General features: G+C 37.8%; 1 protein-coding gene across 3 annotated transcripts; it reads right to left on the bottom strand.

Moving 5' to 3' along the window:
• Nucleotides 1–20151: 20151 nt before the first annotated feature.
• Nucleotides 20152–70014, bottom strand: LOC127455415 (bromo adjacent homology domain-containing 1 protein-like). Of its 3 annotated transcripts, none has more exons than XM_051723287.1 (8): nt 69816–70014; nt 45363–46940; nt 44440–44499; nt 28028–28401; nt 27066–27225; nt 26783–26862; nt 26311–26402; nt 20152–22580 (listed from the first exon to the last, which is right to left on the bottom strand). In XM_051723287.1, exons 2-8 carry the CDS (start codon nt 46918–46920, stop codon nt 22397–22399), a joined length of 2508 nt encoding a protein of 835 aa, XP_051579247.1. In that variant the 5' UTR covers nt 46921–46940; nt 69816–70014; the 3' UTR covers nt 20152–22396. The 3 variants fall into 3 exon arrangements, with proteins under 3 accessions (XP_051579247.1, XP_051579248.1, XP_051579249.1); XM_051723288.1 differs by lacking the exon at nt 69816–70014 and adding an exon at nt 55679–55818; XM_051723289.1 differs by lacking the exon at nt 44440–44499.
• Nucleotides 70015–72089: the final 2075 nt, after the last annotated feature.

The following is a 72089-nucleotide window of genomic DNA, read 5'->3' as shown; positions in this document are numbered from 1 at the left end:
CAATGAGAACATGAACCATCCACGAACGCTGCCTCAGTGTGATCGCTGCCCAGACACGTGAGGCAGCGCCCGTGGCCGTTGGATGCGGAGAGATAGCGACCGCATCCAGGAATCACACAAAGACGGAAATCCATCTTTATAAAGATGCATCTTTAAAAAGACGTTCAACGTCAATGTGTGTGCTCTAATAGAGAAAATATACTCTTTAGCAGGAATAGCGCTGTCGAAGCGCCCAGGGGTGAAATCTGCACTCGTCGTGCAGAAGGAGAGAAAGCTGCTGGAAATGCGCCATATATCCTACAGCATACGCTTCTTAAGAGGTGAATGGAACAGCAGTAGTATTCAGCTCGCTGATAGTACAACCACTCGGCTCCGAAGAAAAAATCTGAATGAGTGGTTGCGAGCCAGCTCCTTTTACACCCGTATGTGCGGGGAAGTGGCATGCAAATTCCATTGGCCTTTTCTCAAAGATCTGAGGTGTTCGGGGCTCTCAAGAGCGACCCCTAGTGTCACTATATCTACACAACGTCGAGTGAGTGACAGAAGGGGAAATATGGTTTGTGCCCACAACAATGCGTTTTGTGTGGTAAATTACTGACTGCCATAAGAGACTTTTAGAAACCACAGTTGTTAATTTTACTGGTTTAAAAGGCATTTTTGTTTACTTTTGTTCAATAAATTATTTGGAACTCTGTTGGGTCACCACTTCATGTCCAATGAACAATCTGGGTACTAAAGTAAAACCAGTTGACAACCACTGATGGAGACCATGAGGCTGTTAAAACAGAAATTTCTGTTTAACAGAAATTTAATTGAAATGCTGATATGGAGCTCAACAACAGGGCATCTATTACACAAAGGTTGTTAAGTAGCTTTGAGAGATGGAAACAAAGGTATTATCCCCACTTTTTGATCAACAACAGGATGAAGTAAAATTAAATGAAACAGGCCTGTTATTATTTCTCATTTCTATGCAAATGTATGGCACATAAGAGTTCAGTGACCTCCAGCAATAGTCCATGTTCAAGGTAGATTCAATACTGGATGGAGATCTCATTTTCATTCAGCACCAGAAAACAGTGTCTGGTTTACAAACACTCTCATCACTCTCAGCCACACTGAATGAGGTAAGAAAACATTTCACACATGAGGTCCAAAAGTCTGAGACCACATTTAAAATCTCTTATTTTTTTCATTTAAACTTGGAAAAACAAACAAAAAGTTTTAGGAACATAAACATTCAAATAAAGAAAATTAATGGTGTAAAATGACTTAAACTTTACGGGGGGGGGGGGGGTGTCTCTCTCTCTCTCTCTCTCTCTCTCTCTCTCTCTCTCTCTCTCTCTCTCTCTCTCTCTCTCTCTCTCTCTCTCTCTCTCTCTCTCTCTCTCTCTCTCTCTCTCTCTCTCTCTCTCTGTGGGCTTGGCTGTCTTTTATCTCCCCCGACTCTCACTGTGAACATAGAAACGGTAATTAGTCACAATTCATCTCGGGTGGATGTCCTTACCAATTTTTCTCTCCCCGGATGGTCGCTCGACCATGCCCTCACCTCCACAATCGCAAAATAAGTTTACGCTTAAGGATACATAAGTCATTTGAAAGCTTAGAATCAAATCTGATTTTAGAATACCAACAGTTTTGCATTTATGTTACATAAAATAAAAAAGGGCTGAAAACATCTGTGTCGCAATTAAGCGCCACCTAGATGTAATGTGGTAGAAATATTAATGTGAATTATAAAAATCTTTCACATTGTGCTTAAATGGATAAGTAATATATCAAATGAAAGCTCTCATTCTCAGGAATGTGACTATATAACTTATTTTATTAGCTTATTTGGCTTATTGCTTTTACATTAGGTAGTTTTTTTTTTTTTTTTTACAAAATTAGCAATTTTTTACTTGTCTGTGAGTGTGCTTAGGTGAATAATCCAATGTTATATCTAAGATGTCCAGAACAAAATATGCAGTCCAGCAGAAAAAGCATGTTAAATAACTCATCAGAAAAACATGTTTTTGACTATTGGTGATAAAATGTTTTATATCATCGCAAACAGGAGAATCTCAGATTTCTGATGCCACCTAGATTGAGCTTCTAGTCCACTCAGAGGCCGAAATATTCAATGAAACAATGGGGGTGGTGCATGAACTGAAAATTAGACTGAATGTCTATGGCAGGGGTCGGGAACCTATGGCTCGCATGAGCATGAGTAGCATGAGCCTCCACATGCGGAGTCTCCACGGTGTCATGCACAACGAGCCACGTGATAAGATGCATGGATTGATGGTCTCAGAAGCGGAGGAAACTTTTCAAACAAAGATTGAGGTGAGTATCTGCGCCACCGTGAGGACCTATTAAGTAGTGGGAATTGGGCATTCCAAATTGGGAGAAATGGCTATTCAGGAGTGCCATGAAAGCGCATCTCCAAGACATGCACATGCATAGAGTTCTGGTGCTCGTTTCCCAATAACTATTGATCTTAGTGGTTAAGAGCATTTTCTATGAGTGATTTTATGAACATTCGTTATTCTTTATGTGCACCCAGGGTGTGAAATATCACCCGCCACACTCCAAATGCGACGAGGCTCAATACAATTGGCGAGCTCCTCGTTCAAATGCAGGTATTTCATGCCCGAGTAATTTTGCTCATCTACCCGCAACAGGTGGGTGACCTATAAGACATCTCAGAGTGATGCATGACAAGAAATGCTGTTAGTCAAAAAGACACACGCTTGAAGAAACTTAATTATATTTGTATTATAAATGAACAGACAAAAGAAAAGCCATCGATGCTTGTGTCTGATTGGCTGTTTGTTCAGAGGCGTGCAACAGGACCTTGTCTCGTGGAACAAGCGCATGTAAAGAGTTTTCACTCTTTTTTCTCTGTTTTATTCAACTGAAAACTGTTTGCAAGAGTAATGTTGTCTATGAGAATGCTGCAAATGATCTCCATTCATCTCGTGAGGTGCTGTGAGTTTAATTTGCTTTATTTCCACAGAGCAGTTCACTCTTTCACATTGTGAATGCAACTCTGCAGGTTCAGTAATATGTATCTTTGTATTAAAGAAACAAATACGAAAGTGATTAAATCATAAAGTAACACAAGACACGTTCTATTTTATTTTAATTCGACAGCATTAACTGTATTACCAGAATGCAATACAAACACATCCGATAAGAACACATATTTGGCAGCATTATTTTGGGAACACAAGGGAATTTATTAGGCTTATTTATTATGTTGATTATTATAATTATCTTTACATTTATCTTTAGTTCTTAATTTGTAGGCTATTAGTAATTTTTCACCTGTTGTGATACTTGCGTGATAGCAAATGAGGCCGTTGGAGACAGTAAATGTTTGGATTTGGGGAGGTGGTAATATATACGATTTTTTAATCACTTCGTTATTTTATTTGTGTTTTACGTTTCGTTTAAAGTGCAATTTGAATTTAGAAATGTATTTTGTTTAAGTTTTTCATGTTTCAATAAATTAATAATTTTTTTTAAAGCAAAATCAATAAAGCAAAAATATTCACCGACCCTTGGCAGGGGGGTTGACCATATAATCGGATATTGAGATATTTTAAAGACAACTATTGTTAAAATATTTTTTACATATCGCCCAGCCCAAAAGGGAAGTTAAATTTTTCATGAACAGTTGTAAAATGAAGTAATTTTATGGAGACCTGCACAAACACGTGTACTCAATTCTACAGTGCAACATGTTACCTATTAATTTTTGCATATTTTGTTTGTTTTTGTGTTTTAAACATTTTATTTTATTGAAAAACTTTGTTTTTTGAAAACAGTAAATTATTCATTTGTGCTATGGCTCTTTTGAAAAATGCATCAACCAAAAATAAAAATAAAAATTGGCTCCTTAGTGAAAAAAGGTCCCCGACCCCTGCTCTATTGACAAGCACATCTGAAAGGGCTAAAATGCAATAGAGTTTATATTTCAGATCTGCATTTTATGATGGAAAGTGATAGAAGAAAAATAATTTTTCCTGGTACTTGCTGCCACATAGTGGAATAAAAAAGGACTTTTTAAATTGAGATAGAGTGAACAGAACCAGAATTACATACTATATATTTATATATATATATATATATATATATATATATATATATATATATATATGTTCATCATTAGATTGTAAAAATATACAATATTTCTTTTTAGGAATAATTGGAGTCTTTTTTTTCTTCTATTATTTGGAGGGTGTTCTGAAAAAAATGTAATTACATTTTTTTTTCAATTAGTCCACAGTATGTGTGAATGGTGAGCTTTTAAATTTGAGTGTGAAAAATTGCTGGCAGCATCCCAAAAATGCCCCCAAGTGTAAAAGGTAAAAAAATACCAAGAAATTCATGTATAATTTTCTCTCCAATTGTTGTGCTGTTAATATAACCTGTAATGAAAAATTATATTACAAAAAAAAAGAGAAACAGATAAATATTTATATATAAATATGGTGTAGGTGTAGCCTATTTTTACTATAAATTCTACTATAATATAGTAAAAAAGGACGTTGATCTGTTTTTCACCCACACCTATCATATAGCTCCTGAAGACATGGATTAAACCACTGGAGTTTTATGGATTACTTTTATGTTGCCTTTATGTGCTGTTTGGACCTTCAAAGTTCTAGCCACCATTCACTTGCATTGTATGGACCTACAGAACTGAGATATTCTTCTAAAAAAATCTTAATTTGTGTTCAGCAGAAAAAAGAAAGTCATACACATCTGGGATTGCATGAGGGTGAGTAAATGATGAGAAAATTTTAATTTTTGGGGAAACTATTCATTTATTGTGTTCAAGTGAACACTGAGTCACTTTCAGTTTTATATCACCATTGGTCATTAGTATGACTTTAATGAATCACACTTCAAAACTAAGACAGGTGCAGTAAATCTTGAGTAAAACAGCTGCAGGACATTTCCTTTCTGGCAACATCAATCATATCATTATCTGGCACTCTTAGAAGCTATCAGCAGCATACAGAATTTTTTTTTCTTAGATTTACAGTATGTCACTTTCCCTCCTATAGATCTATGCTGAACTCAGATTGTATTTAGTTTGAGTTTAAATTTTATTTAGCAGTTATCGAAAGGATTACTGCTATATAACTAAATTCAAATCAGACCAACAAAGCCAACGTTAGTAAAGAATGCAGAAACAGGCATAAATGTTCCAATGGATGTGAAACCATTGTACTAACACCTTACAATTCATGAATCACTGTGTGTATGTATATGTAATGTATCTAATTTCAAATGTGGCTTGTTAGAGAAAATAGTTTCATATAGAAAAAATATTGTAAAATCCTTCACAGAAGTCTGTTCTGCCAAGTTAACAATAATGTGACAAGTCACTCTTCCCCTCATCACTCTTCTCTACACAAGTAGAAAAATCGGTGTTCTTGCTGTTCAAAATTATTTACACAACCTCTGGTGTGGTAGCTTGTGGGTTAAATATAGATTTTGCCATTTTAACAAACAGTTGGAGGGCATTTGTTCTTGGATTAGATTAATGAGTGCTACATACAGCAACGGAATTGGCAAAAGGATGAAACAAAGTTGAAATTGATTGGATATTTTTCTGCAAGCAACACAAAGGTACCTGAGGTCTAAAAGAGAGCAAACGTGCAGGGAAGTTGAAACACAACTGACAAATACATTAGACAATAGACAATACACAAATACTGAGCACTTTATTAGGAACACCTGTGCACCTGCTTATTCATGTGATTGTCTAATCAGCCAATTGTGTGGTAGCAGTGCAATGCATAAAATCAGCAGATACTGGTCAGGAGCTTCAGTTAATGTTCACATCAACCATCAGAATGAGGAAAAAAAAAATGTGATCTCAGTGATTTGGACCATGGCATGATTGTTGCTGCCAGACGGGCTGATTTGAGTATTTCTGTAACTGCTGATCTCCTGGGTGATTTTCACGCACAACAGTCTCTAGAATTTACTCTAAATGGTGCCAAAAACATCCAGTGAGGGGCAGTTCTGCAGATGGAAATGCCTTGTTGATGAGAGAGGTCAACGGAGAATGGACAGATTGGTTCGAACTGACAAAATCTACGGTAACTCAGATAACCGCTCTGTACAATTATGGTGGGAAGAATATCATCTCAGAATGCTGTCATGGCGGCACGATGGGGTCCTACACAATATTCGGTAGCAGGTGGTTTTACTGTTGTGGCTGATCGGTGTATACTGTATATATACTGTATACATAGTGTGTGTGTGTGTGTGTGTGTGTGCGTGTGTGTGTGTATGTGTGTGTGTGTGTGTATATATATATATATATATATATATATATACAGGTGCATCTCAATAAATTAGAATGTCGTGGAAAAGTTCATTTATTTCAGTAATTCAACTCAAATTGTGAAACTTGTGTATTAAATAAATTCAATGCACACAGACTGAAGTAGTTTAAGTCTTTGGTTCTTTTAATTGTGGTGATTTTGGCTCACATTTAACAATCTCAAAGAATTAGAATATGGTGACATGCCAATCAGCTAATCAACTCAAAACACCTGCAAAGGTTTCCTGAGCCTTCAAAATGGTCTCTCAGTTTGGTTCACTAGGCTACACAATCATGGGGAAGACTGCTGAGCTGACAGCTGTCCAGAAGACAATCACTGACACCCTTCACAAGGAGGGTAAGCCACAAACATTCATTGCCAAAGAAGCCGGCTGTTCACAGAGTGCTGTATCCAAGCATGTTAACAGAAAGTTGAGTGGAAGGAAAAAGTGTGGAAGAAAAAGATGCACAACCAACCGAGAGAACCGCAGCCTTATGATTGTCAAGCAAAATCGATTCAAGAATTTGGGTGAACTTCACAAGGAATGGACTGAGGCTGGGGTCAAGGCATCAAGAGCCACCACACACAGACGTGTCAAGTAATTTGGCTACAGTTGTCGTATTCCTCTTGTTAAGCCACTCCTGAACCACAGACAACGTCAGAGGCGTCTTACCTGGGCTAAGGAGAAGAAGAACTGGACTGTTGCCCAGTGGTCCAAAGTCCTCTTTTCAGATGAGAGCAAATTTTGTATTTCATTTGGAAACCAAGGTCCTAGAGTCTGGAGGAAGGGTGGAGAAGCTCATAGCCCAAGTTGCTTGAAGTCCAGTGTTAAGTTTCCACAGTTTGTGATGATTTGGGGTGCAGTGTCATCTGCTGGTGTTGGTCCATTGTGTTTTTTGAAAACCAAAGTCACTGCACCCGTTTACCAAGAAATTTTGGAGCACTTCATGCTTCCTTCTGCTGACCAGCTTTTTAAAGATGCTGATTTCATTTTCCAGCAGGATTTGGCACCTGCCCACACTGCCAAAAACACCAAAAGTTGGTTAAATGACCATGGTGTTGGTGTGCTTGACTGGCCAGCAAACTCACCAGACCTGAACCCCATAGAGAATCTATGGGGTATTGTCAAGAGGAAAATGAGAAACAAGAGACCAAAAAATGCAGATGAGCTGAAGGCCACTGTCAAAGAAACCTGGGCTTCCATACCACCTCAGCAGTGCCACAAACTGATCACCTCCATGCCACGCCGAATTGAGGCAGTAATTAAAGCAAAAGGAGCCCCTACCAAGTATTGAGTACATATACAGTAAATGAACATACTTTCCAGAAGGCCAACAATTCACTAAAAATGTTTTTTTTTTTATTGGTCTTATGATGTATTCTAATTTTTTGAGATGGTGAATTGGTGGGTTTTTGTTAAATGTGAGCCAAAATCATCACAATTAAAAGAACCAAAGACTTAAACTACTTCAGTCTGTGTGCATTGAATTTATTTAATACACGAGTTTCACAATTTGAGTTGAATTACTGAAATAAATGAACTTTTCCACGACATTCTAATTTATTGAGATGCACCTGTATATATAAATACTTTGGGGTATTTTAACGCATTGTATTGGGTGTTTGTACTTATTTTATGGCAGTAGTTAACAGCACAGGTGTACAAGAAACATTGGTGTGCACACAAGGAAGTGGAGGATCTTGCATTCTACATTTTAAATCTTACTTTTGGGTTACACAACTATCTTTTTTTATGGAAGAAAAAAGAAAAAGAACTGAGTTTTATGTAGGCTACTAAGATCTCTCTCTGTGCAATTTAAATAAATGAAGTGCATAACTGCAACCATGACAATCACTTAACTCCACATAATGCACTGTGAAAGAAAGTGGATAACAGTGCAGGTAAGTGTCCCCAGTTTGTACAGATACAACGCTATGAAAATCAAGTGAACATCAGCCCTCCAGGTAACAGTGTAAGAGATATAAATAAGACAAACAGGTTCAATGTAGTCACATTGAATCACTACTATATTTACATTTTTGCTAAATTATTTTTACGCCGGTCGTTGTATATGCATCGCTCATCACTCAGCTTGTACACTAGAGGCACTAAAACAACAATGATTTTTATTATTTCCTTTCACAAAAACTACGAGTAAAAGGACAGATACTGTATCAGTTTATAAACACTTGCTTTCGCCCTGTTCCTCACACAATGTAATCTTATAACATCAAAACACGTTTATTGTAGTGACTTGTAAGGCAATACATTTTAACATTTGCATTACATAACCAACTACTCTTATAAGCTTGTTCGAAACCAGTTGTGTAGCCAGAAACTTCTGGGTGGATGGGCCATAAGAAATTATGGATTGCATGAGATCTGTAGTCTCTGCTCTGGTTTACTGTCAATAAAATCACTTTTCTTTCCTGATCGTGTCACTGCATCGCAACTCCACTCTCATAAGTAGGGGAGCAATGACACCGCTGCGATAGCTTGGTAACAGAGAAAAAAAACATAAAGGAATCAGGTTCAGATGTAGAGAAAAAAATATTCTGAGCTATCTACGCCTGTGACAGTTTTCCTAAGTTAAGGTACGGCAACCATTTACCTTTGCACGTCGAAATTCAGTGTGTGAAAAAAGCGTGGGCATATGTTGAGCTTGTGTGAAACCAGCAAAAAACTAATTGCCAAGCAGCTTGTTTTATAAATGTTGCACTTAAATCTGTGGGAAAGTGAAGTTAAAATGAAACTTGCAGATAAAATGATATCCTTGACCATTGTGAATGTTCTGTGTACGAAGCACCGCCCACACAGAGATCACTGCCAAACCAAGCAACTTCCTATTGGTCAATGCGGCGAATTTGCATAGTTCACCAAACTTGAACTCCAAATTCATAATTATGCGTATTCTCACTGAGATGACTGTATTTCGCCGGTAGAATTTCGCAGTGCATGAGACCCGAGTTTGAATCTCTTGTTGAAACCAGGGAGTATTCACGTTTGCATAATCAGTAACAGCGCGATTGGAATGGTTGCATTTTTCCCTCTAAAGGCCCGGGTGTTTCAGATCAGATTGCGCCCAGTCAACCATGTTGCCGTTCAAAGTATACTCCTTTGACCTAAAGCGAATATGAATGTGTTTGACTCATGTACACTACGATTGCTTTGTGTTACTCTTTCAGTACAGTCAACAACAGGTGCATGTGCAAACAATGTGCACAGACGAGGACTGTCCCCGTGTCAAGAAAATTTGGGTTGTACAATGACAGTCCACGCAGACTGTACTGGTGATTAAATTTGCATTACGCATATTGTGCGTGTTCCGATCAACAAAACAGACAACCGAAGTATATTTTGGCCTTTACATAAAATGTTACTTCACTGATTGTTAGGTTTAGGTTTGGGGTTTGGGTCGGGAGGTACAGTTTATAAATATGAATTCCTCTTCACTGAATTACAGCATTTAATATAATGACTATAATGGAGCAATCTAGTTTTGTTTTTTTGATCTGCTATTGATTTGAGAGCTTTGGTGCTGACATTATCCAGCCCGACACCCTCTGACATTAGTGGTCTGTGGTTCATGGTGCGAGGCCAGTAAGCTTTTGGCTGTTTGTGGAACAGAGGCATAAGACTGATTGGGCCCACCCAGGTGTTCGAAACATGATCAGTTAACTGATAGAGCATTGCACTTGAGATGCAAAGGACTAGGGATGAATCTCGAAGAGCATGCAAATCTACACCTTAGCCAAAATATCATAGAAGCACCACAAAATTACGTGGTTGCTTCTGCTATTGCGTTTTTCATCTCACATTTGATTTTATTACACTACTGGCTTGCAAAAATGTCACCACAGTCAAATAATTTTCCCCAACAAGTTTTATAATTTGATAGACATTGTTGACCAATGGTTGGTGCCTTTCCAAAGGCTCATTTTTGGGAACTTCCAGATTTCAATGTTTTCTTTTGTTATGATTTAAAATGGGTTTTGAAGTCAACTGAGCTGTGCATAGCTATATAATTAGAATTTACAGTTAAAAAGTTAGCTAAATGCATTTCATCCTTATTCACTGATTTCTGTTTGTTTACAGAGAAAGAAGCTCAGTCAAAGGAAAAACATTTTCATCTAAAAAGATAATTTAGCTACAGTATCTGTGTCTGTCAAAGAAATATTATGTGCATCTATTTTTTTGACTGGCATATGAAGGTTAGGCCAAGGTGTGAATTTATATTCAGTCTGAAAAAGGCTGAGAAATGTATATAAACTGATATTATATATTATTTTATATCCATCCATCCATCCATCCATTTTCTCCTGCTTATCTGGGTCCGGGTTGCGGGGGCAGTAGTCTGAGCAGGGATACCCAGACCTCTCTCTCTCTCTCCAGCCACTTCCGCCAGCTCTCCCAGGAGGAAACAGGTGTTCCCAGACCAGCCTAGAGATATAATCTCTCCAGCTTGTCCTGGGTCTGCCCCGTTGTCTCCTCCCGGATGGACATGCCCAGAATCCTCTACAGGGAGGCATCGGGGGGGCATCCTAGAAAGATGTCCGAACCACCTCAACTGGCTCCTTTTGATGCGGAGGAGCAGCGACTCTACTTTGAGCCCTTCCCAAATGTCTGAGCTCCTTACCCTATCTCTAAGGCTGAGGCCAGACACCCTAGGAAGGAAACTCATTTCCGCCGCTTGTATCCGCTTATGCCTGCATAACTGCTGACGCTACACCAATCCGTCTGTTGATCTCATGCTCCATTCTCCCATCACTCGTGAATAAAAACTCCTCCACCTGGGGCAGCCACTCATCTCCATCCTGAAGAGGGCACTCTACACTTTTCCAGCAGAGGACCATGGACTCAGACTTTATTTATATATATATATATATATATATATATATGCTGATGTGAGCAACAGGGATATTCCTCTCTTCTCATATCCAGAGACCAGTCACTGATTTCATTTGGCAGGTGCAAAAGGTTTACCCCCATCAATGACTCGCAGTGGGATGTGAGATGGAATATAACAACCACCACGAATAAATCAGACACCTCATTAATATTTATAATGCTCTTTACCTGCTCAATTAACTTACAGATTTAAATGCCATAGAAACATTTGGAATCTCTAGCTGTGTGCATTTGCTTGATAAGGGATGAGTTGCAAAATTCCATTTCGTTTATATCGTTTATATATATAGTGAGAGTGCACCTTTAAAAACAACCTTTGTGCATCTCAAGTATATTTTGGATCCAAATATAGCTCTGACAGGTTTATATTATTTTAAATCATCTAGAAAGGAAACATAAAAAATTTTAAACTATGGAAATGGCAAGCAACAGTTTGCTCTTTACGGTATAAACAGCCATTATTGAGTATTGCCTTTGGCTTAAATCCTGATTAAATGAGTTGCTATACATTTAAAAGCCAATAAAACCAATAACCTACTTGTTCATTGGAAAGATAGCAACATCAAAATGTACTTAGCTTACAACAATAGCATAACCAAAGTACAAAAACCATCATTATTGCTTGCAAGACATTAACTTAATTTTTCACAATGATCATTAATAATGCAAACAAAAGATTCCAGCAGAATCTAATTTAGCCCACAGTGTATGCTCGAATCATTTAGTCTCTCTGCACTCAGGTAAATGTGCAGAAAGATCCATATTCCTCCATAATGGTCATAATCCAGGATCATTGCCAAATCCATATTCCTCTAATGTTAGCATCAAAGTAATTCTATTTGATCAAAAGTGTGCTGAGCATCATATAAGATGCATCTGTATCTGTTTTATGATGCACATGAAATATGCATGAAGCATAAATAACACACGAAGAAGAAGAAATGCCTTTCCGATGTGAACCCTGTATAATAAACTATGTAAAAAAAATAAAAAAATAAAAAATGAATATATGGTTTTTCCAACTGCTTGCAAGTACTTTCCAAACTGGCCTGAGGATTAAAGGATCCAGGTGGCCAGATAAAGTCAAAAGTGAATCAAGTGGATGGTGCTGGGATTTGTGAGATGCTTGAAGCTCTCTGAGAGTTTGAGCATGCTGAAGAAACAAATTCATTTCAAAAGTCATTATATTGACAGCTTGGGTATAGTCTACTTTAATGAAAGCTAAAGCAAACTCAAAACTGGGGTGATTTAGACTAAAACAATAGAACATATGCTTAGATAAAGCCACACTACATTTTCTGAGATAACTGAGAAAACAGAAGATCAAGAAGAAACTGTGACAAGGTTAGTTCATTTGTGTTTTTGACTACTTAAATTGCGCATGATATGCAAAAGGAATTTAAATATTACAAATACTGAAAAATATATCTCAGCTTCATCACATTGATATATGACCTGCTCCATAATTTTCAGTCACTTTGACCCAAAAACACTGTTTTATGAACTAAAATAAAAAGGAAAGAATCAGCCAACATTTAAACGATTATATCTAGGCATTCTTGGCGAATTACTGAAATCTAATAATTTGCCAATATTAGAAAGCTGGGACTCAAATTATTGAGCAGATCACATATAATTAGTTCTGATTGATTAACATGAACTTAGATCTCAATAACTTCACATCAAACATCAACAAATCACTTTTTATTTTTAAAGTGGAATCTACACAGGAAATTATGGACAGGTGAATATACTGTATACATATGCACTGATGAGCCAAAACATTATGACCACTCACAGATGAAGCAAATAATGTTGATCATCTCCTAACAAGGCCACATGTAAAGGTCTGGGTAGATTAGATGGAAAGCAAACAATCAGAAATGGGCAGGAGTAACCTAAGCGACAGACAAGAAAACTTGGGTCCGCCATTCATGTGGAAGTCAGTTTGACACATGCCACCTACCTAAACATCATTGCAGACCAGGTACACCCCTTCATGGCAGTGATATTCCCTGATGGCAGTGGCCTCATTCAGCAGGATAATGCGCCCTGCCACACATTGTTTAGGAATGGTTTAAGGAACATGATGAAGAGTTCAAGGTGTTTCCCTGGCCTCCAAATTTCCCAGATCTCAATCCGATTGAGTATCTGTGGGATATACTGGACCAACAAGTCTTATCCATGGCGGATCCACCTCACAACTTACAGGACTTAAAGGATCTGCTGCTAATTTCTTGGTGCCAGACACCACAGGACACCTTCAGGGGTCTTGTAGATTCCATGCCTCAGTGGGTCGGCGCTGTTTTGGTGGCACACAGAGGACCAACAGCATATTAGTCTGGTGGTCATAATGTTTTGGCTCATCGATGAATACATACTGCGGCACCATTGGTGTATACATACTGTGCGTGCTTTTATTTTTCTTATGATGTCAGTCATAGTTCAGTTACCTGTTGATTGGGGGGAGGTGTCAGGGCGGGAGTAATTAGGGATCATTATAGGACAGCGTTAAGGAGGGGGGGGGGGGGGGTTGGAGAGACAGTTGGGTTGAGGGAGAGATGAGGGAGAGTCAGAAAGCTCACAAAGTTGATTGTTTTTCAGGAAGTCAGGACACCTCCTGATACCCGTGTTTTAGGTTGTACACATTATAGGCAATAAATACTGCCTATTGGGTGCTTTTGAACAGGACCATTGCCTCCTGTCTTCTTCTGGAGAGAGTCTCAACGTTACAATACACTGAAAACATTACTAGTAAGATTTACTTTATTTTTCAGACATTTTTGCACACAGTTTTTCTAAGTACATTTTAATGGTATAAAATTTAGTAAAATTTACTTAATGACATAATATTGTTTAAAGTGAGTAAACTGATTTTTTCTGATTAATACATTTATTGATTCAGACACATGAAACAGAAAAGCAAACATATATACACTGAATCAACTTTTAACCCCCATAATTCCCTTTTGCCCTCCCAATCCCCAACCCCACCCTGACCGTCAACAAATATCCCTGTGGTCCTTGAGAATATATATTTTTATATATATATATACAAATAGAAATCACACACATTTAAAACTACACATCTCTCTCCACTTCCCCTCCCCGAGAGCCTTCCAAAAATGCAAAATAGCTGCCCCATTTTTTATTAAATAACTCCAAGTTTCCCTGCATTCTATATGACATTTCTTGCCGCCACCCTGCCCATCTCAATGCACCATTCCTGAAATGAGGGTGCTCCAGCCAACTTCCATCCCCTAAGGAGGACCTGCCTGCTGATCATAACACTGGCTAGGACCCAATTTTTTATATATTTATCCCCTATATTAATAACTGCCCCATTACCTAAAATACAGAGTCTGGGGCAAAATGAAATATGAGTGTCCAATACGTCACACAAAAAACTCTGAACCCTCAACCAAAAATCTTGGATCTTAACACACCACCAAAAAACATGGGTTGTGTTCCCATCTTCTGATTGGCATCACCAGCAGGTGGGTGTATCTTTAAGACCAAGCCTATACAATCTAGAGGGGGTCCAATAGAATCTATGTAAAATCTTAAATTGCATAAAGTGCACCCTTGCATCTCTAGATGTAGACTTGATGTTTTTTAGAATCCTAGCCCACACTCCCTCCTCCAATACCAAGTTTAAATCTTTTGGCTCGCTGTCAGAGCCAAAGCTTCGGATTTAGACAAATTCACTCTGTATCCTGAGAACTTAGAAAAGGAATTAATAATTTTGTGGAGGCAAGGCATAGGTCTAGTAGGGTCAGAGATGAATAATAAAATATCATCTGCATAAAGCAAAAGCTTATGGGCCATTCCTCCCGCCACCACCCCTGGAAAATCATCCTCCTTTCTTATCGCGGATGCTAATGGTTCCAGGGCATGACAGAACAATAATGGGGAAAGAGGGCAACCCTGCCGGGTGCCCCTATCCAGAGTAAAATGATCTGAAATTAATCCATTTGTTTGTACCACCGCTACCGGGTGTCTATAAAGTAACTTAATCCATCCAATAAAAGTATTCCCGAACCCATATATTTACAAAATCTTAAAAAGATAATCCCATTCTACCATATCAAACGCCTTTTTGGAGTCTGATCATTCGCCACTGACCACATGATACTGATGAAATGCCTAATGTTATCAGAAGAGCTATGGCCCCGAATAAACCCCACCTGATCTGTATGTATAAGAGATGTCATAACTTTATTTAATCGGTTAGCCAAAATTTTTGACAATATTTTAACATCTAGCTGGATCAGGGAAATTGGAAGGTAACTCTTACACTCATTTGGATCTTTGTCCTCTTTAAGAATCAGACTGATCCAGGATTGTGTCATGGTTGGCGGAAGCATTCCATTCTTTAATGATTCCACATAAACTTCTAGCAAAAGTGGAGCCAGTTCTGTAACATAAGATCTAAACAATTCAGCGGCAAAGCCATCTGGCCCCAGAGACTTGCCTGTAGGCAAGGCCTTAATTGCCTCGCCAAGCTCCTCCAAGGTTATCTCAGAATCAAGAGAATTTATTTTCTCAGTCATCAGTTTAGGAAGTTCTGATGGTTCCACAAAGTTTCTAATATCTTCATCAGTAGACAAAGACGTGGAACTATAGAGATCAAGATAGAATTCTTTATTTATTGGATGATCTCAGAAATTTGGCTAGAATTGATCGGGGCATGCCTCCCTCCACGGATTGCCGAACCAGAACCCTGTGAGCTCGCTCGATTTCCAGCTTATGGCCTGCTTTCGAGCAGACTCGGAAAGAGTCCATCTAGGAATTTCATCATATCCTGTCCTTCTTCGCCCGCAGGAATTCCGATGATGCGGACGTTATTCCGCTGGCTACGGTTCTCCATGTCCTCCAACTTCTCCCAGACATGCTCCAAATTCACCTTGGTTGCTAGCGGATTAGCAGATAATTCCCTCTCCGATGACTCCAGATAATCGATCCATTTCTCGACATCCTCCACTCTTGTAACCATATCAGTGAATGTCGTCTCCATGGCAGTGATCGATCAACGTATCACAGCAAGATCCTCCAAGTTAGCAACAACCTTCGTCAGCATTGCCGACATGTTCAGCATATCTCGCCACATTTCCCCCATCTCTCCGACCAAATCAACTCCCGGGCCCGCGGCTTCTCAGGGGTATCAGCTTGAGCACGTAAGTGTCTTTTAATGTCTCCAGAGCTTGAGGATTTTGAATTCTTTGACATATTGTCCTCCTAGAACAGTTATGGAACAGAGTGTATCGAATCTCACTGGTTTATGTCATTAAAAGTGTTCAAACTAGCAAAGTGCACACAGCTCGCCGTTCACACATCCGATCCTCGCATGGCATCACATGACTCCCCGAGTAAATTTATTTTAAACTTTTCAGTTAATACAATAACTTTTACTTATAAATCTAATGTACATGGTACATAAATAAACATTAAAATTTAAATGAACTTTTTATATGAACAATACACATTCTGAACTTTCCTTATAAACATATGCTTAATCGTATACCGCATGACATACATAAGTCTTTCATAGGGAAGCTATTTAGTCATGCTATGTAGTCAAATTTCATCAGATCAGGCTGATGTAGTCTATTAGACAACATCACATCACATTACTGGCAAAAGATTTAAGAGCTGCGCAAGCAATCCTCAACACTTGTTGTACAAAACACAATGACGGTAACAATCAACAGATAATTTTTTTTATTATGAACGGTTAATTTTGAGTAGAATATTTACTTCAGACATCACAAAACAAGAAGTTACCAAACGTAACAACAAAATCAACTGTAAGGCGGGGTGCCAAAGTGTTTGCATTCAAAGGACAAAACTCCCCAGGCAGGCAAAGAGCAAATGTATGATCTCTGTGAAATTCATCATAGAAACTTTCTTGCTAAGATACCATCTCACACCCAACTGAACAAGAATTGCCTCATTGTTGTCTTTCTACATCTGTTCCCTCTCCTCTCGCCCATTCAGATAGTATAAGTCACTCCTCTGGTTGAGAGTAGTGTTATTTTAATTAAGTGTATGCAGATCTAGGGGGACTAAACAAAACTATAATTCAGATAAAAGTATGCAGGGAGCAACTTGTCTGAATAGTATTAGTCAATTGCCTCTGGATAATGATCCAAAACTGACCAGTTTGTGGAATGATCACGTATAACCCGGCCAGTGCTTAGACTCCACCAACAGGAATCTAAATGAATGAGTATCCAAATCTAGAGATCTCAACTGATGATCAATGATAATTGGAATCTCAAACTAAATTCAAGGTCTAATATAATTGGAGTCAGATTAAATTATTAATGGAGTCAGATTCGGTCTTCACTAACTCAAATAGTTATGACGCTACAGCCACACGTGCATGAAAAAGACGAACGTGCAGATACCTTGACCAACACCAGCTTTGAAAAGTTAAGTAAAATGTACATATTTTATTTACCAGTGAAATTTACTCACATTAGCGAATAAATATAACATGGTTTTCTACTTTAGGATTGATACATGATGACACATTGTAAAGATAACAAACAATCATAAATAATCTTATAAACCAGAGCATTAATTTTTACATGCTTGTATGGAGTACAAATGTAGAATTTACTTATTTTTACGTTTACACCTAAACGTACTTAATGTAGAAAGTGCACTCAAAAAAAATTTTTTTTTTGCTTGTTTAATTTACTTAATTAAAATGACCTAAAGCAACACAATTTTGTCACGACTTGATTTCATTGAGTTCAATCGATTAAAATTTTTCAAATGGAAGTTTACTTAATCCATTTGAGTTGGGACTACATGAATACTTTTGTAAGTCGCTTTGGATAAAAGCGTCTGCCAAATGAATAAATGTAAATGTAAATGTACTTTTTGTGGTGTTAATGTGCACTGATGAAACTGGGCAAGGGATTTCAATTTCCCAGGATGCTTTGCAGGGGACTCGATAGGGAGAGTAAATGTTAAAATTAAGAGTTATTTTTATGTGTTCTTGTGCAAGATTAATATAAAGGGAGTTATTTGTTAATGTGTAATGTTTTTTTATGCTGAGATTTAGAAGAGTTTCTGTTATGTTTGAGTTCTGGGGGTTACCATTACGGTGAAGAGTGGAGCTTTCATTAACAATTGGGACCGATAGATATTGCATATGTAATTGATTACTTATTTCTTTTAGCAAATGCTGTGATAACCATAGCATATTTGTTAAACTACATAAAAGTCTGTCTAGCAAGTCAGTCCACTGTCGGCCACCTTTGGAACACTTTTGGGAAGCTATTTCCAGTCATGTCAGGACAGCTACTGTCTACCTGAATGGAGAAAGATCAAAATCTCAAAAATGGTTGGTCAAGATTACGATTGAAGAACATATTTCAAATCAGCAATAAAATCTGACAATACTGGAATCTAAAATGTTGATTCTTAATCTCATATTATGCTAAAAAATACAATTTTCCCGGCTTGTATAGCTAATGTGCATGCGCGTTCTAGAGTTGATTGACAGGTGATGTCTGTATCTAAAAGGTGACTGGCTCTTCTATCTGTAAGGCGGGACTTCCTTTCTACATCCGTTGACCGTTGGGCGCTCAGAGCTCCTTGGTTGAGCGTTCCAATTTCTCCCATTCTTTATAATAGAAGTGGCCCATCTCTGCTAAATAATCTCTGACTACACTCTGTAGTGTTTCCAACCAGCATGTATTTTGCACACTAACATTCACTTTCACTAGTTAGTACATAAAGAAATAAAATAGGTTTTTTTGAGTTACATTGACACTTCTGATTTTGTTGAATTTACATAGTTCAACTAGGTTCTTTCTACACAAAGTGTTTTGTGTTGAGATTACATAGTAATTTTTAAGTTAAGAAAACTCACTTCAAACACGTGGAACTACTGTCCACGATTGAATCAACAGCCACGGAGCTATTTGTCTGAGTGTACTTAATCTTTTCTGCTATATTTACTTTTTTCAGTGTACATACATATATACTGTATGTACACATACATGTGCATGTAAAATATGTTATACGCGGGAAGGTTTTGTTGATTTGCATTCTAAAAGGATGTGGCAGTGTAGATATTTCACTACATATTACAGGGATACTTCATCCAAAAATACATATGGTTGTTCCAGACCCATTTGACTTGCTTTCTTTCATGGAACACAAAAGAATATGTTACGCAGAATGTTAGCCTCAGTCACCATTCACTTTTATTGTATGGAAAATAGATGCAATGAAAGTGAATAGTGATTGAGGCTGTCAGTCCCTAAAATTCTGCATAACATTTTTAGTGTTTTGTTTTGGGTGAACATTTTGGGGTAAACTATTCTTTTAAGTATGTGCCACATCAGCAAACAGTGTCTAATTGCTTTCATAAGATTCAGTTCTTGCTGTCAGACACAAGAGGGTCATAGTAGGTTCAGAATGACACCCTGTGGTAACTGTGCTTCAGTGCAGCTTGTGTTCTTTAAACTGTTACTCATAACCAAAGGGTGCCACTTAAGCATATAATAAGTATAAAGGGACTAGATATAAACCTCAATGACTTTTTTATGCATTTGGTTTTGACTGCACAATCATTCTCAATTACAAATCATAACATGGCTTTACTCCCACAGATTTGTGGAAACATTGATTTAAGGTGATTTAGAGCAATAAACTGAGCCTCTAGGAAAAATAAACACAGATCTGAAGAAAACGTCATTCATTATGTATTAATATGGATTTTGTTCTGCAGCTTTTTGACATAGATGCCTCCGGAACATTTGAGAAGCTATGGTAACATCTCACAACCAGTCAGCACTAAATAGCACATAAACTTTTGTAATTAAGTGATTTCTGGTTCATTCGAATACACCTCAATACAACTGACATGAAAAAAACTAACAATGACAAGAGTTGATGCTCATATATTATTTATTCATTTTAAATATTTTCCTCTTATAATATACATTTCTATCTTAAATAATACAAATGCGCTGTGCTATATTTATAATTTCAAAGAATGCCCAGTACTTCCATGCTGCACTGATATATATATATATATATATATATATATATATATATATATATATATATATATATATATATATATATATTTGTATAGACGCTCACCCACATACACACAAACAGCCACACATCAAAGGAGCAAAGAACTTGGAATTCATGGTCAGTTTTGTATACAGAGGAATTAACTTAATCCTCTCCCCCCTTTTTCAACATTTTGGTACACACTGATATATTTCTTATCCAGAACATTCTGCTAGAGAAGCATACATTTCAAAAATACTTAATTTTCACACAAACAGCAACCATTTAAGAGTCTACCCAACCACACTGCCAACCAAAGCTGCTTAAATGTTCCGCAAAACCGCTATGGCATTATACATGTCTAAATCTGACACTATAGTAGGAGATGACATTTACCGTGATAACTGAGAAAACAGAACGGAAGATACTGTGACAAGATTATTTAACTTCTGTTTTTTTAATATTTTGGTCAACACGACTAAAGTGGGGGATGATATGGAAAGGGTTAGACAGAATTCATATCCTAACTTCACAATGATATAATCAATTTTGATTGATTAGCATTCACTCAAGATCTCAACAACTCGAAAGGAATGGATTCTATTGAATACATCAACAAAGCGCATTTTAACATAAAAAGATTGTTAACTTAGGACAGTCTTTATACATAAAAAACAAACCAAACCATTAGAGGTCTCCTCAACCATAAGATATTAACCTTTAGGGAAACAATGTGAGTACAAAATCACCTCCAAGCTGATGTTCTTTAAATGTAGTCTTTTGTGAAGCCAGCTTGAGATGACTTATGATTTTCAAAACAAACAACAAAACATTTGCGTTCAAACGAGGGAGTGTGAAGGTCAGCATAGTGAGGTCAGACAATCTTATCTTAGCTTTATAGCACAGATAACAATGTGGTGCAAAATAAGCAGGCCAAAAACAATTAAAAAAAGGCTTGAGAAAACAAAACAAAACCATTGACACTATTATTTCTTCACATTCCAGACTGTTAACTATTAAAGGCACAAACAGACCATATAAAACAGCTTTCTCAAATCTTAATTAGCGATCTGGTAACAAAACTACCATGTAGGACGAGAAGCAAAGGGCACACGCTGAAAGCAGGCCTGTGAGCATGAGATAAAGTTTGTCTATTCACATTTGTAACTGACAGTTCCCGAGCGCCTCCCGCACTAAGATTAGTTCTCTCATTTCTTTTTGTACACATACAACAAATACACAGTATTTTCCTGCATTGGAGATCAGTAGCAGGTGACATTTTGAGCAGAGTAATAACTGCTGACTTGGTGTATGATAAGTTAGTGCAAACTAGTGGAGATGCTATAAGGTGGAGGCTCAGGATGTTAAGGAGTGGTGTGATAACCTTTGGTTTGCTGGGAAGGCAGAAAATGGGGATTCAACTTGGTGTAGGATATAAGGCAAGTCATGACGGGCAACAGGAGGACAAAAGCTCATTATAGCAGTATGTTAACCACTTATATTTGATAATCAAATGTTTTCTAGGATATTTGGTCCACCACAGTATGTCTGTGAATCTCCACACCCTGTTATGACAATTTAATAAAAGACTGATTGGCCAATGCATCATGGATCTGATTCAAGGAAGAAAAACTCTTGGTCCTAAAAGGAGCTTGTGTTGGATTTATCTAAAAATAAATATTTTCAACCTTACATCTACAGATAATTAGGCTTAATAAGGGTGCTTTTACTACCAAAGAGATCATAATTCAAGGTAATTCTTAATGTACCTGCATTAATCTTTTTTATTCTTTATACACTCGTACAGCAAATATAAAAGATAACTGCAAAAATAAATACTCAAATTCATGGAGTGAAAAATCACATTTTGGCGATCGGTACCTTTCAACTCAAGGTAGTTGTGCTCAGAATGCCATTATACAAAGTCACAAGGGAGTGCTACACAGAGAGCATTTATCCTGAAAAGAAAATGGAAAGCAACAGCAATAACCCAACTCCTTCAAAGTCTTGTGGCCTCTCCTGTGGCATCCAGTTGATAGGACTTTGTGTCATGACTTTTGGATTCGGGTTTCAGTGTATGGCTCCATCAATGCATCCCTTCCTCTTGTCAGACCTACTGAAGGTTTTTCAGCAGACGGCCATAACGGAAGTCGTAAACATGGCGGCAGACGAACACCAGGTCAGGATCTATGTCACTGGGCACACAACGATGAGCTGGAATTACATAGTTAGAGGGAGGGACCAGGGGGCTACGTCTGGGAAAGCCCTCCTCACGACACTTCATCAAGGCACAAAATCTGAAACATGATGAAGAGCATATCTTTATATGAAACAGCCAAAAGATATAAGGGGATAATATTTTAAAAAGAAAATGAAAATTGTCATTTTTTTTACTCTCCCTCGTGGCGTTCCAAGACTTCTGAAGACATTTAAAGGGATAGTTCACCCAAAAATAAAAATTATCTTATCATTTACTCACCCTCATGCCATCCCAGACGTGAATGATTTACTTTGTTCTGCTGAACACAAATTAAGATTTTTAGAAGAATAGTCAGCTCTGTAGATCCATACAATGCAAGTAAATGGTGATCAGGCATTTGAAGCTCCAAAAAGGAGATAAAGTTAGCAAAAATTAATCAATACGACTCCAGTGGTTTATTCCATGTCCTTTGAAGCGATCCAGACCAAATTGTAACTTCTTTTCACTGTACATCTTGTCACTGCAGTCTCTAGGCATGATCATGACTTCAAGCTCGATTACACTTCCTAGTGCTGGATGCATGGATCACCAAGGAGACTGCTGCCAAGATGTACAGTGAAAAAGGAGTTACATTTTCGTCTGTTCTCACCCAAAACCAACTCGATCTCTTCAGAAGACATTGATTAAACAACACTGTAAACCCGAATAAGTTAGCAGAACTCAAAAAATTTGAAGTAATTGGTTACATCAAATTTTTTAAGTTAATAAATTACACATTTAAGTAAGCAGAACTGTCAGATTTTGATTTTGTACTAATGCGTTTTGATTGCACTTAATTTGAAATACCGAGTAAACTAACTCATACATTTTGATGGCACTTAAAATCTAACTCTTTGGCTGAACTTAAAATTAACAAGTTATCTCAACATAAATATTTCAAGTAGAGGAAACCTAGCTAGTACTAGCTAAAATTAGCTAGTACAGTGAACGCTAGCATGCTGAATGAATGTTGAGTGGTAACAATACACTTTGATTAGCATAGCAATTGCTCAATCAGTATAGTAGCAGAGGGCATTCTTAACTTGTATCTGTCCTCAACCTAAGTTAAAACTCCATTATATTCACTATAATGGTAACCCCCAAAACACAAACATGACAGAAACCCTTAATAACACAACAAAACATTAAACACTAACAAGTCTCCCCATTTACATTCATCTTGCACAAAGACACATTATATTACACTTAATTTGAACATTTACCCTCCCTGTCGAGTGCCATGCAAAGCATACTGGGAAATAGAAATGCCATGCCCAGTTTCAGTTAAATGTAAGTTCCAATAAGATAATTAAACTCAAAACAATAAAACAATTCAAGTTACTTAAAAGGTGTCAATTTTGTGAACTCAAAAGGAAGAGAAAGTTCTAAATGCTCATCAAGGTAAACTTAATTGAACTCATTTGGATTATTTAATTTTTACCTACTCAAAACAATTAATTATTTTGAGCATTAGGGTTTACAGTGCACTGGAGTCGTATGGATTACTTGAATGCTGACTTCTTTTTGGAGCTTCAAAGGCCTGATCACCATTCACTTGCATTGTATGGATCTACAGAGCTGAGATTTTCTTCCTAAAATCTTCATTTGTATTCAGCATAAGAAAGTCATTAACATCTTAGATGGCATGAGGGTGAGTAAACAATAAAGGAAATTTCATTTAGGGGTGAACAATCCCTTTAAGGACCAATGACATTTCATGTTATTCATTTCCAAGCTGCGCCTCTGGCGCTATATTTGATTAGAAAGCTGCACCAGAGGTGATTATCAGTGAATAACAACTTAACTGTCAGCCTGTTTATCACACAAAGCTAGCATATTGCTTCAGTGGACTTGAAATACAGCACACGAGTCATATGGACTACTGTGAACTAGGGCTGGGTATCGCCAGCCACTACACGATACAATACGTATTGTGATACACATGCCACGATTCAATATATATCGCAATATATCACAATATCCTGATTCGATTTCAATTTCGCTTTTAATTTAAATTAATTTGGGAATATTTCATTTATAATGTCCATTTTGCTTACATACAGTATGAAATAAATGATCTTTCAGCTAATGCTTTTATTCATTAAACAGGGAACCTTCTAACTTGCTAAATTACAGACATGTAATTTTTACAAATTTTATTTTATCATCAGTTTTTCATCATTTTGTTGACATTTTAGCTTTTCTTTTTAAATATACAGTCCATGTATTACATCAATAAATATGATGTATTGGAATTGCATGTATTATATAGCATATATACAGTATATTGTTACAAGTTTGTTGTTTACATGCCTAATTTGTACTATTTACAAGTATTTACTTACAAGTGCTAAAATGGTACTGTCTCTTTAAGTCCTGTGGCAGGGACTTTGACAGAAGTGTTTGTTTTCGTCAAATGGCTTTTTACAGCATCCATGCTATGTGTGATTAGATTTAAAAGTTTATTTTGGTGTTTTTGATAAATAACTGACTGTAGAGAACAGAAAGGATATTAAAAAAGACATTATTAAACAACAAACTCACATCACACAGAAAGAGTCAAAGCTTTTACTCTCAGCACGCAGTGAAAAGAACAACATCACTCAAACACTGGTGAGTGAAATCTAAACAAAATTAACCAGTCAGTGGCTAATCATCACAGACATATTTTATAGCATATGGAAAGTATTTACGCACATATGATTGTAGGCGATTGCAGATAGAAAGAAAGAGCGATCTTGGCATTTTAAGAATTGACATTGGGATTGTACAAATGAAGAACGTGTGAGAGAGGTCCAGCATGTCATTGAGAGAGAAACCATGAGTCCTGCAGGATATATCGCGATATATCGATATTTGATTGTATCAACACAGCCCTACTATTAACAGTTGTTGTATGGAAAAGATCTATGTGAAGATTCTTTAAAATATTATGGGGCAGTTTCACTAAAGAGTTGTGCCACTTTAGCGCTTTGTGTTTCAGCACAAATACTTGTGTCTTATTCACTAACCACCTGCAATCACGTTTAGCAGGCGCAATCAGGGCTGAAATTGCACTGCATCTTCAATATTCAAATGAAGTCATTGTCATACCTTTCCGAGCAAACACGCCTCATTCTATGTAAATTAGACTCATTAAAGATTGGGCTTCATTCACAAAACTCCATGCAATTTGCTCTGCTCAATTTACATTGCGCTATTGTCGCCAAATGAAAGTAGGCGTTACAATGAATTTTATTTAAATGTGATTTTTGTGAACATTTTCAACCGATCATTTCAGCAGTAATTAATCAAATAATCATCAAATGATGTTGAAGAGCATTATAACCTGGTATTTATCCAGATGCGCTGTGTCATCAAGCGCACATTCTGCATGTTTAAGAGATGATCTAGGTGTGTGGATCAAAGTGATGCTGCTCAGTCCCGGCAGGGTGGGTCAGATACAGTGGTCTGCAGCATCCTCGGCTATATTGCACTCAGAATCTAACCGCAAGATCAGAATTGCGCATGCAAATTGCGTTCAGCAGCGTTTTTGTGGGTGCGTTTGCGCCGTCGCCTGATCGGAATAGTTCCTTTAGTGAATCGGGCGCTAAATGAGCACAGTTAGTGCGTGCAAAAAAACGGCGCTTTTAGCGGAAGTAATTTATTCTTAGTGAATCTGCCCCTATGACTTTTTTGCATTCAGAAATAACAGCATACAGGTTTGGAACGACATAAGGGTGAGTAAATAATGATGGAATTTAAAAAGCCGATAAAAAGTTAATTCTATTCAAATTCTTAAGACTTACCTACAGAACTGTGCTAATGTCAATACATAGCACTTATCCTCGATACATGCCACACTGTTCTCGTCCTGATGCCGAGATGCGAAAATCTCATTCTGAAAAATTCACATCAATATTTTATATCCATACTTTAAATGTAAGAAAAAATACTGCAACAAATACAATGGGAAACAAGTCTATTTTATACCAAAATGGATGTTGGAGAATTAAAAAAATGTACATTTAAATATTCCCATCATGAATTATAGTACTGTACGTAAACAGGGGAGGCCCTATGGGAGGAAGATTTCATAACATGTTTGAGGGTGCTGTGACTCAAGTGTTTGTCCAGTGTACTTATTTCTGTGGTTTACAGAGCACAGGAAATTTGTGCTGACTACTTCCTCGAATGAAACTCATAACCAAAGGAAGTCAAATGTTGACATTGCTATTCCCTGGAGGACATTGCCGTGCTATGGACAATCTGTGGACTCACCTCACAGTGCATACTGGGATTGCGGCCCCCCTGAGTGTGTTCTGGGCGGTAGTACCAAAACAAACTCATCATCAGCTCCCCTAAAAATAGGCAGAGTAATTGGAAAATTGGTTCAGGTTTTGCAGTAACAAGAAGTAATCAATATGCTCCATAGACTTTTGCGTTTCTTTAATATCAAGTATTATGACTTCTCTTTAAACGATTGCCGTTATGTTTGTTATAACTTTCTTTGATAACTCGCAGTGCAATGGAAAATAGTGTTTAGAGACTTCATTTGCGATACCTGACTCAGGGTCTTCCCAGAAGGCAGAGACTTTGGCCACATAAGGCAAGGAATTCTTCCTGGGACCTGAGCGCAGCAGTACTGTGTCTCTGACCCTGATCACCTCTCCATCCCTCTGCACACCTTCATAGCACCTACGCAGCGATGTTGAGTCCTCAGCCTTAAACAAAATGATAAATACAGAGAATGAAAAATTGCAATATTGTGTTGTATTTTTTACATTTATCCTAAACACGATTGGATTGAACTATCCTGTGATGTTCGGGTCATTTTTGAGCCATTTAAGAGTTAAAAACAGTGAATCTTTATCTGTATTTGGCCAAGATGCCTTTGGATTCACCACAACAATGAATACATGAAGAAGTAACAACAACTGTAAACAAAATGTTGATACTTTAAAAATATCTGTACATAACTTTAAACAGAGAAATCACACAAATATGATTCTAAGAAAAAAAAAAGAAAAAAAAACTTAAAATGCTCACTCTCATTTAATAAAGATGTTTCAGTTCTGAAAAATACTAAAATGCAAAATAAATTTAAAATATACAAAAAGAAAATATCAACATGTGGCAAATGTTTTTAAACCATAACTGTTCATTGTCACAGATGTGCCCACTGGCTGTTTAAAATATATTAAGGAAATATTTTTTTAAAGTACCTCACTTGAATTTAATAATAATGTATTTTCCAATGATTGTGATACAAGAATGTTTATTACTGACATCTGGAGTCAAACAGCTTTTCTACGAAAACTGCCAGGGGGCACAATTTTGCCATTTGCCAGGGATAAGAAATAAACATAATATCTTACAATGAACTGCTGCTTCAAGCAGAAGGAATTTCAATTCTCTGCTTCAGGGCACCTGACACTAAAATTTCACATTTTAAACTTTCAAATACCCCACGCATAGCCAGTCTGTACTGATACCATCCCAGGACAGAGCAACTCAAGTACGTACCACGATGAATACCTCCTTTTTTGTTGCCACACCAACAGGCAGCCAGCCGTTTGTTGCCTGGTGATGGTTGATCTTAGACTGCTTGGCAGCGGTACTCCCATGGCCTGCTCCCAGCTGGCCATCCTTAATGTGAGGGAAAACAGCAGAGTCCCGCATCCCCGAACAAGAGCCACTGGGTGCCTTGGCCCTCTGAGGGCACTCCCGACCCACTCTTATCTGCACCTGTGGCCGACCACTGTCGGGAAGCGGTGACTGCAGGTGGGGCACTGACTGGGTGGGTGGAGGCACGCTAGAGATGGGGCAGATGGAGAGGGGCAAGGCAGAAGGCATGCTGAAAGATGAGCTGTGATCATCCAGCGGGTAAGAATAGTCTTCTGTAGGGGGATGGAGAGAGCAAAAATGATTGATTTATAAATTGCTACGGTCAAAACATATATAGTCATAAACAAACATGTAATACACCATATTGCATGTAATACAACACTGCAGACTAATGCAGTCATAAATGAGTCAGTGTGCCAGCTGCTGTGTGGTCAGAGGCAAAGCTAAGAGCCTGTAACCACAATTAGATGCAACCTTGAGGGTATTGGATTTGGTGACAGGAACTGCACATCAATTTAGAAAGGTAAAAATATGCAAAACATAAATAAAAGTTAGTGATTCTGCTATACTGTTTATTCCGCGACATATCCTCAGGACAATTAAAAAAAATCAGACACCAAGCTATAAAATTGTGGTCTATTTGGCTAACTCTGTCGCAGACGAGCACTTGCAGTGTAGACAGCATCATTGATTATAATGGAAGTCATTTAGTTCTGATGCGTTGTAATGCTCCGCTCATGTCCTGATGTAAGCGTAGGTTATTTACGCTTTCCATAATATGTGCGCTGAGACTGGCATTAAAGGAATTCAATACAAGTTAAGCTCAATTGACAGCATTTATGGCATAATGTTGATTACCACAAGGCAGTAAAAATGGAAGTGAATGGGGCCAATTTTTGGAGGTTTAAAGGCAGAAATGTGAAAAGCACTTACATTCATTCCTGTTAAAACTCATGTATTATTTGAGCTGTAAAGTTGATTAAATCATAATTTTTACATTCACTGTAGGGTTTTCAAAGTTGTAAAATTGGATATAACTTAACACAGAAAAGGTTAGTAAGAGACGTTATCACACTAAAATCATGTTAACACGAATATTGTTTATGTCTTGTGGCTATACTTTTGAAACAGTGAGTATTTTAACATTTACGGATTGGCCACATTCACTTCCATTGTAAGTGCCCAGAGGGACGAGTCAAAATTAATTTTTGTGGTAATCAATATTATGCCACAAATGCTGTCGATTGTGCTTAACTTACATTGAGGAATATTCCTTTAATATGTGGTCATGTGGACTATTTTACAATGGTTTTAAACATGACTCATCCAATCATATTTTTTAAATATTACTGTTTACTATATTTTGAGTTTCTTGTTTTGAACAAAAACATGAAGCTGTTTTTGCTGTTAATGCCAGACTTATTATTCATTTGTTATGAATAAACTTATTTCATGGTTTACATCCATCAAATTCTAAATAAAAAGAAAATAGCAAATTAGATAAAGTACATTTCATGTGTAAAGTTTTTTTTTGATTATTAAAAAATAGGCATTACCAACTACATGGTTATGCAATATAAAACATTTTTAGGTTGAATATACAGCAAGAACTAAGAATATTGTGATCTATACCATTACTTTGATATACAATTAAAACACAAATATATAAAAATAACAATTTTACATAAAAAAAATTATGTATTACTCATACTGCGATACAAATATTTATAGTTAAAACTAGTTATGAGTTTGGTGCCTCTGCAGACACTGTGTTAAATGACAAATGTCTCTATATGCCATTATTGTGTTATGATATGTTATGCATTATTTACAGCTACGTTTGTATTTAATATGGATTTGGTTTTAAAAGTAATGTCCATAATGTTTTAGAATGAGAATAAATATTAATTAATTGATTGTCAAGTATCTGATATAAATTGATAAGCTATGTGTTTTTAGAAAAAAATAATCTCTGTGGTTAGACTAAATATGCCCTCTTAAAGTAAAAATGACCCTGAAAATTAATTCGGAGCTGAAAGTATTGGCCCTAAAAAAGTTAATCTCTGACACTGCCAGATTATAAGATTTTGGTCAAATGTTCACCCTATGTAACTGATAACTATTACAAATTCTAATATATCTTTCATAAAAAAAAATTTTATTATCAGTATTTTATCAGTCAATAATTATCAGTCAATTATCATCCAATTGCTGTGATCCAAGGAAATGGATGGCTTGTTTGGGTATTTCGAAAAACACATATCGACAAAGTTCAAGGTGGATGAGCCAGTCTTAGGAAACCTTCTGTCAATTGCCTACACAGTTCCCATAGTGATGGGAAGGCAGTCAGTTTCAAGAAAATTTGAGGTAAACAGTGGATGCCAGCAAATGTGTTAAATTTGTTTTAGTAAAACATGAAAAGTTAGGGGAAGTCTATAATCATGATTCTAAGTTTAGACTACCTAGATTTCTTTGGAAACTGTGCAAGAAATAAAAAGTGTATAGACAGCTCAGCAGCTTTTAGGAGGTAAAACTAGCCTTCGAATACCAATCTAAGTTTTACAGTTCAAACATTGGCCTTTAAAACTAAGACCTTTCTGTTATATCGTGAATATTGTGATTCAAAGAACAGACATACTGATTAAAGAACATTTTACTAACCTCCTCTTGATGTAAAAGTCTTGCACTATATCTAATATTCAGTACAGATTGCATTTTAATTGACAATGAAAGTCCCAGATATTGGCTAGTGAGTTTCATTTCCAATCATTTAATGTGGTCTAGTATATATCTGCTGTCAAAGCAGCACAAGGTCAGAAGTCAGGGGAAGCATTTATTCACTCAGCTGACAAGTCATAGCATTTTAATTAAGTATGTCCTGTTAAATTATTGTATTAATGGCCACTTCACCACAATGAGGGAAGAATAATGTTTCTTTAATAGATGATTAACCAGTTCATAGTTTTAACCTACAGCAAGGCAGACCCCTTTAGGGACCTCTTATGCAAAAAGATCAGATGTGAAGGATTGGTCTAATGTTCCCCCACACATTTCTCAACTCCAATATACAAATCAATCAACCAAATTATCTCCTGATGTTTTACGTCAAGGAATGGCAAATGCACACAGTCTTTTTTACAATCTGGAATTCTGTCAGGGCAAAAGAGGTTACACACTTACAGTAATTACACACCAATTAAATACCAATTTTGACCAGATCAAAAAGCCCACAGACTAAGCCCACGAAGTGACATGTGGGTTTGCACTGCAATCACATTCTGCCGACACAAATAAAATCTAACAACATTAAGATAACCCTGTTCCCAATTCTTGGCCTCTATAGAAAGGGGCAGGGGTAGGGGAATCAACTCGGCAGGAATGTACGGAAAAATGCAGTAATTGCACATTCACTCAAACATGAAGTGTTGCGTTAATGCAGGAAAAATTCATTATATATTGAGCGCTTTAATCAATTTAAAATCCACTAACACTCAGCACTTACTGTGAACACCTAGTGCACTTAGTATTACACATTGGATTTTGTACATATGAGAGAGTCTGCAATTTCTCTAGTGTATTTCAACAGATGCCTTACACTTCTAAACATTATATAACTGTATAGATTTAGGTGTACAAATAGTGTATATTTGTACACCTAAATCTATACAGTACTGTGCAAAAGTTTTAGGCACTTGTGAAAAATGTTGCATAGTGAGGATGTCTTCAAAAATAATGCCATAATTAGTTTTCATTTTTCAATTAACATCATCCAAAGACCAGTAGACATAAAAAAAGCTAAATCAATATTTGGTGTGACCAATTTTTCTTCAAAACAGCACCAATTCTCCTAGGTACACCTGGACACAGTTTTTCTTGGTTGTTGGCAGATAGGATGTTCCAAGCTTCTTGGAGAATTCGACACAGTTCTTCTATATATTTAGGCTGTCTCAACTGCTTCTGTCTCTTCATGTAATCCCAGACTGACACGATGTTCAGTGGGGGTCTCTGTGGGGCAATGACATCTGTTGCAGGGCTCTCGGTTCTTCTACTCTATTCTATTCTATTTGCAGAAGGAATGTTTGGGAGTATAAAATGTATATTTCCCATTGACACACTACAGCTAAAGATATAAATAACCATCTTAAGACAAATGTTTTTGTTAAACAACTTACACTATATGGCCAAAAGTTTGTGGACACCATATGTGCTTGATGAACATTTGATTGCAAAACCTTAGGCATCAATTTTCCTCTTTGCTGTAATAACATCTTCCACTCTTTTGGGAAGGCTTTCCACTATACTGTATGTAGTAACATGGCTGCAGGGATTTGCTCTCATTCAGACACAAGGCTATCAGTGAGGTCAGTGACTTACAGTTGCTGTTCCAGTTCACTCAAAAAGTGATCAGTGGGGTTCAGGTCTGGGTTTTGTGCAGGCCAGTCAATTACTTCCACGCCAGACACAGTAAACCATTTCTTTATGGACCTCACTTTGTTCACAGGGGCATTGTCATGCTGGAACAGAAAAAGGCTATCCCCAACCAGTTGCCACAAATTTGGAAGCACACAAAGCCCAAGCCATTACATAAAGAAACATTACGATTTTCTTTACTGGATTTAATGGAGTAACCAAATTCGTTAATTAGAAGGGGGTGTCCACAAACTTTTGGCCATATAGTGTACTGCTGCATTATCTGCCTAACAGAAACTTGGATGTCTGCGGAGATTCCAGACTCAGCCATTGAACCCACGGGGTTCTCCGTGCACCGAGCGGACAGAGCGAAAGACCTCTCAGGTAAAAGCAGAGGTGGTGGTGTATGTTTTATGATCAACAAATCCTGGTGTGATCAGAGGAACGTACATTCTATCAAGTCTTTCTGCTCTCCTTATCTGGAATTTCTTATGCTTCTGTGTCGACCATTCTGGCTACCGAGGGAATTCACAGCGGTCATTATCACTGCTGTGTACATCCCCCCACAAGCCGACACAGACCGGGCACTCAAGGAACTGTATGGGAGAATAAGTGAGCAGGAAACCGTGCACCCTGAACCCGCGTTCATTGTGACCGGGGACTTTAATAAAGCCAGTTTAAAATCAGTCGCACCAAAATATCACCAGCACATTAGTTTCAACACACGAGGGGACCGGGTTTTGGACCATTGCTACTCTCCGTTCCGGGATGGCTACAAATCCCTCCCCCGCCCACCATTTGGCAAATCGGACCTCTCTTCCATTCTGCTTCTGCCCGCTTACAGGCAGAAATTGAAACAGGAAGCACCCACCCTCAGAACGATCCAGTGCTGGTCGGACCAATCAGATTCTACGCTACAAGACTGTTTTGATCACACGGACTGGGAGATGTTCCGGTCCGCCTCTGATGACGACATCGAGCTTTACGCTGATAGCGTAATGTGTTTCATCAGAACGTGCGTAGAGGACGTGATTCCGACCAGGACAATACGGATCTATCCGAATCAGAAACCTTGGATCAATAGCGATGTTCGCGCGGCACTTAATGTGCGGACCTCCGCTTTTAATTCCAGGAATGCGGAGGAGCATAAACAAGCCAGTTATGCCCTCCGCAAAACGCCAGTACAGGAGCAAGATTGAAGGACAGTTTAACACCACCAACTCTAGAAGCATGTGGCAGGGAATTAACATCATCACGGACTTTAAAGGGAATAAAAACTCCGCCATGAACACCGCTGCCTCTCTACCGGATGAGCTAAATACTTTTTATGCTCGTTTCGAGGGAAATAACACCGCCCTCGCGGAGAGAGCTCTCGCGGCTGAAGCTACAGAAGTTAGTGCACTCTCCGTCTCTGTAGCGGATGTAACCCGATCCTTCCGACGGGTGAATATCCGCAAAGCCGCGGGCCCAGACGGCATTCCGGGCCGCGTCATCAGAGCGTGCGCGAACCAGCTGGCTGGTGTTTTTACGGACATTTTCAACCTTTCCCTCTCTTTGTCTGTAGTCCCCACATGCTTTAAAACATCCACCATTGTGCCTGTACCAAAGCAATCAAAAATAACTTGTTTAAATGGCTAGCGTCCTGTTGCTCTGACCCCCATCATCAGCAAATGTTTTGAGAGACTAATCAGAGATTACATCTGCTCTGTATTGCCACTCAATCTTGACCCGCTGCAGTTTGCTTACCGCAACAACCGCTCCTCTGATGATGCCATTGCATCTACAATACACACTGCTCTCTCCCACCTGGAAAAAAGAACACTTATGTGAGAATGCTGTTTGTAGACTACAGCTCAGCATTCAACACCATAGTGCCCTCCAAGCTAGATGAGAAACTCCGGGCTCTGGGCTTAAACAGCTCGCTGTGCAGCTGGATCCTGGTCAAGCAGACGCCAGGTGGTTAGAATAGGCAGCAACATCTCCTCATCACTAACCCTCAACACTGGAGCCCCACAGGGCTGTGTTCTCAGCCCACTACTGTATTCCTTGTACACACATGACTGTGTGGCAACACATTGCTCCAATGCCATCATTAAGTTTGCTGATGACACGACGGTGGTAGGTCTGATCACTGACAATGATGAAACAGCCTACAGAGAGGAGGTGCACACTCTGACACACTGGTGTCAGGAGCACAACCTCTCCCTCAACGTCAGTAAGACAAAGGAGCTTGTGGTGGACTTCAGAAGAAAAGACAGAGAACACAGTCCCATCACCATCAATGGAGCACCAGTGGAGAGAGTCAGCAGCTTCAAGTTCCTGGGTGTCCACATCACTGAGGAACTCACATGGTCCGTCCACACTGAAGTCGTTGTGAAGAAGGCTCATCAGCGCCTCTTCTTCCTGAGACGGCTGAGGAAGTTTGGAATGAACCGCCACATCCTCACACGGTTCTACACCTGCACTGTGGAGAGCATCCTGACTGGCTGTATCTCCGCCTGGTACGGCAATAGCACCGCCCACAACCGCAAAGCACTGCAAAGGGTGGTGCGAACTGCCAGACACATCATCGGAGGTGAGCTTCCCTCCCTCCAGGAAATATATACAAGGCGGTGTGTGAAAAAAGCTCGGAGGATCATCAGAGACTCCAGCCACCCGAGCCATGGGCTGTTCTCACTGCTACCATCAGGTAGGTGGTATCGCAGCATCAGGACCCGCACCAGCCGACTCCATGATAGCTTCTTCCCCCAAGCAATCAGACTTCTGAATTCTTGATCTCCCACGATCAAAATACATCAGCACTGTACTTTATTACCCTTAGTCTTATATCTCACACCGGACTGTCATAAATTATATTATTATTATTATATTATGTTCTCTCTTAACAACTGACTATCAACCGACAGCCTGAATGTCAATACAGTACAATACAGCCTACTGTATATTCTATATATATATATATATATATATATATACTTTTTTATATATTTTTATTTTTTATTTTTATTGAATAATGTGTATCTATATAGTGCGTATTGTATACTGTACAGTGTATGTTATTATTTGTATATTGTTGAGTGTAATTATGTGTATATTAGACTTTAAATTGTGTTGTGTTAATTTGATGTTATTGTAAATTGGTACTGTCTCATCACTGTCACGACTGCTATGTTGATCGGAACTGCACCCAAGAATTTCACACACCATTGCACTTGTGTATATGGCTGTGTGACAATAAAGTGATTTGATTTGATTTTGATCTACATACAACTGTACTGAATAAAAAAACACTGTCGTATTTCGCTGTTATTATGAAGCTTGAGTCTGGAGTAGTAGGAATCAGCGCAAGTGGAACAACATTGTGAACTGTCTATTGTAGCGTTTCCCCCTCATTTTACTTTTGACTTAACATTTGAGAATATGGACCGATTAAAACGTTTTATTTATTTATTTTATGCACATTAGTTGAAAATGAAATGCTCTTTTTTTAACAGCCAGGAATGTTCTTTGCAATCTTAACGGTGCTGAATGGTTTATTTATTGCGCCCTCTTGTGGACTAAGGAAACAATGTCAATTTAAAAAACAGCTGACTTTAAAATTGGAATATTAGTTCATATATATTAATATTTATATATTTATTTCATTTAAAAAGTACAATACATTTTCATGGTTCAGTCAGTACTGTTTATTTTTGTAATAAAGATAAAGCACTACTTAATGTTATTTTTTCATTCAGTATAAATTTTTAAAATGATCGGTTGATTAATCGTTATCGGCAGGTACTGCCCAACTTAGCGGTATCTGTAAAATCCACTATCGGTTGACCTCTACTCAAAATTTCTCTGCCTTGTTTGTCACAATAAAGTCGTGCTGTACCAAAAGAGAAACCCAACAACTGTCAGATTGCTGTCTGATTAACAGGGATTACAGTGAGTGAAAATCATAACGCAGCCGTGTGGTTAAAAATCAACAAGGGAGCATGTCTGCAGAGTTCGATGCCTGTGCCGAGGTTCACAGGCGGCTGTGAGACCACACAATGAACAGACAGTTCACGTCTCCAGCCAACAAAAATAACCAGCACCCTCCCCACCTGTGGCAATTACTCACATTCAAGCCAGCAGCGAACAGACTGCAGGGAACATGTAGCCACAATGACGTGGCTGCAGAAGAGAATTACATTTAATTTCTCTCATTTTCAAGCTATTACTTTTTTTTCCATAAGTCTTTGATATGACCTCAATGGAGGTTTTCACATTTCTTAATGTCACAGTGTTTGTTGTGTACACCTTAAGATCAGTCACCTTAGAGTCTGTGTGAGCTCATTGACAATGACTTCTACCACAGAGACTGGGTCACTGTTTAGGATGTAGACAAAAGCAGTGTTCGAATTGAGGGGGTGGGGGGGGGGGGGGGGGGTGGCTGTCCAAATATAAGAAGTCCAAATATTTGTATTTTAGTAAAGATAATAATGACAAATACTATTTAATTTACGCAGTTAGGATACGGTAAATTTTGTGAAATATTTACAATAATCAGGGCTCTACAGTGTGAGCGTTTTACTGCTTGTGAATGCAGAAAATTATTTGGGCGCAATGCGCGAGTAACAGCTGATCTAATGGCCGAAATTATTAACTTATTATTGCAGCCTACCATCAGAATTAAAACTCCCTAATGCATCTTCCCTCATATACCAAATACTTTTAAAAGAGGTGCATTAGAAATGTTTGCATTAAAATTGCCGCTTTTTCACTCTCAAATGGCTGCGAGCGCTGTCCTCTCCCTCCCTCTCTTTCTTTCATGCGTACGCAGAGACCGAGGGAGAGATATATCACGTGATTGTTTAAGCTGAGTTTCTTGCTTGTTTTTATGTGTTCTGAATAATGACGCATTAATCTCGTGCTCACACGCAAGATTCTGAGAAAAATAGCGGTTCAAATTAAAATGTGTGAATCCCTAATATGTGCGATAACAGTAAACAGCATGTTAGCGTGATAAGCAAAATCTCAAACATAAAAAAATGTATTAAAAAAATCCTGAAATGTCACTCTACCAATAACAGCCTCTTTGCACAACTGCGTGAAGATGACGTGCACCAAATTTACAGTATTCTGCTTCTAACGCAGGTGCGCTGGCTGTCGCGTGGACAAGAGCATGTGGGTTTCTTTTTCTTGGATCTTCAATGGTCATGAAAATTCTATAACATCATACCTACAAACTGCAACACTGTAAAAACCTCTTAAAATTGCATATCTTGTTGATGCTTTATAACGAGACCATCAAGCAGCTGCATGGCATCGATGTGTAATAGACCAGTAGAAATGTATCAAGTATCACGGTTATGCAAAATCCGTGGCAATGCACGTTCACAAAAATCATTGTATTATAATCATAATTTTGCATTTCTCACGGCCATCAATGATAGTGCTCTCTCTTGCGTGCACACGAGCAAACACATAGCGTGTGAGGAGAGAGAGCGCGCATCCATGGCAGTGATATACTGTATGGGTAGACTTATATATAAGTAGAGGGGGCTTCAAGGTAAAAAGTTTGCGAACCACTGGTCAGTCACATATTTTCATAGAAAAACACTAAATAAATTAAAAAAAACAGACACAGAATTGCTTCTTTGTGGTAGTTTATGTCATATAAAATATATTAACATTGTAAAACCTTCGGGCACCGGACAAAAGTGTAGAATTATGGATGTGGATCTATATTTGAGATACATTCAAAAATTACATATTCACTTTTTCTTAGAGCAAAAAGCAAGGTCTAGGAGTGGTGGTGGGGGTGTGGTCGAGCCCCAGCTTGTGAATGGAGAGCGAGATCGGGAGATGAGAACAGTAAGGATCATCACCTGTCAATGATTGTCTCTAAAAGCTGTTTGTCATTGCAGTGAGAGTTGGAGACTGATTTAAGAGCGAGCCAGATGCCAGTGAGAGGAGAGAGACAGCGACCACGCACACCCCGACCACGCACACACCACTGTGCTGTTTATGTTGCCATTTGAAGATTCCTCTGGAAAGTTGTTTTTTGTTTAAAAATAAAATATCTAAGGGCCTGGGTAGCTCAGCGAGTATTGACGCTGACTACCACCCCTGGAGTCACAAGTTCGAATCCAGGGTGTGCTGAGTGACTCCAGCCAGGTCTCCTAAGCGACTAAATTGGCCCGGTTGCTAGGGAGGGTAGAGTCACATGGGGTAACCTCCTTGTGGTCACGATGAGTGGTTCTCACTCTTAATGGGGCGCATGGTAAGTTGTGCGTGGATCGTGGAGAACAGCATGAGCCCCCAGCGCTGTGAGTCTCCGCGGTGTCATGCACAATGAGCCACGTGATAAGATGCGTGGATAGACTTTCTCAGAAGCGGAGGCAACTGAGACTTGTCCTCCGCCACCCGAATTGAGGCGAGTAACCGCATTCCAAATTGGGAGAAAAAGGGGATAAAACGAACTTCCACGAACTTGTCACACTATGATTCTACTTTTAGAACTCCTCTAAAATCATATACTTTAAAGACAATTAAATTACTAAAAAACACAAATTAAAGTTCAAGCCAACATGAAATTCTGACAACAACCCATTTTACTTCCATTACACACATCCATCAATAATTGATTGGATCATAAAAAAATGGGCATTCCATAACAGAATGGAGCCAGACCTGAATGCAAGTTGACTAGGACAAGCAGGCTGAAGGTCAAGTTCACACTCTAGAGCAGGGGTGTCCAAACTGTGGCCTGACAGCTCCGCTGCGGCCTGCGAGAAATTTTAGAAATAGAATGGAATTTGGCCTGCTAATTCGTAATTATATGAAATTCACATTCTGAACATTTCACAGCACATCGTTTCCACTAGTGAGTTCTCTTTGTAGTCTTCGCCAGCTTCATCCACTGACAGAGTTCAACAGAGTCCTGTTACAGGACTGCTAGTCTCGCATAGCCATATATGACTGCATATATGAAAAAATCATTTATATAATGGCATATAATTATATAACAGCAGAAAATGTGTAGAGATAATTTCACAGATATAACCTAATAAACAAAACAGAAAATGCAGCTCTGTTCGTGGATATCCACTTCACTTTCTGCTACGTGCCTCAAACGAAACTCTGAATAGCTTTAAAAGTTTTGATGTCACTCTACCTGGCAAACTTGGGCAAATTCTGTTATTATTTTATCCTCAAAAGTGCTCATTCTATCAACACAGAACCTTGTAAACACATCTCCGCTTCCAGACAAACTGATAAAACATACTGTCTGTCTACACGCGGAAGTTCCATCGAGTTGATCGAGAAAGCATTTTCCAGTTTTGTGTGCTATAAGCATTGGACGGTTAGAGAATGGACTGTGGGCAGTTCATGGGCATGTCGTCTGAGGCTGAGACTGTAGGACTGCTATCAGGTTAGGTAGTTTGGTCATGTACTCATCCTCTTTCAAATTTCCCGATACCATGCATCATACAACAGCGGCCAAACGAGTTTACTGATCATGTAAAAAGGTGCGCCAGCCAAGCACACTTCTCCTAGAACGTCCTCTGTAGCGCTGGGAACTTTAATTAATTGTAGTAAACTGGTTCATTCAGATGTTTCATTCAGGGGTGGATCTACCTGGGTTGCATAGGGTGGCAAATGCCACCCTAAGAAAAGGCATTGCCACCCCATCTGCCACCCCAGCATAAATGCACAAATGACTACACAGACCCATACCAGACTCAAATTACAGCAGTGGCCAATCGCAGCAGCGAATCCTATGATTGATTACGCAGCAGCCAATCACAGCATTGGACCAACTGTGTACTTGCTATTGCTGCTTGTGTACGGTGTTTGGGTTTTCGCCGGTTGAGGGTTTTTTTTTTGTGTGTTTATTTTCTCAACAACCACAACAGTGACCACAGGGAGAAATACATGGGGAAAAAAGAAGAGGTAAAAGATGAAATTCTCAGTTGTTTCCAAGTATTCACTGAATGATTATTAGATCCATCACTGTCAGTTATGGGTTGAGACAGGTGAGATGTGTCCTCTCCACTTTTTGAAATAGCTTTCGTCAGGTATGTGTATAATCCAGATGAAATATCTCCAGTTCTGGAGTAGGAGTTTCTATTTCATCTGTGTGTGTTTTGACTGGCGATCCGGCGCTGGAATGTGTTATTTGAATGTTATGATAAGAGTTCATTGCGGCTGTTATCAGTGTCGTTAGTGTTAGCAGTTTTTACGCCCCTCGTGCTCTTTTCCATATCCCCCATTGTGATGGCCTTCTTGGCCATATTTGTGTGTATGTAGAGTGTGTGTTGTCTTTTTCTCTTTCTCTCCATCTCTCTTTATCGCTCTTAGGTGTGGGGTAACCAGGTGCTGATTGTTAATGGGGCGCACTGTCGCACTGCGTCTCCTCCTTATATAACCTGAGGGTTCCATGGTTGGGTTGTGCGATGGCAGACGGGTGTTCGTGAGCTGTGTCATCTCGTTCACGGGTGCTCAGGTGCACAGGTGCACATTGACTTTTTTCCGGTTTACCGCTACTGATGTGGAGAGTTTGTGGTTGTGGTTGTTGCTGTCTGAACTTCGGAGTTCGCTGTTTTTCATATACAGGACTGTCAATAAATGTGTCTGTGTTTTCTCCTACTTTTCTCTCCCCCCATCTTTTATTGAATTTTATTTTTAAAGTGTAACACTCATCCACTGATGTACAGATGCAATCTTGTTTTATTAAAAGAAAAAGTTATATTTGGGCAAATTAGAACACTGAACCTCAATCAATCAGTCATGTTCTTAATCAAAGTGCTGATCTATAAATTAATTTACTGATTAACAAAATCCCAAGACTGGCAGTGGCAGATATAGAGATAAAATTACCATATTATGTGAAATATTTATTTGAGTGCTTGAATCGGTCATTAAGAATGACTGTTTATCAAAACATTTAATTTAAAAGAATCTTTTACAGTGCATAACATAATTAATATTTATGTTATTAATATTAATGTTTTGCAGCACTGTCCCAAACAGTACAATTTTCCGAACAGTTTATTTTTATTTAGACCTAACTTTGTGTTAATGTTCGCTTCCAAATGGCTTATTCCAGCTGTTACAAAGGTGATAGGCCTACAGGACTTTATAAGCAGAATAACATGGGATATGCATGCACTCTCCATCCATGGGTACACTTAACGCAATAAAAAAAAAATTGGCCAGCATAAGGTAGTGACGTTTAGTCCAGATTGCCAGTTCTATATGTCAAGCTAAGGAACATTTAGAATTTGTTTATGTGTTTAATAGACAATGTCTTGGTGCTCTGGAGATAGACATTTTGTTACTTATTTTTTATTGTTATGCAAAAAAAGTTTTTTTTTTTTTTTTAATGTTGGCAAATCAGTAGCAAAATGGTTACTTTGTCATTCCTGTGCAAATGCAGTTGTATTGCAAATTCATGGGCATTTGTAATTTGATTGTGACCCCAATTAATGCAGTGCTTGAAGTGGGGTGGCACTCACCAGTACGCAGTACCTGCACTTCTCTAATTTAGTCTACAGAGTACCGGCAGTCTTTCTTGCGTACCACCACTTCTCAGAGTCTCCTGGTACAATGTAATGTCTTTATTTAATGTAAATCAGTGATTTGATGCAGCCCGCCAATCACTTTTAGCTGATTCTCCAAAGCAGGGGTGTCAGACTCAGTTCCTGGAGGGCCGCATCCCTGCAGAGTTTCGTTCCAGCCCTACTCTAAAATGCCTCCTTGTAATCTTCAAGCACTCCTGAAGACCTTGATTAGCTGCTTCAGGTGTGTTTAATTAAGGTTGGAGCTAAACTCTGCTGGACTGTGGCTCTCCAGGAACCGAGTTTGACACTCCTGCTCCAAAGGATTTTAATAAAGTTGCAGTAAACATTCAAACGCTCTATAAGCAAAACTCAGCGGTGAGTTTAACAACACAACACGTGCAACAGCATCGGTGCTCGTCCAGCTATCCGTGGTCCTGTTCCAGAGGATCACGCGTGTTTAAGCTTGTCTGGACATAGTTCAGTTTCAATCTTTTCCAAAACATGAACCAGCAACTTTTGGGTGAGCACATTTTATCGCATCTTATTCTCTTAAATGTATTTATGCAAATTGCTCAGCTGCTGGGTGCAGTCAAAACTATAGACTTTAAAAAAAGCTGTTACAGAAGTGATGTCAGCTCATATGCACAACCTTTTTTCACAAGTGGCAAAACGATGATGAAAACTGTACCTTCAAAGAAAATACATAGGAAGATTTGGTTTTATTCTCCATTCTTTTCTGTAGTGCTTGTAAAAAGATTATGTGAATTTTCATTGAACTTGCCTATGCATATATCCTGACAGTGTTTGGTTCTACATCATACATACAGATATGTGTCACAATCCTGAACATTAGCAAATCAGTTTGTTCACCATTTCTAATGATTATTATCTGCACAAGTATCTGGCTCCTGTGTGCAAATTAATGTGTGCAGGATAAGGAAGGCAAATTTTGCCCTCATTGAATGGGAGGATAATAATTTTTTTAAAAAAAGGAATAACCGACATAATGATCTTTGTCAGTTTTAGGCTACATTTATTTTGTGTAAAAAGACAGTTCTACATTAGAGTGCCATTGTTCTCTTATGTTGATATTGTCAAAGATACAGACTTTAGCAGGCCTAAATATTCTTTTCATAAACAATAACCCTACATTGTATGTTTTTATTTTCAAAGTAACGTTAATAAAACCTATTTGTTAGTTGAGGATGTAAGGTCATATTTGTTCTTCAGATTTTTTAATAAGGAATTTACAGCCAGACCTTGAAAATGTTATTTAAATACCTCTTTTAATGCAATTAAACACTATTTTAATGTAAATAAATACATTATTAACAGTTTTATTTTTAAATGTTAACCTGTTAGTTATAATAAAAGTGTTAGGTAAGATAAATACAGAAAAAAAAAGAGTTTGGCTCCAGCTCAGTTTTTTTAGCCCCCCCCACCCCCCCCCCAAAAAATCAAGTTTAACACTAACAAGCAATTTTCTCTTTTTTTAAAATAATTTTTCTCATTTTTTTCTTCCACTTTATGCAATGAATTAATGAACAAGTACTTGTTGCAATGAAGTTTGGTACTTAATCCATTAAAACCAAGCATGGGCACTTGCTTTGGTGTTGCCACCCCTCATAGTCTGCATGCCACCCCCTTACCACCCCATAAAAAAAGTTCTAGATCCGCCCCTGGTTTCATTAAAACATGAAAAATGATTCACAGGCTTCCCAGTGCCACTTGACATATGAGAGAGAGCACTTAAGACACTCACACATACATGCCTGTACTGCAAGCGCTCAGCTCGCACATGTGGGCATGGGAGCGCAATCATATTTACAAAATTAAAATTGTATTTGTAATACAAGTAACAATAGAACAGAAACTATGACTGGGTTACTAAAAAAAGTGTAATTCCTTGAATCACATCTTAGCAGGAAAATGTAATCTGGTTCTGATTATTGTGATGCATCACACCCAACAATGCTCAGCAGCAGTTCTATATGTGCTTTACAGTGACACTGAATGTACGTAAAAAAATAAATACTTTTATTTATTTTTTTAAATCCAAGGGCAGTGAAAATAAAAGAAGCTCAGTATAATATTTATAATTATAATAACAGTACAATATTTCGTATAAAATGTTAGATCACTGTCCCTTTACAAGTGTTCTTGGTGAGAGAAATATGCACCTTTTTTTTTGTCATCTGGCCCCCAATAGAAATAGTTTGGACACCCCTGCTCTAGATCATCCCCAGCTCTGCCCATGTAAACGTACTGTACACGCTCTCTGCGCATGCAACAAGCACAAGGAAGTGTAATCAAGCCTCAAATCGTGACCGCACCTAGAAGACTGCAGATGTCAAGGTTGATTACCTTTATGAGGCCTTTTTGTCCTTTTTGGAGCTTGGAAGTGTAAATATCTTTCTTTGTGTTCTGCATAAAAAAGACATATGATTTTGAGACAGCATAAGTGTGGGTACATGATAAGAGAATTATCATTTTTGGGTGAACTACTACTTTAATACATTCTGATGAATGATTTTGAAGACAAAAGTTTTCCTCTTTGGAATAACATGCTCTGATGAATCGAGCACTATAAGACCAGGAATATGTATTAAAGGAATAGTTCACCCGAAAATGAAAATTCTCTTATCATTTACTCACCCTCATGCTATCCCAGATGTGTATGACTCTCTTTCTTCTGCAGAACACAAGCTCCTTTTTTACAATACATTTTGGCATCTGCAGTCTCCTTGGCAATCATGATTTCAAGCTCAGTTACACATCCTATAGTGCCATCTAGCACTCTACGCATGCGTTTAGCATTAGGAAGTGCAATCAAGCTTGAAATCATGATTGTGCCTAGAGACTGCAATGGCAAGATTTACAGTGAAAAAGATGTTACATTTTGGCCTGTTCTCACCCAAAACCGACTGGATCGCTTCAGAAGACACGGATTAAAACACTAGTGTCTTTTGGACTACTTTTATGCTGCCTTTATGTGCTTTTTGGTCACCAATTACTTGCATTGTATGGACCTACAGAGCTGAGATATTCTTCTAAAAATCTTTGTTTGTGTTCTGCAGAAGAAAGTCATACACATCTGGGATGGCATGCAGGTGAGTAAATGATGAGAGAATTTTCATTTTTGGATGAACTATTGCCTTGGAGTTAAACAGGGTCAGTTCTGATTTCATGTTGACTTTAAGAGCAAGTGATTTTGTTCAAAGGTTCAAACCCCTTGCAAAGTTATTGTTATGGAGATAGTTTGACAAAATGGAAAAAAATCTTCCTACCTGTTTCCATTTTGTGCATGCAGCTTGAGCATTCTGGATTGTATGAGCATCCCCTGCTAGTGATGGGTTGAGTGGGTCTGTAGGTATAGCTGCTGAGCCTGCAGGGTTCTCCACAGCAGGTCCCAACAGAATTACAGTATGCCGGATGAGGGATCCCCGTCGTATGGGACACTGAAGAGGGCAGCAGTTTGGGTCTTTGGACCCCAGTGGGGCACAGTGTCGAGGGTGCATGGGTCCCAGGATTTGAGCTAACAGGATGCGGTGGAGTGCCATGGTGGGCAATGTGGACATAGTACCCAGAGTAACATGGGATGGGCATCGGCATTGCTGGATGGCTCAGGGTATGAGAAGAAGGTATAAACCCTTTTATTGAATGTTCATCCGTTTCAGGATAGGCTTTCTGACCAAGGAACAGGGCTAGTCTATGGCAGTACTCCACTGATCTCTCCTGGGAACAGCAGTAATATGATTTCACATCAGTCTCTGTTTTCTCTTCCTTCACAGGCTTCAGGGGGTAGCCAAGCATGGATCTGCACTGATATCCAGGGCTAATGAAGCCATGGCTTCCTGTACTCCCATCCCAGTGGAGGGCTTGCTTCTCACAGAGGCTGCAGCATTGCTGCGATACTTTTAGCTCGGACTGGCAGGGCAAGTTGAGCTGCTGTTTACGCGATTTAGCCTTAAGCTGTTTTCCTCGCGATCCTGCGCTGCTTGGTTTACTGTCTGTTTTACCTCTGCGTTTCATTTCTGAGGACGTGCTGGTCAGCTTGAGCAGGGTGGCAGCAGTTAATCCTGCGAGTCGTTTCGGAGTTCGACTATTAAGATTCTGTAAATCAATACCCTCGATCTCTGTCTTTGCCTTTTTAGGGTTTTTTCGTTGTTCTGTATCTCCTGTACACACACGTTTGCGGTTGTCTTGCCCTTTTCTAGAGCAATCATTATCTTTTACTGCATCTTTCGAGAGAGAACCGCCCCCTTTTGTCTGTTGCTGCTTCTTGGAGGGTTTTGATGTTTGCTGTGGGTCATCTCTGTCCAAAAGCAGACTGTTAACTGCTTCTGCATTCAGAGAGGCCAGTCGCCTCTGGCGTGGTTCTGGGATGAATTCTGTATATAAGGCATATTTATCAGGTTTCACTTTGCTTTTTGGTTCAGGCGCTGACCGGCAAGATTTACAGGCTTTCTTGCGACACTTGCAGATTTTCACCTTTCCCTGCATTTCCTTCACCTGCTTTCCTTCACTTTTACGCAAGGCCTTCATGCTGTTTTTACAAGTTCCACTCTCGTCCAAACGCGTTAGTACAACACAGCAGTTAAGTGTGCCCACTTCACCCAATCCATGCCTTCCCCTGAGGGGATACAGCTTCCGGTCTCTCTCTGTGTTCTTCTTCTTTATTTCCTTACTTTTTCCTCTTTTGGAGGAACATACTTTAACCTTCTTTTGCATTGGGCACTCTGGCCAAGTTCTGTCCATAGTTTCAGCATGTGTCTGACAGCTCACCTGGTCCACAGATTCACTCTTAAATCCACATAAAGAGTTCCTCTGGCATGCATGGATCATCACAGTCTGCCATGTAAACCCTATTAAGGAAATATAAAGCATGTTCAATTTCCATGGTAGATGTAACCATATAGCATATATGAGAACCATCGTAGCTTCCATAACCATCACTAATTAATATTAATTTTGCTGACTAGGTAAACTAATGCTGAGTAATCAGCACAGATGTGGCCTTATGTACTATCTCAATCAGATTGCTGCACTGGCAACATTTTTACAAATTTGTATTGGACAGGGAAAAAAAGCATTTACTTAACTGCGTAGGTTTAATAAACATTTGATTATTTAATATGCATCTGTTGTCTTGACCTTTTTTTATAACAAAATTCATTCAACCTGAATAAACAAAATGCATAAATCATCTCTTTTAATGTTTTATGTTAACAAGCAAGGACCACTTCTGAGATTTTTACTTGTTCTGTTCACTCATGTTTAACAAATACCACCACTCTCACCAACAAATCATTATTATAAATATTTTTTAAACCAATTTTGATCTAATAATTCCTCTTGCACATTTGAACTCAAGAACTAATAATTTTATATTACAGACATCTTGTACACAGCCATAATTATGTTCATTTTTCAACTGTAATAGGATGTAATGGCTAAAACTTATGAGAGAACCCATAACATAATATTATGACATTTTGTGTTTGATGTGTTTAATATGATTGATTGGTTGAAACTCGGGTCAGTAATTCCTGTTTACTTTTGTTTACTGTTTACTTACTCAAGAGGTTGCTTGACAATGGTGGGTGCTTCTCTAATGTTGTTGCACTTCTGATTAAATTATGTTTTATGCCATTTTTGCGGCATAAGGACTTCGAGGTGGTATACTTTCCCAAATTCACAAAAAAGTAAGGCAAATGACATTTACAATAAGTGTTAATAGCAACAAAAAGCATATTCTTTGCACTAAGTGCAAAAAGTGTTAGATGCTATTTACACCCCGATGCAAATAGTGGCAGATACTATTTGCACTCCTAATTAAATGCTAACATACAGTATTGGGTACCACTGCAGTATGTTTATTGTGTTTATTTAGAGTCCCACAGACACCCTACACCAACCCCATACCCTTAAACCTCACCCTAACCTTACTTTACAAAAATGTACTATGGTTTTACTACAGTAACCATAGTATCACCACGGTATTTTCTAGTAAAATCAAAGTAACCACAAAATGTAACATGGTTACTACACTGCCTGGCCAAAAAAAAAAAAAAGTTGCATACACTAATATTTTGTTGGACCTCCTTTAGCTTTGATTACGGCACTCATTCGTTGTGGCATTGTTTCAACAACCTGTGGCAAACGTCACAACATTTATTTTCGTCCAGAGTTGCATTCATTTTTGGCCGAGATCTTGTATTGCTGACAGGAGAGTAGAATCACTCCTTAAAGTCTTCTCCAGCGCATCCCAAAGACTTTCAATGGTGTTAAGGTCAGGACTCTGTGGTGGCCAATTCATGTGTGAAAATGATTCCTCATGTTTCCTGAACCAATCTTTCACAATTTGAGTCTGATGAATCTTGGCATTGTTGTCCTGGAATATGCCCATACCGTCAGGGAAGAAAAATCCATTGATGGGATAACCTGGTCATTCAGTACATTCAGGTACTCAGCTGACTTCATTTTATTGCCGCATAACGTTGCTGAGCCTAGACCTGACCAATTGAACCAAACCCAGATCATAGCACTGTCTCCAGAGGCTTGTACAGTGGGCACTAAGCATGTCGGATGCATTGCTTCATGCACTTTCCTTCTTACCCTGATGCACCCATCGCTTTGGAATAGGGGAAATCAGGACTCATCAGACCACTTGACCTTTTTCAATTGCTCCACAGTCCAATCTTTATGCTCCCTAGCAAACTGAAGTCGTTATTTTCCGATAAGCCTCACTAACAAGTGGCTTTCTTGTGGCCACATAGCTGTTTAGTCCCAATCCTGTAAGATCTCGTCACATTGTGCATGTGGAAATAAAATAATTTTTGCCAGCTGAAACATATTAATTACTGCAATAATGATCCAATCATAGGCTCTTAAGTATCTGCTTATTTAAATCCAAATGGTGACTTTTTTTTTTGGCCAGGCAGTGTACATTAACACCATATTACTGTAGTAACATCATGGTTAATTGCATAAAAAATATGGCTTCTGCCAAAACATACGGTTGTTACAATATTACTATAGTAAAACCATGGTTAATTTTACCCTGATCAAACCTGTCTCTCAACTCCCTGACCGTCAGCTTGACCAAATCACTGCGAGGTAATCAACCTTTATATAAATTTTTATTTATTATTATATGTAGTATTAAAGGAAATATTAAGAGTGGAAACAGGATGGGAAAAAGTGGGACAAAAGGCGAATTAAAACCCGGGTCGTCCGCATGAAAAAGCACATACACACCACACACCACTGCAGCAAAACTTGGGGGTGCAGGTTGTCTTCAATTTCTGTGTTTCCACCAGACAATTTGAGTGCAAATAGCTGCGCTGTGTGGCAGGTGCAATTTACACCTAGTGCAAATAGTCACTCCAAAAAAGTAATTTTGCATTGAAGAGTGCCTATCCGGTTGGCATGTCACAGACTTGCCAACTAACATTTAAGTCAGATGAGAAACCAATTAAGGATGTACACTTATAAATGATATAAATTTTGTGTGCCAATACCAATATCTGATTCTTTACCATATCTGCCAAAACAGATGTGGTAATGTTTTTATGTTTCACAGTAACTGGTCTCAGCAAAAAAAAAAACAAAAAAAAAAAACACTGAAACAAAAATCACATTATAAAACTCATTAAATTCACATTTAAAGTCACATTTACATAATTCTGAATAGCCTCCTGTCAGGTTCGCATTAAATTGGTAAAATGTCTTAATTTTTGGAATGTTCTTAATTCAAATGAAATTAATTTGTCCCTTTTTAGCCTCCGCTTTAGCTTTAACAAACTCATCATATTCCTTTTTTTCAAGCTATAAGGTGAGTTATCAAACTAGTTGTATAAAAAGTTCAAACCGTAGTTCCACCTTAAGAAATTCTGGCAAGGCTAAGCTTATAAACGTGTTTTTCTGCCCCCTTTTGAATGACAGATTGAAAGAAAATCTGTTCTGATCATCAGCTGTTTTTAAACAAGCAGTCGATGTCCAATAGCTTTTTCTGGCTGATATCAATGATACATTTATGCTCAAATGAATGCAATAGGCCTTAATATATACGCATTTTCAGTATCTCCTCACGACGAAAAGACCTTTCAGATGACATTCTGAGTAGCATTCGACCCTGTCAACATGTTCCACATTTTGCCCCAGGACCTATTCACTCATTTGAGGGCAAGTCAAATTGGAGGTTAACACAAACGGAGACATATTACATTAATTGGGCTCCATATGAAACTTGACGCTAACTGCTTTGACCAATTGACAAGTTCTGAAGATCACTAACTTGAGTCTTTCTTTGAGTCTTTCCTGTTGACTCTGCAGCTTGACCTAGATGATATGATGATACATATTTTAACAAGGACATGGACATCTTTTCTATGGATCACTATTTTTAACCATACATTTGGGTTTTATGTTCTGTATTATTATTATTATTATTATTATTATTATTATTATTACTGTTCCACCATAAAAGACAGAAGAACTTTGTAAAAGTATGAATATATGTAAAGCGCTTGCTTGGATTGTGTGAATGGATTCATTTATTCATGTCCCCGGTTATTACGTTTGACAGCTGTTGTATTTGATACTCCATCTGTCAAATAAAAGAGGTCATCATAACCATCAGTCAACCTCAGACACAGCACTCTCCTTTACGACAAACAGAGCACATTCAGCATCCGTGAAAGAGAGATTTTTATGCACATTCCACATTCCAACTCTAAAATACGGACACAGAAAGGCATCAACCATAATTCAAGTGTAGCATTCTCTCATTTCAGTAATAATGCTCTTCAGCTGTCCTCCTGCTCTCTACCATTTAAAATCATTCAACCATGCCAGATAAAGTGGGGAATCATTCTGTGGTTAAACTTACCACAAAAATGACTATTTTGAATATTCCACCGAGAAGACAGACCCACATTCAGAAGTAAAACAACCAAACATTGACATTTAGGATCAACATTTACAAAAACATTTCAGGCTTCAACAAAATAAAATTGTCTTGGTTGAACCACTTCTGCCTACTTTTGCTTTATAAAGATAGATGGGTAACACTTTACAATAATGTTCTACTCGTTAACATTAGTTAATGCATTAGGTATCATGAACTAACAATGAACAATATCGTTTTTTTCAGCATTTCTTTGTTAATGTTAGTTAATAAAAATACAATTGTTCCTTGTTAGTTCATGTTAATTCATAGTGCATTAACTAAGGTTAACATTAAAAATGTTTTATGTTGAAATTAACATTAACCAAGATTAAGAAATGCTGTAAAAGTATTGTTCATTGTTAGTTTATGTTAACTAATGTTAACAAATGGAACCTTGTTGTAAAGTGTTACCGATAGATGATTAGGGCCCATCAGGGCTAAACGCACACCTTAAGGAAAATTGCTTTTTTATGGTCACAAAGTGTGTCAAGATTTAAATTATTATTATTATTTTTTATATTGAATATTGATGGAGCAACATAATTTGTGTGAATAGAAATGATAACGGAAGGTTGTTTTGAATGAATTCAGTTTTTACAAAAAGGTGGTGAGGGAGCCTTTTACCCACACTTGGGGTATAAGGCCGCTAGCGGGGTTATAGTGATATTGTGTAAATATAGGGACCATAGTTATAGTGCAAAATTTGTCAACTAATGCAAATACTTTTTGCAACATGCTTTTTTGAGTAACAAATTAAGATTTCTGCATTATTTTGCTTATTCAAAATAACCACTTCAGAAAAGGATGCATAATTTCTTGTTAATTTTAAACACATTTGACATTTTTTAACATCTCAAGTTTTCTATAAACAAATTAATCTCCATTGTGACTGGATCAGTCAACGTGAGCCCACTTTAAAAAATGTTCATAATAAATCTATGTGCCCCACCTAAAGTAATACTTTTGGGTTTAATAGCAGTTAAGCACAATCGACAGCATTTGTGGCATAGTATTGATTACCAAATTTATTTTGACTTGCTCCTTTTAAGAAAAAGAAAAAAAAAATCTGGGTTCCAGTGAGGCACTTACAATGGGAGTAAATGGGAACAATCAGTAAACATTAAATACACACTATTTCAAAAGTATAGCCACAAGACGTAAACAATATGTGTGTTAGCATGATTTTAGTGTAGTAAAATCGCTTACCTTTTCTGTGTAAGGTTATAGCCAATTTTACAACTTTGTTGCCATGATGTAATGACAACAAACTCTAAAACTGTTAAAAAAACAGCTTTACAGCTCAAACAATACATGAGTTTTAACAGAAGAATTAATGTAAGTGCTTTTATAAAATTATAAGCTTCACATTTCTGACTTTAAACCCTCCAAAAATTGGCCCCGTTCACTTCCATTGTAAGTGCCTCACTGTAACCTTGATTTTTGCTGAAAATGACAAATAAGTATTTTGTATCAAAAAATAAACGTGATAATTTCAGTGATTTTCATTAGGTAAATAAAGTAGCAACATTTAAAAAAATATTAAAAATTGCCTCAAAATCAACCTTTAGACATTGCACCAATGATCTAGTGTTTAGCAAAGTGCTGCAGTAGTTTTTGTTGCTATTTAGTGTTTTGAGAGAAAATAAAACCAAATGTGCCTTTTACCTCAGGGAGCCTTTAGCCCCATTGTTCCATACTGTACATTAATCCTAGTGTGTATTCACTAATTATAAATGCTGTATATTGGGTGACCAAATGTCCCAGTTTACCCGGGACAGTCCCGATTTTAAGAGGTGTGTCCCAGTGTCCCGACAACTCTCTAAAAAATTTAATTATGTCCCGGTTTCAGCTGGTAGGCTCACTGTTTTTTTTTTCTTTCTGACATTAAAAATCCTCATTGTCCTTCTCACTATTGTATCTGATATTGTTTGAAGAGAAGAGAAGCAATTTCGTTGCGTCGCACGTTGATTTGACGATACTTTTATTCAAGTCTTTCAGCAAATCAGCTGAAATGTATCTGGTTACCATGGTGATGACATCACGCGCTTGGCGCTCACACTCTTTGTCATCCTGTCAGTCAGCACAAGTTAGAAATGCCCAAATAAAACGTGTTTTCAACAAGGAGCTGAAAGAAGCCAATCCATTTCTTCGCGCGACACGTGAAAATGTAAACAAGCTGTTTTGCAGTGAATGTTCATTTCCCCACGACCATAGAGGTAAATCAGACAACGTCACATTCAGACAGCTACACTGCACTTTTCACATCGTACAAGCACTTAAATGTTGAGATTTTGTTTTGAATTTTAGGTTCAGTTTGTGTTCAAATGTGTACCTGATATGACAAGTCATTTCACAATTACACATGCAATATGACATCATATGGATAGAATAGGATACATGGAATTTGTACATTAAAAAAAATATAAAAAAAATAAAATGTGGTCAAATCGTGAAAAACAAAATATAAAATAAAATGTACATTTTCACAAACTATATATACAGTTAAATGCAGAAGTTTGCATGACCCTTTTGTTTTATACATTTTCACACCCTTTTCAGAATGTTTACTAATAAGAGATAAGAGATCATATTTTTTATGTGTTCTGCCTTTCAGAAGCTACATAACACAACATTTAATCTAATTTGCACAAATCATCCTGTTCAAAAGTTTACATCCCCTTGGTCATTGGTTCTTGTGTGGCCTTCCTGAGCATCAAGGAATGTGTGAACCTTTTGTAATAGTTGTGTACGAGTCCCTCAGTTGTCCTAAGTGTGAAAAACTGGATCTCAATATCATGTAGGGCATAGTTGGGAAGAGCTCAAATGTGCAGAAGATGCTGGAAAACCAAAGAATGCACAGGACCTGGAGGATTTTTCTTAACAAATGTGGTCAGCTTCAATACTCAGGACAAAGCAGGGACTCATGAACAATTATTACACAAGCAGTCAAAAAAAGGCAACACACCATATTAAGAATCAAGGGAATGTAAACTTTCCAACAGGATCATTTGTGTAAATTCAGTTACTATTTTGTCTTGTGGAATCAACCTGATCTCATGAAAAGTCGTACATAATTTACGAGCTGGCTATTTCGTATGGTCTTGCACGATGTTGTTCGCATAAACTCATAATACTTCATCACGTGCAAATTCCCAGATGTCTAATGCGGAAGCCGCGCATGTGGCGTTAAGGATGTACTTATTAATATTATGCCCTTACCAAACCCTTATCTAAACTTAACCAATCAGTAGAGTGTGTGAACATGATAGAAAGCTGTTGTATGTGACAGAAGCAAGTTATTGTTGCAAATGAGATGGAAACGATGTCCAGCGATGTCACTAGCTGTAGTGAAAGTCGTAGGAATTGAAACGAGTGCAGTCGAACGATATCGTACGAATTAGCCAAATTTAGAAAAGTAATCCAAATCTTGACGATTTCGCCATGAGAGTGTGTTGTGTGGAATAAATGTGAGTATCTGTTATGTCAAATTCTTCAGGGCAGGACTAAATAAAAAACAAAATGCAATTTTATCCCACTTATTTTAGCAAGTGTCCCGGTTTGAGACTTTAAAAATCTGTCCACCTAAATAACATTTCAAAGAGCCATTCAAGAGGCTAAATCAGCAGTCTGTAATTCAGTGAATGTCACAAGTTATTGATCTGGATGGATATGGGACTCATGAAATAATAGACTACTGCTGGTCACATCAATTGAGTGACACAACCCAAACTCTCCGCTGGAAAACGAATTGTCGGCTCCTGTGTCTCGATTTTGTGGAAAATTAGAGACTCCATTTCTAGAATGGTGAAGGGAAACGGACTCCCTTTCCCATAATTTGCACCATTCCGTTTTGGGGTTGAGGTATCAGCACATGACTTACTGGCAAATAACCGTATTGCCATCTGGCGTTTCAGGCGTAAACCGAAAACGCTTTCATGCGTGGAAATGCGGTTAAACGCGATATCTGACATGGAGAGACGGAAAAAGTTGATCTCCGTCTAAATCGAAATTCACCCCCAACTCAATGTACAGAGCAAACAGATGTTGTTCTTTTTTCCTCCACTGCAGATATGAGTAAGGGGAGGTGTGGATTCAACAGACTGAAAAAGAAAGGAGAAACCCCGTTTGATATTAATGTACAGCGCAGACGGTCTTTAGCAGCGCGATTAAAGTAATCCTGGATAAAGGAAGCGCGTGCTGGAGGTGTATGATGATGAGAGGAGCTCGCGCGGCTCATAGGGCGTATCACATACACACACTCTCAATCTCTCTAAATATCTGCTACAAAACAGCGCTCTTCGCCTAACATCCTACGATTTCTGACTTCGTATTGCGAAACCGAACCAGCACGGTAAACTCAAATCCGACCCATTAATACCAGCTTTGAAAATCACGCAAAACCACCAACCGTGAGAATCAAACGCCAAAGCGGAGAACACACTCGCGCGCTCCCTTCCGAACTACCGAGCTCGCGATCCTGTGCTCGATAAAAGACAGTTTCTTAAGTGTAACTAAAAAGCGATTCTCGAACCGAATCAATATAGCAATGATTGCGGATCATATTATGCTTCAGGCTATTTCCCCACCGGAGAGACAGAGAACAGCGCATAACCAAACCAAGATCAAACAGATTAGTAAACCTTCATTTACCTCGCCGTCCACTCACTCCGCTGTATTCCCAATACAATAATCACATCCCGCTAGCGACGAGGTTCCTGTTGTTGGGCTATTATAATAATATCGATGTTCAAGAGTGAAATGAAACGAGGGGAGCACACACAGCTGACAAGACACGTTTATTCGGTGACCTACTTCCGAAGTAGCGTGCTGCTCGAGATAACGGTCATGCGCTGCATTCCTGAAAGCCGCTGTTGCTGGGACGAAGTCTCGTTGACTTCACTCAAGTAGTGGAGTAATTTTAAATGCATAAATGACATGAGAGTCGAATCAAGCTACAGCTCATGTGAGCTTGGTGGTTGGTTTCGTGCAGTGAGCAAGTGCCTTGGATCAACAGCTCTTACATAATGGGCTGCTTTGGACTTACCTCATCACCAGTCAGTGTCATTGAGAAACTAGATGATGAAATAATTGTAGGTGGTGGGAGTTTGCATTAAGTTCACAGAGCTGTCCAGGTACACATTCTAGTTAGAAAGAGATCACAAATAGTCTATTCATCCCTATCTCCTATATATAAATTCAAACTGGTTGTTTTTGACCTTTCCATTAAAGCATGCATAGTCAATAAGCTTGTCACGCTTAAGCCTGGTCCTCGGCTCCTTAATGTGAGAATGATGCATGTAAACAAGTACCCAAGGCTAATAAACATAATCGCTCTAAAAGACATGCAATCACACCATAGCAATGTCAACTAAATTTGATGTCCCTAAACTACCAGCTAAATTTTACACATACAAATGTTCCTCAAAATCATACCCTCACTGATGTTCGTCTTTTACCTAATGCCTCTTGTTTGCATACTAGGCTGTAGAGTTGGATTCAGACTGGTTTGAGACTGAAAGGTGTTGCATGAAGAGGATGACAGCATAATTTCCATGTGAAATTATAGCATTTGTTTAGCTTTTGTTGTATTTTTTCTGACTTGTTCCTAAATGAAATTTTCACCCATCACACATTTTCCCAGCAAAGTGAAGACATGTGTTTTAGTCCTTGGATAGCCTAAAGAAACAAACTACATGACACATTTGTAACCAGTGGTAAAGAGTAAAAATTTGCATAGTGAAATTTAGAAAGACCCAATAAGAAATTGCAAGCAATAAAGTAACAATTTAAAATATTTTTTTTACAAACATGCAGTTGTGGGAGAAAAGTGAGTTATAAACCATTAATAATTGCATATTTCGGTAACACTTTACAATAAGGTTCCATCTGTTACAACATTAGTTTACATGAACAAACAATGAACACTTTTACTGCATTTATTAATCTTGTTTAATGTTAGTTTCAACATATACTAACACATTTTTAAAATCAAAAGTTGTATATGTTAACATTAGTTAATGGATACCATGAACTAACAATGAACAACTGAATTTTTATTAACTAACATTATCTAAGATTAATAAATGCTGTAAAAATATATTGTCTATTGTTTGTTCATGATACCTAATGCATTAACTAATGTTAATTAGTTACTTTTACTGTAAAGAAACCCACTGTGTTACCCATATGTCTTTTTAATTTGACTTTGTTTCATTTATGCAATTTTATAATTGGAGTCAATCAGTCGCCTATTCAAAAATGAGCCTCTGTGTTTTCCCTCTGATCACAGTTGTGACCCCTTACGTGTTTACAAGTGAGCATGTTTTACATGAGCCAGAGCAATCTTATTATTAAATCAATAATAGACCCTTCAAACATTCTATATAGAAAATATAGTAGTTGTGTGTGTGTTATGACAGGTTTTATTTGCTTTCATTTATGGAGCTTTGACACCATCTTTCAGAGGGGCACAGTGGAATTAAATGGCTCTGCTCATCTGACAAGTCTGTACTTTTATTTATAGTTTACAAATCTGTGTAAAACACATCAAACCTTTTTAGAACCTTCAGCTAATTTGTGGTCACAAATGTAACCAGCGGGATTAAATGGGTTAATTCAAATAACTGGCAAAAGACTAGCAATTAATGTATAATATGAATATGGTTAATATTTTCAATATCCTTAGGGAATATGACATGTTTCATTTCACACAAAAATGAACACATCATACTTACACCAGTAAGCTCAACGGATCAAATAAGCACTTACAAATCTAACAAAACTTGCTTGAGGCCAGATCTTAACATACACAAAAGGATATAAACTAGGATTTTTAGCATGTACAAAGATTCTTCGTCTGAGGTGGCAATGACTCAGATAAGGGAGAGTATCAAATCGAGATGTTTAATGAACAGCGCCTAAAATGACTGTCCAGGATTATACTGTACAGACCGGTTTAAAACAATAAGCAGGGAGACTTTAAAACACTCATTGTGTGTTGAAGAAGGGCAAACAGCCCAAACTATCATGTCAACCTTAGGAAATATAATATATAAACATTTATTTATATAAGTATTAAACTTAACCTTTCTCAAGAACATGGTCAGCAACTTACTTTAAATCTGTTCTCTTCCTGGTTTATTGAGAAATGTTTATGCAATTGTTTAGGAGTTACAGGATCTTAAGCTTGGACAGACTAGACTTCAAGTTTTTGAATAGTCTATTTGTCACATAATCCATCTTAATTGAACAGATGCTCAATGCCTTTGATAGATCAGAAGAATAGATAAAGCTGTATGTTCTGTACACTGGCAAGAGGGAGATTATGTTTGAATTTGCCCATGGGGATAAATAAAGTTCTGAATGTTAGTACATCACACTCAAAAAATGTCATTACCCTTACTTAACTGAATTTGAGAAAGTTTTTATAAGCAATTTAATTTCTTTAATTCAGTTTTATTGAGCCAACATAATTTAGTTGGATCAGGTCAAATCAATCTACTATAGTAGTTTTAACTCAACTTCATTGGGTTCGTCAAACTCAATTTAATAATGTTTAATTTAATAAATTTTATTATGTTGGTCGAACTTTATTTATTAATCATAAATATATGCCAGGTGAGCTAGTGTAAGGAAGTGAAACTGTTGCACTGTCAATTTGAAATGGAAATGGAAATCCCCTGCCCAGTTACAGTATATCAGTGCTAAAAAAATATTCATGTAGTCCCAACTCAAATGGTTTAAGTACATTTAAAATGTTACAAATTTAACTGGATAGAACACAATGAAATCAAGTTGTGACAAAATTGTGTTGCTTTAGTTCATTTTAATTAAGTAAACTAAACAGCCTGCAAATTTTTTTTTTTTTTTTTACTAACAAATTGGAACATAAAAATAAGTCAAAATCTTAAGCAATGAACAATGCGATTATAGAAATTTGCTTCATTAGCCATCAATATCTAAATTTCTGAGTATATAAATAAACTAGTAAGCAGTTTTTCATTTACTGTATTTTAAGCCAGTTACACTCCAAAGATTTTACTTTCAGTTATCTCATTTAATTCTATGATACTCAAGGAGATACATCTGAGCCACTATAAGCATTACAAAAATGCTTTGTCCTATAAGTTCAGGTGGCAATGAGCACACAGGTTGTGTACCATTCTGTTCATTTGCACTGAGAATTTTGAAAAGATTCTCAGAAAGAGGCTGAAAAAGCACTAATGTTAACCCACTGAGTCATTACAACAAGAGTGCAGCAGCAGCACAGTCTGATACCAGCACTCACACATTGCCCAAGAGTTCACTGTCCACAGTGCGACCTTCTGCCAGTTTAGCAACTCAGTATTCACTTAAATCCATTTTAGTCGACTAAAGTTACCAAAAATTGTGGCAGCTGCTCCTCTCTGACATCTTTCCTTTCACCACAAGATTTATAGTGAGTATATAATCAGTATATAGTGTAAAGTGCCACCCACAGTAGAGGTTGAAATGTTATTTGTTGTTCCTTTTGTTGTTCCAGGACAAAAGCAGAAAAGCATATACACTATAGTCCTTATATTTCTACATTTGCACTTTTAAAAGATTTATAATGATTTAATTAAATATTTTATCTTTATGCCGGCCATTAAAAAAAAAAAAACAAACATAAGAAATGCACAAATAAATATCCAAAATTCTTGTAATATCAAAATTCAAAATAGGCACAGTAATAAATGTAATCAAGATTGGGTTGATCAATAATTAGGGTAGGGAAAAGCCAATTTTATCAACTAAGTGAACTTTGGTTTCCACTTTTACTACCTTTCAGGCTTTACTGTCTGGGAACGGTGCTAAACAGCTGCCAGTGGTTCACATTAATGACAAAATCATTTTGCAAAGATATATTTCAAGCTGAAGTGTCATTTCTGTGACACTAGCGCCACCAAATTGAATTACAAAAATAAACAATGTTTTCAAAACAGCTTTCTGAATAGGCCCTTGTCTGCAGTTGTTCAAACGGTCTAATAGCCCCGCCCCCAACTCACGCCATTGGTTGAGTAACGTTGTTGGGGTGGGTCTAAGTGGGTTGCTCAAAATGAACAGGAATTTTCATAGCACCACAGAGACACCGTATTTACAGTTTTCGAGAAAATGAACCCATCAATGGCTTATTATTAGTTGTCTCTGCAAAATAAGCTGGGACAGAAAAGTAATTTAACACAGAAAAAGTTACATACTTCAGCTTTAACTATTGACCATTATCATTGTTCACTGCTGCTGATTACTAAAGATGTTTGAGTTCCAAAATTATGATTAATCGACAAACCAATAAAACACAGATTCAACACACGTGCGGGAAGAAACACACTGGTAACATTTTGAAGAACTAGTGAGTCTTTCCTTTTTTTATTGCTGCCAATTCAGCAATTGTACAGTAAAGATACTGTACTTGAAGATACAACATACACTGGCTGGCCTTTTGAGATGGTACAACAAAAAGCCTCTCCTTACAAACAAGATTTTCCTCTATAGTCAACACTTGTGTTCCATGAACACAAGGACAAAGGCCAAAATGATGTTGTCTGAGCTAATGCATCTAATTTATCCAGAGCAAACACATTAAGATAAATCATACACAATTAAGCTGACTTGATAACATAATAACCTATGCTCTCTTACTGTATGCTATCTGTGTATGAAAATCAGCATAGAGACAAATTTAACAATAGAAAACTAAATAGAAGATTTCACAGGAGAACTTGATGTAAAGACCAATAATACTGTATTTAATGGAATCAAATCTCCTTATTAAAATATAATTACACTCTAAGAGGCAAATGAGAAAAGCTGAAGAGGTATATTTCAAGGGATGCAGTCTAGCTCTCCAATCCCCCTCATCATTATTGATGTGAAAAATATGTGAAGCAAGCTCCAGTGTAAGTATATTCGCTCCTCCAAGGCTGTTTACACAGTCAGTGTTTGGGATTGACAGCCGTATTTACTAACAGGTGTGATTTTCAAATTGCCCTGTACATACAACAGCAGACAGTAGCTGACTGAATACTGTCTGTATGATGAGGTAACTGAAGTCATTACCTTTCTCTAAAGACAGATAATGATTGTAAATATTGAAACGTTGTATTGCGTCTTTAAGGATTTAACACTTTTTCTAAACTGTTCTGCATTTCAGGACACTCCAGCTGCTTTCATCCATTCAGATTTCTCTTCAAAATCTACAGTAGTTACTTTCAGGATTTTTTGTCTCACTCAAACACCTAATATTTTCTAATATCACCTCTATTTTCTGCCATTTTTCATGACCTGAGAGAGGTTGACAGCCCTAAAATTAGTAACTGACAGGAAAGAATAGCCCATGAAGCATGTGCTTATGTCATACAGCATGTCAGTGAAGTGACAGACAACTTGTTGCCAATTGCAGTTCAATTCACAAAGCACACATCAACCAAACTCGCTCTCAAAATTCCCTGTAGAGTCACCAAACCATATTTAGCACTCCAAATAGGACTGTAAACCACATTCCACTGCAGCATGATCACGGGGGGGAAATCGACATGTTGGTTCCGAATGTTTGTGTATCCTGAAATCGATCCCATTCTGCAAAATTACTTACAAGCCTCATCCCTCATCAGACATTTTTTCATCAATTCAAACATGTTAACTTTTTGCACTACTTTTAGCAGATTACGCGAGCAGCTTCAAAGACATGGCCTCTGGTCCCATGGCAACCAGGCAGTAAATAATGTTGAGCACAATTCAGAGTTTGCATTTTAGCTCTAAAATTATATTTTTACTCCACTGACAGTTAGGTTTAGGATTGGGTGTGGGATAAGGGTGATTCCTGTTGACTGTATTACATCATTTTCAACAAAATAAATTGGTTTTGGTGTCACTCTGTGGACATTGCACCCGGAAACTGTAGCTCACACGTATCCATACGTTCAACAACACTTCCAGCTTCGACCACAGGGGGCCATGGTTTGAATTTTGGTAAGATCAGAACGATTTCAGCTGAAGAACATTCACAGTGTGGTCATAGTCTGTCTACTGCTGTGTGAATGCAGCCAAATAAATGTGAAAGTAGAATACATATGCACACACATAACAAATCCACAAAGAGTTGTATAATTTGTGGTAGAGTTGTTCTCATGCTCACTTAAATGGTTAGTCATGTCTGGCTACACTAATGTTTAAAAACAGATTGTAAATGCAATCTTTAAATTACATATAAAAAGGGGTAAAGGAGAGGAGAACTGGTCAGTTTGTATTTACAGAGTATGTTCATTTGTCAACCTGATCTCATTAAAAATTACGTGACTGTGGCAACATTTTTGCAGAATGAAATAACATGGTTCATTACACATATCGCTGCAGTTTCGAGGTGAAATGTCCACTGTGGGTCGCTAAAAGCAAGTTAAATGTTCTCCCAAAAAGATGTTTTTAAGGTAAATGCTCTAAAGAGCTGTTCAGCTTTTACATAGTTCAAAAACCTGGAAGAGAATTCACAATGGACTTCTATCTCTGGACTTTCCTATGGGGTTTTATAATGGGGTTTTTCAACTAATATGTAAAATAAGGTCTGTGGTAAACATCACTTGACATTACGTAGAAGTTTTTATCTACAACATACATTATACAAAGTCATACCTCATACATGAATTCTGAAGCCATATTAATTACATACTTTTTTTATTTTTTTTTTTAAACACACAGAGGCTTCAAAATTCATGTTTGAGGCAGGCCCGTCGCCAAGGGCGGGCATTAGGGGGCAGTGCCCCCCCCCAATGAAACACCATGCCTCCCTAAAGCAAGACATTGTCAACTAGTAAATAAGCCTATGGAAATCATTTTCTCTCTCCACTTAATCACAAAAGTATTTATATACTGCACTATCAATTTCACAGCAATAGGATCCAACCTAACTCAAAGGAACACTGATCTTAGGGTAACTTAAAATAACACATTATAATTTAACATAAAACTGCATATTTAACACTAAACGGAACTTAAAACAGAATTATAACCCAATTTACTTATAAATGACAATAGCATCCACAAATAGTCCCCAAACATTGCACAGACCTACCTCATTAACTATTTGAATACAACAGCCAATGGCTAGTCCCCAAGCATAAACAACAAAAGTTGAAAACTTATGTAACATATGATTCCTGCATGCACTACAGTCTCAAAAGTGCTTTAATTAAGTGCTGTGATTCTGAGTAGTAGCAGCATGGCTATAAAAAAAAGTGGTTTAAAGACTTGAGTCATCATCAGCTTCGAACAACATCAGAGTGATGTGGCAGGAGGAGGAGGGAATGAGCTTAACGAGACAGGCATCGGCAGAGCAGCAGGTGGGCATGCTATCGTGACTACTTTCATAAGTGTAACGTTCATCATGAATACTATCGATAGTGGAGTTGTAATTAGTGTTGTTTTTATTGGTGCTTCGTGGTTTTAGTTGTGGAATATGGATTAGTGTGTGGAATTGAAGAGCTTTTGATGTGGCTGTTTATATTCACTAAGTGTATAGACTTACATACAGTAGATATGTTACATTAATGCAGACAAACTGTGGTGTAATTTATTAATTTATCGCAATTGTGTGTAATTTATGTTGTAGAACAAAACGTCCACGTATCATCAAGTAATGTTTACCACAGGCCTTATTTTACACATAAGTTCAAAAACCCCTTTATAAAAAAACCCATAGGAAAATCTATAGGGAACCCATGGTGAATTTGACTTCCGGGTTCGCCTACAAATTGACGTCACGGCTAAACAGTTCTATGACTTTTAAATGAACAAACCTACCTCTCCAACCTAAACCTTTAACCGAAACCTAACCAATAGTGTCATAAAAAGCAAATGTGAGATGATCTTTTTTTCTAGTTTCAAATAAACAAAACCAAGGTCCCTACTCTAAATCGTACTCTTTAACATAACCGATAGTGTCATAAAAGCAAATGTGAGGTGAAAAACGCAATAGCTGAAGCAACTGCGTGATTTCGTGGTGCTTCTATGCTACTTTCGGCTCACATGTCGACACACATGCTTTGCTAAAAGTTGTACCCCAGGTTTCCGTGTTTGAAGTCCAATGCTCCATCAGATAAGCAACCACGCAATTTAGTCACACTTGAATAAAACTGTAAATGTAGTAGATTATGAAATGCAAGCATTAAAATGTATCAGCTTTAAAATCATGCGTTAAAGTAAAAACATTTTAATGTCATAAGATAGTATTGTGTGGGGAAACGAAAAAAAATTGTGAATTGTGATTGTATGAAAGTGAAGAAAACTCAATGTTGTTGTTGTGCCTCCAGGGGGATTGTCCCTGTAATCAGGGCACTGTAAGTCGCTTTGGATAAAAGCGTCTGCCAAATGTATAAATGTAAAATGTAAAACTCATTTTGTTTGTGATTCTATCAGTCCAGGTTGTCATTTGTTTGCTTTTGTTAGTTCAGCCTCTCAGATGACAGTTTGCCGCCACTGAACTGACAGAACGCAGGAAGTCTAACTCCTGTTAGTTGTTAAAGATGGTGTCTTCAAAAGATGTAGGGTAACATGCCCAGGAAAGCCTCAGGGATATTTTCCTCTGAGAATACACCTTTTTGACAAATCATGTTAAGATTAGAGAGAAAGAATCAAGTCCTTCAGAAGCTTCCAGCATTTGGAGAGAAAGATCAACAATAGATTGACTGGGTTCCAGCTGTGAAATAACGACCAGTACAAACAACAGAGGCAGAATGACTTGTTCTCACACACTGGGTGTTGCCATCTGTGATTTTGAAGACCATGTGTTCCACAAGTTACAGTGGAAGCCCAAGGTCTCTCAAATGCTAGGAAGATTTTTGTGTGGCTCATGAACAGGCTTTACTGTCCTTTTAGTGTAAACATTTAAACATCAATAATAGACCGGAAAGCGTCAACCTCTTTGCACTGACCTCAGCTGCAAACCCGCAAACAGCTGAATCTGGTTTCAGTGGCCACTCTTTCCCCCCATTCTCTCTCTGAACAGACTAGTAAATTTCACAGCTGTGGCTCTGGCTCGGGACCAGGTTGTGTCTGATGTGTTTATGATTAGCCACATGAAACAACTCTTCTTCTTCAAACATGTGTGAGATGGAAATTTCAGGGACACAAGTCCTGAAGGTAATGCAGAACATTTCACAGTTTACTCATTGAACTAAAAATCCTATTTAATCAAAGTACTTCTAATGTAACCTGAAGAATTTCTTGCCTTTAGGGATTTCATTTGGGATGAAAGAAATGGAGACGAGGGAATTCATGTGAGCCTTTGTGAGTTTGTATCATCAGCCAAAATTATATTAATAAAAATGTAACTCATTTGTTTCATATACCTTAGTGTCACCATTTAGATACTGTGCCTGTGTAGGTTTTCAAGATTTTAGTGAACAGCTTTCACTGGCGTCAAGGGAAAACGATTATTCATAACTGATTAGTCAGCTGACATTTGGTACACATTCTGTAGCACGTAATAATTCAAAGAACTATTTGCAAATGAATTATTAAAGCGGGATGAGAAGGAAGACAGCAGAAGAAAAGATGAGTGAACATTACAACTGAGCTACACAGAGGGTAACAAAAAAGAATCTTTTTAATTCATCTGGTCAGATTATCATTGATGTCACATCTGTGTTATTTGTAGTATTAACAGTTTAACAGGAATAAACATGTTCGGAATCAGTTCAAAAACATCAAACAGTTCTTTTCACCACATGAAAACATGCAACATCCAAGATACATTTTTGGAATATGGTCTAAATTGCACATATATGCCAAAGGAAAATGCCACATGTAATTGAAAGTTCTGCTTGGTTTAAATTCTGTAAGTGACTTTGGCCCTGTTCTGGTAGGTCAGCAACAAATCTGTTTGTTAAATCAAAAGAGGCTATTATTTTATATCTTGTTTGTATCCGCAAAAGAATCAATGCTCTAAAGATAAACTACAGTAGTGTATACACTGTATCCCCACTTTTAATCTAACAATATGATAAAGTCATTTTGTAATAATTTCAACTTTGCCTTTTCAAATCCAATTCTCCATGTCAATTTTTCGATTTGATGTGAACCAAGTGGAGAAGACATAGTCACATTTCACTCCATGCTGTACAAATTTGATAAACATGGTTATGGACCATTAATCTAAAAGTCAATTTGCTGCACATAAGCTGCTCTCTGTAATGGGACATCACTGATGATCTGTTCAGCGAAAGATATCCTAATCATGCATACATGCTTGATGGATTTTTTTTTTTCTTCCAGGAGGTGATAATTCATGTTAAATATGCATTATGCTGATTCTATGAGGGACAACTGTGATGAGTGAAATAGAAAATGTTTTCTATCTACACATTATGTTTGATATTTCTTTAAAAAAAAAAAAAAAATCACCACAGTTAACATGAGGCTACATTTTTTGCATTTAAAACAGACTTTCCACCTTTAAGGACCTTTAATGTAAGAATACTAAAGCCTTTATTTTGTGTAACTGCAAATGAAAAGATTAAATGGGATGTACTGTATAGTCCACTACCCTGATGTTTTAAGAGGGTCTCATATAATCCTTCAAACTAAGCAATGAGAATAGTACACAGCAGCTCCTTTGCAGTCTAACTTACTTTGCATTTTAAGTCATTGTAGCATTTTACGGCCCAGAAATATTGCCTCATATGTGCCAATGCTAATATTTACAGTGAAGGTAATACTCTTGAGCACCACTATTTATTATGGACCCTGAACCCTCAAACAGGGAATGAAACCCTCTTTAATCTTTGTTCACACTGCTGCTTTCATTTCCCCAACATTTTCAACTTCAAGCTTTCCATCTACATCAAACCATAATTACTGTCACTTTATATTCAGCAGACCTGTGTCCTATGTATGCCCTGTTGTGATAGTGGCATTTAGACCTAAGGTTATATTTTACCTTGTCAGTTTAATCCAACCATTTCACCTTTTAGCTGACTGTTTTGAATGGGTGGTAGGAATCGTTTGGAGATTTTAAAACATTGCCTTGTAAATGCTCTTTAGATTGTCAACTTACAGACCACATTTACTTTTTTGTGAACATTTAGGTCAAACAAAACCAATGCAAAACAAAAAACAAAACCATTATGAGTGGCTACCTGAAATTTCATATTTTTCTCAATTAAGGCACTTTAACAGAACAACCCAATGAAAAAGAATCTGCATTAAGCCACATTGTATATCAAATAACATGACGGAACATCACTGAGGAATGCAGTCTTCTAATTGGAAAGCATAAAATGGGTTGTTCAAATGTGTATGTATACACTGATGAGCCAAAACATTATGACCGCTCACAGGAGAAGCGAATAACATTGATAATCTCCTAACAAGGCCACGTCAAGGTCAGGGTAGATTAGATGGTAAGCGAACAATCAGTTCTCGCAGTCAACATGTTGAATGCAGGAGAAATGGGCAGGAGAAAAGACCTGAGCAACTTTGACAAGGGCCAAATTGTTATGGCCAGACGACTCGGTCAGAGCATCTCTGAAACAGCAAGGCTTGTGGGTTGCTACCGGTCAGCAGTGGTGATAACCTAAGGACAGTGGTCCGAGGAGGGGCAAAACATAAACCGGCGACAGGGTGTTGGGCGCCCAAGGCTCATCGATGTGTGAGGGCAACGAAGGCTATATTGTCTGAACTGACAGAATGTCTACTGTGGCACAAGTCACAGAAAATGTTAATGATGGTTACAGGAGGAATGTGTCACAACACACAGGGCATCGCACCCTGCTGTGTTTCGGGTTGCATAGCCGCAGACCGTTTAGAGTGCCCATGATGACCCCTGTCCACTGTCGAAAGCACCTACAATGGACACGCAAGCATCAGAACTGGACCTTGGAGCAGTGGAAGAAGGTCGCCTGGTCCGATGATTCACGTTTTCTTTTACATGATGTGGACGCCGTGTATGTGTGCGCCATTTACCTGGGGAAGTGATGGCACCAGGATGCACTGTGGGAAGACACAAGCCGGTGTTGGGAGTGTGATGCTCTGGGTAATGTTCTGCTGGGAAAACCCGGGTCCGGCCATTCATGTGGACGTCAATTTGACATGTGCTACCAACCTAAACATCATTGCAGACCAGGTACACCCCTTCATGGTAATGGTATTCCCTGATGGCAGTGGCCTCTTTAAGCAGGATAATGCGCCCTGCCACACTTCATACATTGTTCAGGAATGGTTTGAGGAACATGATGAAGAGTTCAAGGTGTTGACTTGGCCTCCAAATTCTCCAGATGTCAATCCGATTGAGCATCTGTGGGATGTGCTGGACCAACAAGTCAAATCCGTGGCAGCTCCACCTCGCAACTTACAGGACTTGAAGGATCTGCTGCTAATGTCTTGGTGCCAGATACCACAAGACACCTTCAGTGGTCTTTTAGAGTCCATGCCTCGGCGGGTCGGCGCTGTTTTGGCGGCGCACGGAGGACCAACAGCATATTAGGCAGGTGGTCATAATGTTTTGGCTCATCAGTGTATGTTCAAACGGTAACTGACCAAACTAACTGAATTTTCAGTACTAATGTAAAATATTAAAGAATATTATGAATAGATAAGCATAACTGAGCAAATGTTAGGGCACAATTATTGTGTAGTACACTGAAAATATGATTGTTCAAATGGATCTGTATTCTAAATAAATTACTCACTGAAATCATTCAATGTTTGGACAGTGTGCTCTCCATGTCTAACATGGTATTATTACACATTCATAATCATGTTATAACAATATATCAGGTCTCTATTTTCCATAACAGAAAACTCTAGGAAACTGTAGAGCATCTAAATGTTCACAAGTCACAAAGGAGGCACAATTCAACCTTATTATGGATGACATTCATGGCGTTCAATATTGAACCATTTAAAGAACCAAGAAAAGCAGAATACATGAATCAAAGGAGGCAATGGACAAATATCAGACAAGCATTAGTGATATACAGCACTGCAAACACATTCCAAACAAACTTCACTTGCTTGAAAAGAGGCTCTTGACTTAACTCGAATAAAAGTATTGTATCAGGGTGAATTAGGCATGTCAGGTCAAGTGTTTTCGACAGGGAACAATCAGTGTCTTTGCAAAAGACTGCATCCCGTGGTTGCGTTACTAACACACAAAATATTAGACACACACGTTAACACCCCAGCGTGCAGTTTGTGACGCGACAAACTAGAATGCTCCCATTATAATAAACTCAGCTGCATATCCTGTTACCGAGTACGTTCGGAAAGATTATTGGTAATATTATAATTGGACGTTCACACAAAACAAACAGAGACGCAACGCCAAGAATGGAGTAAAACGCAGGTGTCACGAGACGCGTTTTTTAAAAGTTCAAGTTCTTTTTAACCTGACACGGCGTCTAAAAACGTGGAGTTCAGGCGCGAGACACTGGAAAAAACAGCGATACGCGAGTCAGTGTAGGGCATGTTTACATAAATAAACAGCGTTCGGTGTGAACGGCCCCTAATCGGAGCGTTCTAGTTTTGTTGCGTCGCGTTGGAATTTGATGTAGAGATATATCATCATCGCGATTAAAATAAGGAAACGAATTTGACTTTATATTTTCTTTCTCATGCATAGTTAAGGAAAGAAGCCTAATTTCCCTCTTAATTAATTAACAATGTGCAAGACAAAACAACATAATATTAGAGGACATCACGCAAAATAGTAACATCTTGTGCGTACAGAACATGCAATACCATAGAAACCTCAAACGTACGTATTCTCATAGCCTACCTTCTGTTGTGTGTAGTGGATTTAAATGAAAGCCTTGATTCGCCACACACTGATATGGTCCGGTGTAGTGTCTCACTTCGGTTTGATCTCTAAACTACACGGAAAAGCGAGCTCACATTCTACTGTCATCCTGAGGAGAACACCTGGAACAGAGCACACTCATGCAGAACTCACACAAACACTTTTGCCATGGATTTTACGTAACACCACCGTCCGCTTTCAAATGGCTGTGTTTTCAAAACCTAGTGAGCTGCCTTTCTAGATAGCATATTTAGCACCATAGTTGCGTGTCGAGTCAGCTAAAAGCGCCTACGATTTTTCAGAAATATTGCACGCACATATGATGCCCAAAAGTGCTCGGATCGCGGAACTCAGAATGCGCCTATGATGCCCAATAATGCTGTCTAGATAGGCAGCTCAATAGGTTTTATTACACAGCCAGTGTGTTGACGTATTACATGCTGGGGCATCATGGAGTTTCTTAAAGGGCTATGGGCACATTTGAAGCTGTTTTAGATAAAGTTAATTATAGTGTTCTTAACGAAACACTCTTTATAAGCGCACATGTGTATTTCCGATAATTTTAAGTTTTAAATAAAGTGAGGCATGTTATATCAATTAACACCAACCAATTAATCTCTCAAAACATCAATTGCCTTTAAAATATCCAAATGAGGATCCAAACAAACATTTTATTTAGTATTCTTATTGAAATTTATGTCCTTAATTTTACACACACACACACACACACACACACACACACACACACACACACACACACACACACACGTTGGTCTACCTATCATTATGAGGACTTTCCATAGACATAATTAGTTTTATACTGTACAAACTATAGATTCTATCCCCTAAACCTAACCCTCACAAAAAACTTTTTGCATTTTTACATTTTCAAAAAAATCATAATTTAGTATGTTTCTTAAAGCTATTTGAATTATGGAGACACTAGAAATGTCCTCATAAACCACATTTATAGCATAATACCCTAGTAATTACCAGTTTGTAACCTAAAAAATTGTCCTCGTAAACCACATAAACATGCCCACACACACACAAACAAATCAATACAAAATGAATGAAGATCTAGAATCTTTAGAACCGTTTTTTGTTTATTTCTTAATCTTAAGAACTGTAAAGTAGTTCAGAAATCTCAGTGTCCGTTACTGATGCATGAAAGCCATGGCACTGGTCTAAGTGAAGAAAGAGAAACCGAGCTGTGTGTCTGGAGATTATGTAATGAGGACTGGGCCACATTTGTGCAGAAATCTACAGAACATGGAAGGTCTTCAAATGCAACTAATTTATGCCCATTTTATGAAATATATCTCATATATGACATGCCACTTATAGAAATATGTATTTCATTTACATATATTTCATTATATTTAATAAACAAACTTTTATTTTATGGAGCGTGGTTGAAGAACACTTATCTTTCCATAATACTAATGATAGAATGCAAATTCATCCCAATTTTTGATGTCAGTTATTTGAAAAAGTAACATTAAAAGAACATTTTGCAGTGCTTTTTTTTTTTTTTTTTTTTTTTTTGACAGTATTTAACTTAATTTAGAGTAATATGTTTAATCAGTTGAGGAAAAAACATTTTACATATCAGATAAAAAGACATGATTACTAAAAAAAAAAATAATTATGTTTTGTCACAAAACTTTTGTGGGACTTAATCCAGGAAGGACCTGAAAGGACCTTTTTTTTTAACAATGAACCATAACGCTTACTTAATTTACAAATTTAAAACCATGACTTGCACTGCACATAAATAACTAATATTGGCATTATATTCATGTTGTTTATCCAGAGGGGAACTGGCCCCCAAAGTGAGCCTGGTTTCTCCCAAGGTTATTTTTCTCCATGATTTTTAGAAGAATGTTTCAGCTCTGTTGGTCCTTACAATGCAAGTGAATGATGACCAAAATTTTGAAGCTCCAAGCACATAAAGGCAACATAAGAGTAATCCATAAGACTCCAGTGGTAAAATCCATATCTTCAGAAGCGATATGATAGGTGTGGGTGAGAAACAGATCAATATTTAAATCCTTTTTGTGACAAAAGTTCTCAACGCTCTCAAGGAGGAAGCGGGAGACGGCAAATCAAACTCAGAAAGGTATTTTTATTTTCTCTCACTCAAAAGCTTTAAACTCAAATGTTAGCTGCACTGTCACACACACCCACATGCAGGCTCGGCTCTTTCTCCCCTCCAGCAGAGATCGCCCTTTAAATAATTCTCCGCTCTCA

Source organism: Myxocyprinus asiaticus, chromosome 17 (assembly GCF_019703515.2).
Source record: "Myxocyprinus asiaticus isolate MX2 ecotype Aquarium Trade chromosome 17, UBuf_Myxa_2, whole genome shotgun sequence".
NCBI lineage: Eukaryota > Metazoa > Chordata > Actinopteri > Cypriniformes > Catostomidae > Myxocyprinus > Myxocyprinus asiaticus.
This window is presented reverse-complemented; position numbering and strand designations above follow the sequence as displayed.

Excerpts from the sequence above, each read along its gene's own strand:
- LOC127455415 (XM_051723287.1), bottom strand. The coding sequence starts at position 46,920 with ATGATCCATGCATGCCAGAGGAACTCTTTATGTGGATTTAAGAGTGAA. Across the intron at positions 27,226-28,027 it reads AAAAGGAGGTATTCATCGTG|GCTGAGGACTCAACATCGCT; the intron begins GTACGTACTTGA and ends ATTTTGTTTAAG. Across the intron at positions 22,581-26,310 it reads ACATTAGCACAGTTCTGTAG|ATTTTGTGCCTTGATGAAGT; the intron begins GTAAGTCTTAAG and ends ATCATGTTTCAG.